Source organism: Rhinoderma darwinii, chromosome 1, assembly GCF_050947455.1.
Source record: "Rhinoderma darwinii isolate aRhiDar2 chromosome 1, aRhiDar2.hap1, whole genome shotgun sequence".
Classification (NCBI taxonomy): domain Eukaryota; kingdom Metazoa; phylum Chordata; class Amphibia; order Anura; family Rhinodermatidae; genus Rhinoderma; species Rhinoderma darwinii.
In genome coordinates, this window is record NC_134687.1 from 222461107 (window position 1) to 222522054 (window position 60948).

Here is a 60948-nt window from a genome sequence, read left to right on the forward strand (position 1 = left end):
AGGGAGCTCCCTCTGTCACCCGATCGGCGCCCCCGCAAACAAATCGCGGGTCGCCGTCGGGTTTCCATGACAGCCGGGGGTCTAACAAAGACCCCCAGGTCTGCCTTCAGCATCTGCCTGTTAGGCGATGCCAGAGGCATGACCTAACAGATTGCCTGTCAGTTTTACACTGACAGGCAATAATCCTTCGGTATACTAAGTATACCAAAGCATTATATATGCGATCGGCACATCGCATAGTGAAGTGTCCTGATGGGACTTTAAAAAAAAATGACAATCAGTTAAATAAAGTTGGTGAAAAAAAAATCAAAAATTACAGTCAAAGTCAAATAAACCTACTTTTTTGGCCCAAAAAGTGGTTTTATTTAGTAAAACTGTCAAAACAAATCACACATACACATATATGGTATCCCCGCGATCGTAACAGCTTGACCAATAAAATGAACACATTAATTAAACCGCCGGATGAACGGCGTCCAAAGAAAACGCAAAAAGCAACGGCAAAATTCTCTCTTTTCTCCCATTCCCCCCATAAAAAATAAAATAAAAGTTAATCTATAAGTCCTATGTACCCCAAAATAGTACTAATGAAAACTACACATTGGCCCGCAAATATCAAGCCCACGTACGGCCACATCGATGGAAAAATAAAAACGTTACGGCTCTTGGAATGCGGCGATGGAAAAACAAGTAATTTTTTTCTAAAAGGGTTTTTATTGTGCAATTGTAGGAAAAACATATAAAACCTCTACATATTTGGTATCCCCGTAATCGTGCCGACCCATAGAATAAAGTTAACATGTTATTTACGCTGCATAATAAACGGCGTAAATTTATAACGTGAAAATCAATGCTGGAATAGCGGCTTATTTTCAATTCTCTCCTAAAATAAAGTTAATAAAAGTTAATCAATATGTTATAAGCATCTAAAAATGGTACAATTACAAAATACAACTCGTTCCGCAAAAAACAAGCCCTTATACGGCTATATAGACGGAATACAAAAACAGTTACGACTCTTGGAATGCGACCGTGAAAAAACAAAAAATAATCCTTGGTCATTAACGTGCAAAATGGCCCGGTCATTAAGGGGTTAAAAGCCGATTTTAACTAAACATTAAACAAAACAAAAAGAATTTAAAATATATATATACATAGTCTTACATAGCGATAGATGCTTATTTTAGTACTGAATTATTGCTTCCTTTAATAGAAATACATAATTTGAAGTCCATTCAGAGGCGCTGCTTTTGCTGGGCATCTAGGGCAAATGCCCTGGATCTTCAGGGGCTGACTGCAGATTGAACAATTTTACAGATTGCTCAGCATTAGACTACCTCTAGTCGGAAAAAGTGATATGTAAGTGGCCACTGTTTGGACAATTACAAGTAATTTCTTCCTAAAAGGTCCAGGAATGTAAAGGAATGGGTCTCTAGTAGGCTGGCTCTGAAAGTAGGGTTGGCAGCTTGCAGGAATTATTTAAAGGGGTCGTCTTGCGGCAACCACCCCTGTCCATGTGCCCTATTAGAGCATATGGACGTTATAGAGTTAGAGTCCAATGCCCGGGTCCTCCCTCTATTCACCCTGCTTTAAATAAAAAAGCTACACTTTGCCTACAGCAGAGCAAGGAGAAATGTATAGCCAGACACGGCTTACCCCAGCGATAACAGCTGATTGTCAGGGTTTAGAGAAGCCAGACCCTGGGCCACCTGGCAATTACTGCTTATAAGAGTAATGTGGCTATCATTGCTATGGGGACACTGTATCTTTTATTGGGCAGTAAACCTGGCATTTTAATGATTTTTTGTGGCCTCTAAAACATGTAAGTCAGGAGCCAAATGCCCATGCAGAAAACTTGGCAGAGGCAAGTCGTAACTGGAAAAAGTCTTCATGATGATGTGGGATAAATAGAGAAGAAAAGCAAAATTAAACTAGTTTTAAAATTAATCAGAGAGGATGCTGACCGTGAGTCATTGTATTTACATATTTACATACTTTGTGCCTTTGACCAGGGTCGGCGTCAGCACCCGGCAAACCCGGGCAAGTGACGGGGCCCACTTCACTTGGGGGGGGGGTGCTGACGCTGCTGTCGTTAAGGCAGCACTGTCCATATATGGACTGTATATGGACAGTGATGTAAGAAGGGGAGGAGCCCCTGACATCGCTGTCCATATATGGACAGTGAATATGGACAGCGATGCCAGGACCAGAGCAGTGTCCTAGCCTGACCGTGCTGGTCCCACCTTCAACTGAGCCTGTGTCCGCAGGACGCAGATTCAGTTGCGTTGTATGCTGGAGCCTTGCTCCAGCACTCACTGTGCCGTGGGCCGCTCAGAACAGGCAGGCGCAATGTAGTGACGTCACTACATCACGCCTGTCTGCGACGAGTCACAGCGCAGTGCAGAGGAGTAGAAGGATCCTCCACACGTTGTGCGAACGGGGGTAGGTAAGTAATTATGTTATTATTTTTCTATTAGGTACATACATATGGGGGCATTATACTGGGTATGGGAGGGGGGTCCTATTGTAGCTGCTGAGGGGGCATTATACTGTATGGGACAGCTGTGGGGGGCATTATACTGTATGTGGCAGCTATGGAAGGCATTATACTGTATGGGGCATTATACTGTATGGGACAGCTATGGGGGCATTATACTGTATGGTGCAGCTATGGGGGGCATTATACTGTATGGTGCAGCTATGGGGGGCATACCCATTTTTATACCCATATATTGTATGGTGCAGCTATGGGGGGCATTATACTGTATGGTGCAGCTATGGGGGCATTATACTGTATGGTGCAGCTATGGGGGCAATATACTGTATGGTGCAGCTATGAGGTGCATTATACTGTATGGTGCATCTAAGGGGGGCATTATACTTTATGAGGCAGCTATGGGGGGCATTATACGGTATGGTGCAGCTATGGAGGGCATTATACTGTATGGGGGCATTATACTATATGGGACAGCTATGGGGGGCATTATACTGTATGGTGCAGCTATAGGGGGCATTATACTGTATGGTGCTGCTATGGGGGCATTATACTGTATAGTGCAGCTATGGGGGACATTATACTGTATGCTGCAGCTATGGGGGGCATTATACTGTATGGTGCATCTATGGGGGCATTATACTGTATGGTGCAGCTATGGGGGGGCATTATACTGTATAGTGCTGCTATGGGGGGCATTATACTGTATGGTGCGGCTATGGGGGGGCATTATAGTGTATGGTGCATCTATGGGGGGCATTATACTTTATGAGGCAGCTATGGGGGGCATGATACGGTATGGGCAGCTATGGGGGCATTATACTGTATGGTGCAGCTATGGGGGACATTATACTGTATGCTGCAGCTATGGGGGGCATTATACTGTATGGTGCATCTATGGGGGCATTATACAGTATGGTGCAGCTATGGGGGGCATTATACTGTATAGTGCTGCTATGGGGGGCATTATACTGTATGGTGCGGCTATGGGGGGGCATTATAGTGTATGGTGCATCTATGGGGGGCATTATACTTTATGAGGCAGCTATGGGGGGCATGATACGGTATGGGCAGCTATGGGGGTATTATACTGTATGGTGCAGCTATGGGGGAAATTATACTGTATGGTGCAGCTATGGGGGGCATTATACTGAATGGTGTAGCTATGGGGGCATTATACGGTATTGAGCAGCTACAGGGAGCATTATACTGTGGTGGTCAGCTATGGGGGCATTATACAGTGTGGGGGCATCTATGGGGGCATTAAACTGTGTGGGGGCAGCTATGGGGGCATTATACTGTGTGGTAGATTTATACAGTGGGAGCAGCTGTGGGGGGTATTATACTGTGGTGGTCAGCTATGTATGGCATTATACGGTGTGGGGGCAGCTATGGGGGCATTATACTGTATGGGGGCAGGTATGGGGAGCATTATACTGTGGGGGGCAGCTATGTGGAGCATTATACTGTGTGGGGGGCAGCTATGGGGGCATTATACGGTGTGGGGGGCAGCTATGGGGCATTATACTGTATGGGGGCAGGTATGGGGAGCATTATACTGTGGGGGGCAGCTATGTGGAGCATTATACTGTGTGGGGGGCAGCTATGGGGGCATTATACGGTGTGGGGGGCAGCTATGGGGCATTATACTGTGTGGGGGCAGCTATGGGGAGCATTATACTGTGTGGGGGCAGCTATGGGGAGCATTATACGGTGGTGGTTAGCTATGGGGGCATTATACTGTGGGGGGCAGCTATGGGGGGGCATTATACTGTGTGGGGGGCAGCTATAAGGGGGTCATTATACTGTGGGGGCATTATACTGTGGGGGCATTCATGGAGTCTGTCGGGCAAGGCAACTGGGCATAGGTGTGCGCAGGGGTCTGGTGGTTGGGGGGGGTAGGGGGGCCTAAGCTGAATACTTGCACCAGGGCCCTTTAGGTACGCCACTCCCAGGCAGAGTGCTAGTAGTGCTCTGCCCGGGACTATGGATCTGAGGTTGCCCCTAACAACACTGTCCATATATAGACAGTGACATCAGGAGCTGTGTGGCACTACCTGGAAGGAGGGGGCTGTGTGGCACTACCTGGGTGGGGGGCTATGTGGCACTATCTACAGAGGGCACTAAATGTATGGGGGTACAAACTGGGGGCCTAACATCTATATGGGGGCACAAAGTGACGATTTTTGGCATTTTACTGCCGCAGTGAGTTCCCCCTCAAAGGGGCCCACTAAGTCAGTGTCACCCAAGGGCCCAGATAAACCTGCAGCCGGCCCTGCCTTTGACTGTACCTGATCAGTACTGTATCTCTTTGTTCGGTTCTGCATTGTCATATATTCTGCAGACCACTTATATGGCGCTGTTATTTAGCCTCTGTATGGTGATATTATTCAGTCATAGTATGGTAGTATTATTTGGTCACTGTGTTCCCACTGTTAAATGGTCACTGTATAGCAGTATTATTCATTGACTGTTTTGTGATATTATGCAGTCACGGTATGGTGGTATTATTTGGTAATTGTATGGCAGTATTATTTGGTCACTAACATTAATATCCATAACTTTATGATGGTATTATTTCAAGTTATGATAAACACACTATACTATTATCTATAGAGCCAAGTAAAAAACATATTATGTGCCAAACTGAGAGCAGCAATTTTTGCCCTGGAAGTATTGAGATTTTAGAAACAACCCTGTGTCAATTTCCAGCTTCAAGTGGGGTTGTATGCTGCTATACATTGTGGGACTAGTTGTGGCTAGGCCTACGTTTTGAGTCCGATCCTGGGCCAACCAGAATTTCGTCTGATACTGTGGTGAGCTTGTCTGACCCATAATATTCCTTAATATTTAGTTGCTCGTTTTTAAAATTCCTGCAATAATATCAACTCACCTTCATTGCTATAATATACTGATGTTTCATGATCGTGTAGCTATTCTTCATCCTTGGTGTTTCTTCAATTAAACATGTAATCAGGTATACAGCACCTCCATCCTTACATCCATAAATACTGACATAAGAGGGGACATTCTAGCTTATATTTTTGTATGCCGTCAGATATTTTACTAGTAGAAAGCAAATATTTGGTATGCCTATAAACAATAGAGATCACAGTCTATGGGTTGTGCAATCTAGGTCTGAATAAGGTATTTTTAGAGCAAGCTGTCAGCAAATAAATCAGGAATGGGCAACTGGAGGTCAGAGTAGTGCAGAGTTAGAGGTAGTCAGATCCAAACAAGGAGTCAGCAACAGAGAGATGTTAACAAGGACACCAAATCACGCAACACAAGCAAAGCCAGGTCAATAACAGATCAGGAGGTCAGGTCACAAGCTCAACACCTCATGAGTTTTATCAAGGGACACTAATGCTGCCAGAAGCAGACGTGGTGTATATATTGATTGATTTCTTTATTGGCCGGGTGTCAGCTAGGCCCTGTGGAAGCAGCGCTTAGTATCCAGACTATAACAGTAAAAACATGTAACCAGTAATGAGTCAAATTGTGGTAGAGAGTAGGTATTATTATGGCCCAAGCAAATAATAGTAACAATTTAGTTCAGGATCAGGAATCTAGCTTTGTGGACTCTCTATTATAGTATTTTTAAAGCTTTCCGCAAACCGTTTTGTATTATGGTATAGATTTAAAGTCAAAATACGCTGATCAGCTATAGCATAAAAACCACCTGCCCTATATTGTGTAGGTACCTCTCGTGCTGCCAAAACAGCTCTTAACCACCGAGGCATGCACTGCACAAGACCTCTGATGACGTCCTGTGGTATCTGGCACCAAGATGTTAGCAGCAAATCCATTAAAGGGGTTGTCCCAGAATTAATAAAGAATAACAATAGGAAATCAGATATATAGTGCATGACAATCTCTTTCTAACAAAGATAGAACCAGTCCTGTATCTAACATGGATCCAGAGAACTCTGCATTCATGGCTCCAATTGCTCTGCTAGAGATTGTTCAGACTGACAGCTCAGGGGCATGTCATTTCTGCTGCAGCTCCTCCCCCTCCCTGTCATAGCTGTTATTGGTAGATCGTTATGTTTCACTACCTCTGCCTCCTCTCTAAGAGAAGCTTTAGAAATGCCCCCCATTACATGTCTTTTTAGAGAGCGAGCCCAGTCCTATATAACTCAAGAAGAGGGAGAGCCTGAAGCTTACACACAGTGAGACGGTGAGCAGGAGAGGGGAGAGTGCAACTTTGTATGTAAGCAGTGCTGTATGCAGGCTCTCTCTTCATCTAAGCAAACTGCTGGCTCTCCTGTGTGTTTCTTACTGTGTGAGTCTCCATCCACACTACAAGCTGTGTTTCTGATTAAAAGCTTCTTCTCTACTTCTTTACTAACAAGCAGAAAAGCCATGTCCTATTGGCTGCTGACAGTTAGAAAGAGGATCTGCGTATGTGCGTTCTCGTGCATTCAGCTTAGTAGAAACACCGGGGGCACCATTAAAATGAAGTAAAAAGAATATCAACTGAAGCATTTCTGTAACATAAGGTAAATTACAAAACATATTAATTTTTAATTATATTGCAACTCATTTAACACTGGGACAAACCCTGTCTGTCCTGTAAGTTGTTAGGTGGGGACTTCATAGATTAGACTTGTTTTTCCAGCAGATCCCACAGATGCCCAATCAGATTGAGATCTAGGAAATTTTAATGCCGTCAACACCTTGAACCCTTTGTCATGTTCCTCAAACCATTTCTGAACAATTTTTGCCACGTGGCGGGACGCATTATACTGCTGAAAGAGGCCAAGCCACTCGTGAATATCATAGCTATGAAGGGGTATACTTGGTCATGTTTAGGTAAGTGGTACATGTCAAAGTAATGTGTATGTTGTGTTCTGACACCTTTCTATCAAAGCCAGTATTAACTTTTGCAGCAATATGTTCTACAGTAGCTCTTCTGTGGGATTGGACCAGATGGACTAGCCTCTCCCCCCACATGCATCAATGAGCCTTGGGCACCCCCATGACCGTGTCGACAGTTCACTGGTTGTACTTCCTTGGACCACTTTTGGTAGGTACTAACCAATGCATACTAGGAAAACCGTACAAGACTTGTCATTTTGGAAATTCTCTGACCCAGTCGTCTAGCCATCACAATTTGGCCCTTGTCAAAGTTGCGCTGATCCTTACGCTTGCCCATTTTACCAGCTTCCAACACATCAACTTCAAGAACTGACTTCACTTAACCCCTTAATAACCAGGACATTTTGCGCCTTAATGACCAAGGATTATTTTATTTTTTTTCACAGTCGCATTCCATGAGTCGTAACTTTTTTTTTATTCCGTCGACATACCGTATAAGGGCTTGTTTTTTGCAGGACGAGTTGTATTTTGTATTTGCACCATTTTTAGATGCTTATAATATATCGATTAACTTTTATTAACTTTATTTTAGGAGAGAATTGAAAATAAGCAGCTATTCCGGCATTGATTTTCACGTTATAAATTTACGCCGTTTACTATGCAGCGTAAATAACATGTTAACTTTATTCTATGGGTCGGCACGATTAAGGGGATACCAAATATGTAAAGGTTTTATATGTTTTCCTACGTTTGCACAATAAAAACACTTTTAGAAAAACATTTTAATGACGGGGGTAGGGAAACGGACAAGTGAGCCCTAATCTACCCGCCACTCTGTCCCTGCCTACTTGCAACGACCCGCCCTAGGCGGCGGGGTACAACTGGGCCGCGGTCCCTATGCTCAGTAAGTGCACGAGACAAACAGACAAGGGAACACAAAGCAAAGGGAAACGAGTGGTGAACGAGCCGAGTCAAACCAGGAGTGCACGAGGTACCAAACGCAGAGCAGGAGAGTAGTCAGAAAGCCAGGGTCAGTATGGAGCAGGATCAAATAGATAGAAGCTGTAGCTGGGCCAGGAAACCACACGAGAAGAATCACAAGCAAAGGAGGACCAGGAAAGGCAGGTATAAATAGACAGAGGGCGGGAGCTAGCTCCGTCTGGCCAGGCTGCGATAGGCTCTCCCACTCCTAAGCCTGCCATCCTGAGTGGTGGAAGATGGAGTCAGTCTCAGAGACATAGACTCAGATGCAGACTGATTACCTATGGGAGTATCCACAGAAGTTGTGCCTGGCAGATCCTTTACAAAAATTACTTGTTTTTGCATCGTCTCATTCCAAGAGCCGTAACTTTTTTTATTTTTCCGTCAATGTTGTGGGCTTGATTTTTGCGGGCCAAAGTGTAGTTTTCATTAGTATTATTTTGGGGTACATAGGACTTATAGATTAATTTTTATTGAATTCTTTATGGGGGGAATGGGAGAAAAGAGAATTTTGCCGTTGTTTTTTGCGTTTTTCTGGACGCCGTTCATCTGGCGGTTTAATTAATGTGTTCATTTTATTGTTCAAGTCGTTACGATCACAGGGATACCATATATGTGTATGTGTTATTTGTTTTAACACTTTTACTAAATAAAACCACTTTTTGGGCAAAAAAAGTAGTTTTATTTTATTTTTATTTGTTTTTCACAAACTTTATTTAACTGCTTTAAATTTTTTTTTTTTTTAGTCCCACCAGGGCACTTCACTATACGATCTGCTGATCGCATATATAATGCTTTGGTATACTTAGTATATCAAAGCATTATTGCCTGTCAGTGTAAAACTGACAGACAATAATGGCCTGGCATGGCATGGCCTCACAGGCATTTGCTGAAGACAGACCTGGGGGTCTTTGTTAGGTCTTTGTTAGGCCCACGGCTGCCATGGAAACCCGACGGCGACCCACGATTTATTTGCGGGGGCGCCGATGGGGTGATAGAGGGAGCTCCCTCCCTCTATCAGATACATTAGATGCCGCTGTCACAGCGGCATTTAATGGGTTAAACTGCAGCAGGAGCCAGGCTGTGTATAACAGCCGTGCTCCTGCCGCTGATCGCGTGTGTACACTGTCAGTACCCGCACGATCACAGGACGGATATATCCGTTCTCCTGCGCGAACTAGCAGCTACAGAGGACGGATATATCCGTCCTTCTGCGTTAAGGGTTTAATGCTTACTATATCCCACCCCTTGACATATACGCCATTGTAATGATATAATGTAATGGATCTGCCAGACACAGCTTCTGTGTCGACGCCCGTGGTTAGTCAGTCTGCACCTGCTCCTAAGTCTGATAGAGTGACTCCTTCTTCTACCACTCAGGGTGGGAGGCTGAGGAGTGGGAGAGCCTATCACAGTCTGGCCAGACGGAGCTAGCTCCCGCCCTCTGTATATTTATACCTTTATCTCCTGCTCCTCCTTTGCCTGTGAATCTGCTTGTTTCCTGGCTCTGCTGCTGCTTGTACTATTTGTCCTCTGCTTCATATTGACCCTGGCTTTACTGACTACTCTCCTGCGCTGCGTTTGGTACCTCGTACACTACTGGTTTGACTCGGCTTGTTCACTACTCTTGTAGCTCACGGTGTTGCCGTGGGCATCTGCCCCATTTCCCTTAGCTTCTTTGTACCCTTGTCTGTTTGTTTGTCGTGCACATAGTGAGAGTAGGGTCCGTCGCCCAGTTGTACGCCGTCACCTAGGATGGGCCGTTGCAAGTAGGCAGGGACTGAGTGGCGGGTAGATTAGGGCTCACCTGTCTGTCTCCCTACCCGCCACTCTTTACATATAATCACAGGCCCATATACCTTTTCTACCCTGGTCCCTGACACATCTATGGACCCCCTTGAGACCTTGGCTCAGCAAATGCAGGGCCTCTCCCTACAGGTTAAAGCCCTGGCTCAGAGGGGCAGCCTGCATGATGCTACCCTGGTAGTGCCCCCCACCTCACCTCTTGAACCCCACCTCAAGTTGCCTGACCGGTTCTCAGGGGACCGGAAGACTTTTTTCTCCTTTCGGGAGAGTTGTAGACTCTATTTTCGTCTAAAGCCCCACTCCTCAGGTTCTGAGAGCCAGCGAGTGGGTATAATTATGTCCCGGCTCCAGGACGGGCCTTCTTCTTGGCTCCCGACGCCCCTGAACTTTCCTCTGTTGACCTTTTTTTTCTGCTCTCGGGCTCATATATGACGAGACTGACAAGACTGCCTTTGCCGAGAGTCAGCTGGTGACCTTACGTCAGAGTAAGAGACCCGTTGAGGAGTACTGTTCGGACTTTAGGAAGTGGTGTGTAGCTTCTCGGTGGAATGACCCTGCCTTGAGGTGCCAGTTTAAATTGGGTCTGTCAAATGCCCTGAAGGACCTGTTAGTTAGCTATCCCTCTTCTGACTCTCTAGATCAGGTTATGGCTTTAGTGGTACGTCTTGTCCGACGTCTCAGGGAACGACGACAGGTAAATTTTTGTGCTTTCTCCTCTGGCTCCCCCATGATGGCTCCCGAGGTGCCGTTGCTTCGTTCTTCCAGGATGAACCTAAGCAACTCGGGGCCTCCGTGTCTCGCCAACAACGTAGAGAGTTCCGCAGGAAGAATGGTCTCTGCTTCTACTGTGGGGATGACAAGCATCAAGTGAACAACTGTCCTAGGCGTAAGAATAAGCAGCCGGAAAACTTCCGCGCCTAAGTGACCATCGGGGAGGTCGCTTGGGCGCACCGTTATTTCCCGTGTATATGAAACCTAATAAGATCTTGCTTCCCTTTCAGGTCTCTTTTGGTGGTAGGTCTGCTACCGGCAGTGCCTTCGTGGATTCAGGGTCTTCTGCTAATATTATGTCTGTGGAATTTGCTATGTCTCTAGCTATGCCATTGATTGAATTGCCTAAACCTGTCCCGGTAGTGGGTATCGACTCCACTCCTCTTGCTAATGGTTATTTTACGCAGCATACCCCTGTTTTTGAACTCCTTGTTGGCTCCATGCATTTGGAGCAGTGCTCTGTACTGGTGATGCGGGGATTATCGTCCGATTTGGTTTTAGGCCTACCCTGGTTGCAGATGCATAATCCCACGTTTAACTGGAATACTGGGGATCTTACCAAATGGGGTAATGAATGCATGACGTCATGTTTTTCTGTTAATTGTATTTCTCTCCCTGAGGAAGTGAACACTCTACCTGAGTTTATTCAGGACTTCGCTGATGTTTTTTCTAAAAAGGCCTCCGAAGTGTTACCTCCTCATAGAGAGTACGATTGCGAAATCGATTTGGTAACAGTAGCTAAGCTCCCTAAGGGTAGGATATTTAATCTCTCTTTTCCCGAACGTGAAGCCATGAGAGAGTATATCCAGGAATGCCTGGCCAAGGATTACATTCGCCCCTCTACTTCTCCGGTAGGTGCTGGCTTCTTCTTCGTAGGGAAGAAGGATGGTGGTCTTTGGCCGTGCATCGATCACCGAAACTTGAATAAGGTCACTGTAAGGAACCAGTATCCCCTTCCTTTGATTCCTGATCTCTTCAATCAGGTTCAGGGGGCCCAATGTTTCTCTAAGTTTGATCTACGGGGGGCTTATAACCTTATCCGCATCAAAGAGGGGGATGAGTGGAAGACTGCGTTTAACACGCCCGAAGGTCATTTCGAATACCTCGTCATGCCCTTTGGATTGTGTAATGCTCCCGCGGTCTTCCAGAATTTCATAACTGAGATTTTAAGAGACTACCTGGGGGTATTTCTTGTAGTGTACCTTGATGTAGAGGCGTAGCTAGGTTCTCCAGCACCCGGGGCAAAGATTCAGTATGGCACCCCCCCCCCCCAAACCTCTTTCCCGACATCTACTTCCCCCTCGCAGTGTTTGTTTTCTCTACCAATCGACGTGTCATTTCTTTTTATGTAACGCGAGCATAAAAACATTTGTACATCTTACAAGCAATATGGTTCTATACACAACACAAGAACCAAGCTCAGTACATATATACAGCCCCAGAACAAATACGGCTCAATTTAGTGCAACCCCTGCCGTATAGGTGTGTACGGCGTAAAACTACAGCTCCCAGCATGGCCCGAACAATGGTGAGGATATGCTGGGAGATGTATTTTCACAAAAAAGAAATCATATTATAATCACACCACCCATCATCTCGCTGCAGATCGTACAGTGACTACATTACTGATTAGAGGCAGAATAAACATTTACATTAAGTGACTCACCGGTGACGTCTCAGATTCTAGTTATTTTTCTCCATCCGGTCCAGACCTCTATGACGACTTCTCCCGGGGACAGACCATTTCTGCAGTTTGCCGCTCACATGTCTTAAGCTTCTCACTTTACCAACATTTCTGCACCTATAAATAAATATAAAGTTATCATTATACCACACACTACGCCCCTAAATATAATAGCGCCATACACTGCACCTCTAATTATAATAGCACCATACACCGTGTCCCACACACACACACTGTGCCCCCTGTAGATAGTGCCTGCCATAGAGCCCCCTGTAGATAGTGCCCCCATATAGCCCACCCCTGTATATAGTGTCCCACAAATAACTCCCCCTATAGTGCTCTACAGATAGCCCACCCCTGTATATAGTGCTCTACAGATAGCCCACCCCTGTATATAGCCCCCTGTAGATATAGCCCACCCCTGTATATAGCCCCCCTGTAGATATAGCCTACCCCTGTATATAGTGCTCCACATATAGTCCACTCCTGTATATAGTGCTCCACAGATAGCCCAACCATGTATGTAGCCCCCCTGTAGATATAGCCCACCCCTGTATATAGTGCTCCACATATAGTCCACCCCTGTATATAGTGTTTCACAGATAGCCCACCCCTGTATATAGCCCCCTTGTACATATAGTCCACCCCTGTATATAGTGCTCCACTAGATTATACAGGGGTGGGCTATCTGTGGAGCACTATATACAGGGGTGGACTATATGTACAAGGGGGCTATATACAGGGGTGGGCTTTCTGTGGAGCACTATAGGGGGAGCTATTTGTGGGATACTATATACAGGGGTGGGCTATATCTACAGGGGGGACTATATACAGGGGTGGGCTATATCTACAGGGGGACCATATCTACAGGGGGACCATATCTACAGGGGTGGGCTATATACAGGGCTGGGCTATATACAGGGCTGGGCTATATACAGAGGTGGGCTATATCTACAGGGGGGCTATATCTACAGGGGTGGGCTATATACAGGGCTGGGCTATATACAGGGGGACTATATACAGGGAGGCTATATCTACAGGGGGCTATATCTACAGGGGGGGCTATCTATGGAGCACCATATACAGGGGTGGGCTATATCTACAGGGGGCTATATACTATATAGCCCCCCTTGTAGCTATAGCCCACCCCTGTATATGGTGCTCCATAGATAGCCCACCCCAGTATATAGCCCCCCCCTGTAGATATAGCCCCCCTGTAGATATAGTCCCCCTGTATATAGCCCAACCCCTGTAAATATAGTCCCCCTGTATATAGCGCACCCCCTGTAGATAGTCCCCCTGTAGATAGCCCCCCCTGTAGATAGACACCCCCCCCACCCCCCGTAGATAAAGCCCCCCGCGTGTAGATAAAGTCCCCTCCGTAGATACAGCCACACTTTTATTACAATTTAAAAAATAAATAAATTCAAACTCACCTTATTCTCGCTCCCACGCCGTCCGGCAGCCATGGAGACCTGCTCTCTTCTGCGCAGGTCTCCTGGGGGTTGAACGCGGCGTCTATGAAAGGCGCTGATTTGGCTGGGCAGGATGACTTTCCCTGTCAGTCAGTCAACGCCTTTCATCGACGGAAGCATCACTGGTACAAAAGGTACCAGTCGCTTCATTCGTGGAAAGGCGCTGAATGGCCGGGCACGGAACGTACCCGGCCATTCATTGCTTCTAATTGTACCTGTGTCCTTGCGACACAGGTACAATTATAGTGCAGGAGGAGGGGGCGCTGGCACCCCCCTCTAAGCTGCGTCCGGGGCACATGCCCCGCCTGCCCCCCCTAGCTACGCCCCTGCTTGATGACATACTGGTGTTTTCCAAGGACTGGTCCTCCCACATTGAGCATGTCAGGAAGGTGCTCCAGGCCCTTCGGGAAAACAAACTCTTTGCTAAAACCGAAAAATGTGTGTTTGGGGTGCAGGAAATAAAATTTTTGGGTCAAATCCTCACTCCTCATGAATTCCGCATGGACCCTGCCAAGGTTCAGGCTGTGGCTGAATGGGTCCAACCTGCCTCCCTGAAGGCGTTACAGTGCTTCCTGGGGTTTGCTAATTATTACAGGAGATTTATTGCTAACTTCTCGGTCATCACTATGCCTCTTACGGATCTCACTCGCAAAGGTGCTGATCTCCTCCACTGGCCCCCTGAGGCGGTCCAGGCTTTTGAGGTCCTTAAGAAGTGCTTTATCTCGGCCCCAGTGTTGATTCAGCCCAACCAAATGGAGCCATTCATCGTGGAGGTTGACGCCTCCGAGGTGGGAGTGGGTGCTGTCTTGTCCCAGGGTACCAGGTCCCTCACCCATCTCCATCCCTGTGCCTACTTCTCACCCACTGAGAGTAACTATGACATTGGCAACCGCGAACTCTTAGCCATTAAATGGGCATTTGAAGAGTGGCGCCACTTCCTGGAGGCACCAGGTAACGGTCCTTACCGACCAAAAGAATCTGGTTTTCCTGGAATCTGCCCAGAGGCTAAACCCGAGATAAGCTCGATGGGCGTTATTTTTTACTAGATTCAACTTCGTGGTCACTTATAGGGCTGGGTCTAAAAATATTAAAGCTGATGCACTGTCGCGTAGCTTCATGGCCAGCCCTCCTTCGGAGGAAGATCCTGCTTGTGTTTTGCCCCCAGGTATAATCATTTCCTCTGTTGATTCCGACTTAGTCTCTGAAATTGCGGCTGATCAAGGTTCAGCTCCCGAGAACCTTCCTGAGAACAAGCTGTTTGTTCCCCTGCAATTCCGGCTAAGGGTACTCAGGGAAAATCATGACTCTGCACTATCTGGCCATCCTGGTATCCTGGGTACCAAGCACCTCATTGCCAGAAACTATTGGTGGCCTGGGTTGCTTAAAGACGTTAAGGCCTACATCGCCACTTGTGAAATGTGTGCTAGGTCCAAGACTCCCAGGTCCCGACCAGCGGGCTTACTATGTTCTTTGCCCATTCCCCAGAGACCTTGGACCCATATCTCCATGGATTTTATCACTGATCTGCCTCCATCTCAAGGCAAGTCGGTGGTGTGGGTTGTAGTAGACCGCTTCAGTAAGATGTACCACTTTGTGCCCCTCAAGAAACTACCCAATGCTAAGACGTTAGCTACCTTGTTTGTCAAACACATCCTGCGTCTCCATGGGGTTCCTGTCAATATTGTTTCTGACAGAGGGGTACAATTTGTTTCATTGTTTTGGAGAGCCTTCTGTAAGAAGTTGGAGATTGATCTGTCCTTCTCCTCGGCCTTCCATCCTGAAACTAATGGCCAAACTGAGAGGACTAATCAGTCTCTAGAACAATATTTAAGGTGTTTTATCTCTGACTGTCAATATGATTGGGTCTCCTTCATTTCCCTCGCTGAATTTTCCCTTAATAACTGGGTCAGTAACTCGTCAGGGGTCTCCCCCTTTTTCTGTAACTTTGGGTTTAATCCACGGTTCTCCTCCATTTCACCTGGTGGTTCCAACAATCCCGAGGTAGATGTTGTTCATCGGAAACTGTGCACAGTCTGGGCCCAGGTTCAGAAGAACCTAGAGGCGTCCCAGAGCATACAAAAGACTCAAGCAGATAGAAGACGTTCTGCTAACCCCTTGTTTGTGGTCGGGGATCTGGTGTGGCTGTCTTCTAAAAATTTGCGCCTTAAAGTCCCTTCCAAAAAATTAGCTCCCCGGTATATAGGGCCGTACAAGGTCATTGAAGTCCTTAACCCTGTCTCCTTCCGACTGGAGTTACCCCCGTCTTTTCGAATACACAACGTATTTCATGCCTCCCTCCTGAAACGCTGCTCCCTGTCCTTGGCTCCCTCGAGGAAACCTCCGGTCCCTGTTCTCACCCCTGAAGGGGTAGAATTCGAGGTAGCCAAGATTGTGGACAGCAGGAGGGTCCAAGGCTCCCTCCAGTACCTGGTCCATTGGAGAGGATTCGGGCCTGAGGAGAGGACTTGGGTACCCGCCCGGGATGTTTACGCTGGGGTATTGCTCAGGAGGTTCCATCTTCGGTTCCCCAATAAGCCAGGTCCACCTAGGAAGGGTCCAGTGGCCCCTCATAAAAGGGGGGGTACTGTAATGGATCTGACAGACACAGCTTCTGTGTCGACGCCCGTGGTTAGTCAGTCTGCACCTGCTCCTAAGTCTGATAGAGTGACTCCTTCTTCTACCACTCAGGGTGGGAGGCTGAGGAGTGGGAGAGCCTATCACAGCCTGGCCAGACGGAGCTAGCTCCCGCCCTCTGTCTATTTATACCTTAATTTCCTGCTCCTCCTTGGCCTGTGAATCTGCTTGTTTCCTGGCTCTGCTGCTGCTTGTACTATTTGTCCTCTGCTTCATATTGACCCTGGCTTTACTGACTACTCTCCTGCTCTGCGTTTGGTACCTCGTACACTCCTGGTTTGACTCGGCTTGTTCACTACTCTTGTAGCTCACGGTGTTCCCGTGGGCATCTGCCCCATTTCCCTTAGCTTCTTTGTACCCTTGTCTGTTTGTTTGTCGTGCACATAGTGAGAGTAGGGACCGTTGCCCAGTTGTATGCCGTCACCTAGGACGGGCCGTTGCAAGTAGGCAGGGACTGAGTGGCGGGTAGATTAGGGCTCACCTGTCTGTCTCCCTACCCCGTCTTTACATATAATCAATGTTATTCACTTTACTTGTCAGTGGTTTTAATGTTATGGCTGATATGTTACCCTATATCTTATTTAAATAGAATGAGCAGTGACAAATTAAATAGACCATAGTCCCTGGACTGTTCCCCAAACTTGAGCCTCCATTCTTCACCTCCACCTTACCATGCCATGTCTATAGTCAACACCACATTTCTGTGCGAGCATTGACAAATGGGTGTTATGAATTCCCTTGTTAAGGGGCTGTGTCCCTACATACAGATAGTCCCCAGCCATTGCACACTGGATAAGGACACATCCTTCTGACAAGGGGAATGGTAACAACCATTTGTCTATTAGTCCTGGCCTACCTGGAGACTTTTTGTGGAATACAAAGATTTCCTATAACAGAACGTGTCAGGAGAAGTGACAGATTTTCTATATATCCAGTGACTCACAGTTGACATCTTCTCTGATGGGAGTGGTTCTCTTTTATTTTCTTTACCATCTGACATGGACCTTCATGATTGCAGAGTTTCCTGACGATACCTATTTACCCCTCGCTTCTGTACCAAACCCCCTAAATTGTTCCATACCCTAGAACAGATCCCTAAGTTATTCCAGACCACAGATCAGTTTCCCTACATTATTCCAGACTGCTGACCAGACCCCTAAGCAAATTAAGACCGCAAGCCTATACATTAACTCAGACCAATAAATTCAGACCCCAGACCAGACCCTAGAATACATGCAGACCCCAGACCTTTTAAGCTATTACAGTCCCCAGACTAGACCTCCCTAAACAAATACAGACTGCGGACCCCTAAATACAAACCCCTGGAACTGACCCCCTAAACTAATAAACACCCGAGACCTCACCCCCTAAACTAATACAGACCTCAGACCAGTACCCCTAAATACACCCCCACCCCCAACTAATACAGACATCAGACTAGACCCCATATACTTACATAGCAGCTCACACTCTTTTCTATGGAATCTTGCTGCTCTACTCTCTTGTTTAAGGACCTGCCTACAAGGTCATATGACCTTATGTCTACAGGTCCTTTTGCAGGACAAGGGACAAATGCAGGAATTTTAAATGGGGGTTTCTAAACACACATTTTTCAAAGCAAGTTATTTCCGCCACGCTCCCGCTACCCTCTGGTTTTTACGCTACGTATAGTGGTCTGCAGTTATCCACCAGCCTAGCCCTTTATATTACAAGCTCTAATTAAAAAAAGGCTAGTGGATATGTGCTGACCACTACTGGAAGCATAAAAACAAGCCTAGATCGTTCCACACTCCGTGCCCCTTGTAGATATTATCCCACACTGCTCCCTGTGGATAGTGCCACAGTGTCCCCTGTAGATAGTGACAGTGCCCCCTGTAGATAGTGCCACAGTGCCCCCTGTAGATAGTGCCACACAGAGTACCCATGTAGGAGTACCACAGTGCACCCGGTATAGTGCCACACACAGTGCCCATGTATGTAGTGCCACAGAGCCTATGGAGGTAGTGCCACAGTGCCGATGTAGATAGTGCCACACACTGCCCCCTGCATATAGTGCCACACATTGCCCCATGTAGATAGTACCACACACTGCCCCTGTAAACAGTGCCACACACAGTGCCCATGTAGATAGTGACAACACAGTGCCCATGCAGGCAGTGCCAATGTGCCCATGTAGGTAGTGCCACTCACAGTGCCTATGTAGGCAGTGCCACACCGCCCATGTAGGCAGTGCCACAGTGCCCATATAGGTAGCATCACACTCACCTGTCGTTGTTCCCACACCGTGCTCTTCTTTAGCAATGCAGGCCTGGTCTCCTCTGACCAGGCTTGATCCAGCGGAATTACTCCTGCATTACAAGAAAAGCACTGAACAGCGGGGAAGGGAACCGACGGTTCCCTTTCCTCACCAGCGCTGTTAGCTTGAGTCCTATAGCATGTAAGGGCCTTCCAGCCCTGTTCACAGAGGTGATTCTGGGCAACTAGAAACCCCCCTTGCATGTGCCCCTGATGACACAGCAGTTTTGCTGTGGTCTTTGCCGCGAATCGCAACAAAAATGTGATGTGCTTTCATTCTCTGAGCGGCCGTGGACCCACCCGGAACCTCGGCCCCCAGGCAGCCGCCCTAAATGCCCCTATGGTGATCTGCCACTGAGAATGAGTAGAATTTAAATACAAGATCATCAAAATATAGACAAAGAGCACAAATTAGAATTTTATATGATTAAGCATATCCACAGTAGCACCAGGGCTGTCCCCTATGAATGCAAACAAGTTCTTCATTCTGTTCCTTGTGTGATTTATGACTTTCCCTGGGTAGTACTGATTCATTACCTTATGTACTTTGTACTATATATAGATAGCCTGGAATTATCATGCACACTTGATATTGTACCCATTTCCAGGACTCCAATAATCATATATAGAAACTTGGCACCTATAGTGCAGTATAGTGCAGATTCTGCACATATAAATAGCAATGAATGATGACACATATGTGGGTGAGGTGTACTTTAGCTAATGCTTGGTGCATTTGGCTGCATTTTGTGGCGTCAAATCAATTCTTATCACAGCTCAATAGGGCTTGTCCATGTTATTGGCTGATCATACATTTCCTATCGTTTCTCAGCATATGGCTCTTGTGAGAGCTGTCACTGGCCAACAATGATGCTCCTTAGTTAGCCAGGAGGAAACTTCTCCCTGCCGGTTGCAAAATATCCATTTGTTCCTCGCCAACGACGTTCGTCTGTGGTTTAACAAGTCATTGAGAGTAAAGGCCCTTTTAAGACTCATCTCTGGGTCACTATTTCAGCAATCACCCTAAATAGCATTGCAGGTGAAGGAGTAATAAAGACTGGAATACTATGGACAATGTGGGAAAAATAGATGTTTTTATTTTATTTATAATTTTTTTTTTGGCACATGTTTAAAAGTACAAGAAAAAAAATGACTAAGGCCTCGTTCGCATCTGCGTCGGACTTCATGTATTCCGTTGGACCTTTCCGTAGCTTCCGTTTGCATTGTTATTGATTTCAATTATAATGCTTCCGCTGCAAATGGTTTCCGTTTTGTCTCTGTTCCGTAAGGTTGACATTTTTTTTGCGGAAACAATAGCACAGTCGACTACACTATTGTTTCCGCTAAAAAAACCATAAACCTTACGGAACGGAGACAGGCGGAAACCATTTGCAACGGAAGCATTACCATTGATATCAATGGTAATGCAAACGTAAGCTATGGTCTACGTTTGGTTTTCCGTTCATGGGTCCCCCTGGCGGAGATGTCTAACGGATCCCATGAACGGAAGCACGACGCAGAGGTGGACGAGGCCTATAACCCCCAAAGACCCATAAATTCCACAAACGTATCTTTATTATGTATCTATGTTGTTATTATTATTATTATTATTATTAATAATAATAATATTATTATCTTTTTCATAAAGTTTCTATCCCATGTACTTAAAAACATTTTTTTAACGTTTTCTAGTTGACAAATCCCAACTGACAGAGAATGGAGAGATTAATATGCTCTTTTTAATGTGTTTTCTTACAAATTATTTAAAGGGCTATTTAAATATTTTATTTTATTTCATAGACCATATGAACTTCAAATACATATCTTTGCACAGCTACTGCATGCTGTCATTTTCTGTCAAAGATCTTCACATCGGATGGCCTGTCTTCAATGATAATACTGTCATACTTAGGTCAATTGACAACACTGAATGCTTCTTCACTACGCTGACTTTTAGTAGATTTTGTTTTGTATGCAGGTGTACTTCAATAGAACTTGGTGTGAATGTACAGAGACTTAACCAAGTAAACACTATTTATATTTTCATGGCGCCCCTATGAAAATTTTTATGTTTTCTTGCCATCTAACATCGGCTGCAAAAATAACCCAGTGGTCCCTAAAACACACAGAATTATGAACACCCAGAGAAAAACTCTGTCGATGACCATAGCAACGTACTTCCAGTCATCTTCTTCCTGAAACAAAGACATAGAAGAAAGTTAAGTCTAATCAATCAAATCCTTCACCTAAATAGTCAGAGCTGCCATTTGTGGTTTTAACTTTTAACAAATTATATTGGGTCTAGGAGTTTTCAAGACAAGTTGCATATGTTGACATAGGTCCTTTTTTATTAACATGCAGTAACACAAGAATAAATCTTAAACTAAGGGTTTTGGTGGATTTTGTTCTTCAAGCAGAAAAATCCAAGTGGGATAAGATGGTTTCTACAGTAGTCATTAAAGGGATTTTCCACTGGGCACCTGAAGGCAGCAGAATGTATGGGGCAGCACGGCATTATAATGAGTGCTTTATACATTTAGTTTATAAAGTTCCTACCGCCGTTGCCTGCAGACAATTACTTAAAAATTCTTAGAAGGGGAAGTGGTGCCTTGTTCGTCTAGATCTAGATAAGGGGAAAGATACAGATACAGTCCTCCTTGCCATATACACCACACGCGTGAGCCAGCACTAGTGGATGGCATTACACATTACAACCAATCAGCCAATTCTCAGTTGTGAAGTGTAATGCTGCATCTTATTGATCCGGGGTCCCGTACAGTACTGCATACTAAGAACTTATTATCTCTGCACGTAAGCTGCCTCCGCTTTGCCTGGTGCCACCTTTACTGTGTACTTGAACTGCTCTTATGCACTTTTCTTTCAGGACTGAGATAAGGGGCATTGTAAGTGATTGCATATATGTGTGTGTAAGCATATACTGTATGTCGTTCAGCCATAGCACTAAAACTGCATGCTTAAAATTATGTAGGCCTCACTCGTTCTGCCAAAACAGCTCCGACCTGTCGAGGTATGGACACCACAAGACCTCTGAGGTTTTTCAGGGTATCTGCCACAAAGACGTTAGCAGCAGATCCTTTAAGTCCTATAAGTTACATGGTGGTGCCTACATGGATTTGACTTATTTTTCCAGCATATCCCACAGATGATCGATCGGATTTAGATCTGGAGAATGTGGACGCCAAGTCAACACCTTGATCTCTTTGATAGGTTCCTCAAACCATTCCTGCACAATTTTTGCAGTCTGGCAGGGCGCATTATTCTGTCGAATGAAGCCACTGCCATTAGAGAAAACCGTTGCCATGAAGTGGTGTACTTGGTGGGCAACAATGTTTAGGTAGGTGTTATGTGTCAAAGTAACATCCACAAAAATGTCAGGACCCAAGCTTTCCCAGCAGAACATTGCAGAGAGAATCTTACTGCCTCCACTGGGTGTCTTCTTCCCATATTGCCAACTCTTCCCCAGGTAAGTGACGCACACGTACCTGGCCGTTCACATGATGTAAAAAAAAAAAGTGATTCATGAGACCAGGGCACCTTCTTCCATTGCTTCCTTGTCTAGTTCTGTTGCACATGTGCCCATTGTAGGCGTTTTTGGTGATGGACATGAGTTAGAATGGCAAATCTGACAAGTCTACGGCCCCTAAGATCATCAAACTGTGATACACTGCTATGCAATTTGTACTACAGTAGCTTTTCTATAAGATCGGACCATATTGGCTATCCTTCTCTCCCCACGTGCAATAATGAGCCTTGGGCTCCCATGACCCTGTCGCCACTTCACCAATTGTCCTTCCTTGGACCATTTTTAGTAGTTACTAACCACTGCATACCGGGAACACCCATCAAGATCTGCGGTTTTGGAAATGCTCTGACCCAGTGCACTGACTATTAACTTGACACCTAATATATTCCCCCCCCCCCTTTACAGGTGCCATTGTAACAAGATAATCAATGTTATTCACTTCACCTGTTAGTGGTTTTAATGTTCTAGCTGAACGGCTGAACTGTACTGTTTGTAGCGAGTATGCATGTGTGTGTGCCTGTTGTGAACGTGTGCACATGAAGTAAGTGAATGCATGCCTGTATGTCCTTAGTGTGCAGATGTGTGCCTTATTGTATGCAGTGAGTGCCATGTCTGCGCGCATGTATGTAATAAGTGTATGTATCTGTAAGTGTGCATGTATGTAGTGAGCATATGTGTGCGTATCTGTATGTAGCAAATGTGTGCCTGTAGTGTGTATATATCTGTATGTTGTAAGTGTGCATATGTGTGTGCACCTGTATGTAATAGCTGTGCCTGCCTGTGTATGTACCAAGTGCATGTACTGTATGCCATGAGTGTGCATATGTGTGTGCCTATATGATGCAAAGGTGCATATAAGTGTCCCTATATGATATGAATGTGCAGATGTGTTGGTGCCTGCATGCATTGAAGGTGCGTGTGTGTGTGTGTGTGTGTGTGTGTGTGTGTGTGTGTGTGTGTGTGTGTGTGTGTGTATAGTAAATGCATATGTCTGTGTTCCTTTATTTTTCTAATTTTATAATGTTTTTTCAATAATTAAAAAGACAACTGGAAGCCTCTCAAAAATGAGAAACATAGTTTTGGCTGGGAAAAGTGTCAGGCGACTAAACAGGGCATATTCAGACTCTAGGGCAGTAAATGCAACCTGGTCTGCCTAGTCAATCTCCACATTTCCCTTGTTAGGGCATATAAGTGTAACAGAGGGGGATTCGTTACATAACTACTTTAAATAACATCCATAATGGGAACCTGGGGAAGATTTATGGTCATTAAATATGAAAAAGGTCAGCAGGATATATAGTCCTTCTACTCATTCACCTAAATATTCTAGCCAAAGTGAAGCACGTTCCTACAGAATAGGGCTCACAGAAGAAGGCCACTGTAGCAATGGGTTATACTTAAAGAGGTTGCCTGGTTTAGAAAAATAAAAAAGGTTAACTAGAGGGCATCTTCTCTTTGAGGACCTTCATTTATAAGCTGGAGCAGAGAGCAGTTACAAAGAGTATATTGTGCTTTGGAGGACCCAGCATGCCTGTACATTATATGGACAGCCCTTTAATTTCAATAGGTTCCATGTAATGCTTTAATTCCCCTATAGTGGCACTACAGTGGAATTAAAAACTTGCTGCCAAGTTCTCCTGAAGATTACAGCTGATCACTGGAAATCCTAGTAGCAGGATATCCTATGATCAGTTTATCATCAGGAGACGCTTCTAACAAAAAGGGATTTTAGCGAACAACACCTTTAAGATTGAGAAGGTCAAGCAATTTGGGTTGGGGTTTGGCAAAATCCTTGCCCCACAAACACAAAAACATATTCTAAGATGCAGTACCTTTTGACAAAATAAGCAACATGCTCAACCCCAGATGTTAGGTGACTGGTACCTAACTAAAAGAGTGGGATTAAATATATAGGCTTATATTACTATATACAGTACATATTAACGAGCAAGGTATTTATTTTAACCAATGGAAAGTATCAATGTTGGTTAAAAATACAAGACTACATAGTAGATAAGAAATAACTACATCATTTTAAGATAAATTGCTGTAAATTTATTAATGAACAATACCTCTTTTCTTTCATTATGATCTTTGATGTTTTCTGCCATGAACTGAATACTGTCCACAACATCTGTGATTTCCTCAGGAGACTGCTGAATTGTATTACAAGAGTCACGATGCTGTAGTCTCCGGGTCCTTACACTCTGTTCCTTTGATTTCATGCAGTGATAACATGTCTCATCTTCAAACACTTCTACGTCTCTGCATTGGGAGTCCACACGTTTTGTTGTCTTGCCATACGTTCTCATCTTAGGTCTATTAGAGCATGGTCGATCTTTCTTCTCCATAGTCTTCCTCATCATGAGTAGCTTAGGTAGACGTTTTAGAAACATATCTCTTACCCACTTAGGCATTTTGTGTGTTGTTGGGGTCCGATAATGGATATTGAGCACAAATACTGTTACCACTATAGATAAAGTTACAAATATCATGGTGAATAAGAGGTACTCTCCAACAAGTGGGATTACAAGAGATGTAGATGGGATTGTTTCAGTGATAACCAACAGGAAAACAGTCAAGGAGAGCAACACTGAGATGCAAAGGGTGACCTTCTCCCCACAATCTGATGGAAGATAGAAGACTAAAACAGTTAAAAATGAAAGAAAGAGGCATGGCAGAATTAGGTTTACGGTGTAGAACATGGGCAGTCTTCTGATGTAAAATGAGTATGTTATATCTGTGTAGATCTCTTCACAGCAGTTATATTTAATGTCATGTTTATACCCAGAGGCATCTATTATTTCCCATTCACTGTTGTCCCAAAAATCTTTCATGTCAACTTTTGACCCAACGATGGAAAGATCAATTTTTGCCTTATCGTATGACCAGGACCCAAATTTCAGTGAACAGTTCTGATGGTCAAATGGAAAAAATGTTATATCCATTGGGCATGAGCTCTTGAATATTGCTGGTGGAGACCAATTTATCAAACCATTGTATTTAAGTAAAGCCTTTGTTTTCCCTTCAACCTGAAAGTCTCCGACAGCACTGTAGGAAGAAAATCCCAGATAAATTAATAAACTGTCACATTCTAATAATCAGTAATAGATAAATCATTACAGACTACGTACTTATTATACAAAACAATGTCAGGTTTCCAAATCTTGTCTGCTGGCACACGCATAAATTCAATACCGTCAAAATCCACTGGATTCCACTTCAGCTTGTAATCATTCCAGATCTACCAAAGTGATAAACACTTAATTTACTTGGAATTGAGGGTGACAAAAGAGAACATCCTGTAAAAATCTGAGCTAATACTCCAGTTCTGCTTTTATCTCTACGCTATAACTGGAAAGCAAATATACATATGACATATAACATGTTTTTTTCAAGCAGTCATGTGAAGCTTAAAGGGGTTTTCCCACTAAAGTATATGATGGCATAGCACTGAGATATGCCATAATGTACTGACTGATGGGACCCCCATCAATTCTTAGAATTAAGGGCCGCAACACTAGTTAAGCTCTGCAGCTCTTTTACTGATTTCTTCTGCACAGCGGCACTCCTGGGCCACCCACTTTGCAGCGTTAACCACTATGCTAGAAAGAGTCCTTGCTTGTTCTAGTTAGGCCGCCATGTGTTTTCTACACCTAGTGGCTAGATAATCGATTGCACTTGCCTAGCGGCCAATCACAGTCATTTCTGCCCTACATTAATTCAGTACCTAGTACTTTCTGTGCCTGTTATTCTGGCTTATCTGTGATCCAGCTTTTCTGTGCTTATCTACTATTACTCTTCTTGTGTACAAAACTCTGCATTACGTCTGACCAGGGCTGATCTCCTTTACTTGTGTACCAAACCTGTATTACGTCTGACCAAGGCTCATGTCTTTACTTGTATATTGAACCCTGTATTACGTCTGAGCCCTCTACTTGCATATCCTAGTAATATACCAGAACATTAAAAGATGGGAGTTCCCATTCAATATGAATTAGAACTTTACTTTGGATACCGCTATATCTAATGTGTGTGCAGTTAAAAGTGCATATGCAGTTAGGCCAGTTTCAGACACCCATAATGCAGCCGCATTTTAGCATCTATATTCTGACCACAACACCTGGGCTGTATTATGATGGCTTGAAGCCATCCTTAATCTGCAAAGCTGGAGGGTGGACCCTCAAAGTGAATTCCCAAGGTATCCCAGGTCAACATTGCCAATACTTACATGTCGAAGCCACAAGTTTGTCTCCAGTATTTGATTAACTTCATCCTTAAAAATAAAATAAAAGAATTCCATTACCATTTTTAATGGTAACCGCCAATTCCGCAATTATTTATCAGTAAATTGTGCAAATACTGTTTTCCAGTATTTTGGTCCAGAAAGTAGTTTAAAGCAGTGTTTTAAGTTCACAAAGTTAGGCTTTAGGCACATGGCTCTGAAAAGGCACACAGGTCCCTGTGGCTCCATAGTAGGGAGCCGTAGACAGTCTGGCACTGTATTACGGCTATATTGCCCTCTACAAGAATTCCTCCTGGAAATGTATGAATAAATTGACAACTGGGTGTTATCATTCCCCTTGTTAGCGGGCAGTCTACCTACATAGGCTCACACTACTCAATTAGTGCTGACAGTGTAATACTGTGTAGCGACAGACCCTATTGACAAGGGGAATGGTAACACCCAGTTGCCAATTTCTTCATACATTTCCACGAGGAACAACAATGGAATGGCACAGTGCAGAGTTTTAAGAAAAGATGCTCCAGAATTATTATTTTATAGGGAATACATGTAATTAGTAAAACAGACATGTCATGAGAGGTGACAAATCCTCTTTGAAATGAAATCTCTGAGCTGTGCACAGTAGTTTGAGCTCTATTGTTATAGAAATCCGAGGTGGTCTAGGATTACAGACTTTGCCAATTGTATCTTCTCTTTCACCCTACTCCTACGATTTCTGTATATTCTCTCTCATTCTTTCTCACTCTTTCCTCTTACTCCTATTCTTCCATTGTTGGATAGAAAAATGTGTTTCTAATGTCTTGAATATCTGAAGTAATTTGAGATGTTCGTGTGTCTATCCTAACATATCCATATTATCAAGAAGTTTTATGTTTGTGATTTGTCAGTAACATATCCGACGAATGCAGGACATGGCTAAATCCATGCATAATTGTATTTAAACAGAAATCTCTATCAAATTAAGCTGAAACACTGATCCCATAATTATATTCATACACAATAAAGGATTAGCTTGACCTTGGGATGAAAATCTCTAAAATAAATCGACATGTAGAGACGCCAAATCACAGCCAACAATATCTCATCTAAGCTCTGTTCATCATCATCACAGGCGTCTTAACCTTTTTTTTATGCTAATGTAACATAAATGTTAGGCTGGGGATAGGCTCTGACATGTGGACTGAAACATGGTGTGATGTTGGCAGAGGAACGACCTAATATAGGAACGTTGTCCTACCGTTGCTGAGGCATCTCATCATGCGAAAGGTCACAGACAGGGCGGACCTTATTTTGGATGATTCCCTGAGTGGTACTTTCTGTTGGCACCCCCCCCCCCCCGCCACCCCACATTATGGTGTACAGTGCACAAAGAACCATACAATACAGGCCCTTATTATAAGCAGTATTTAGTATGGTGTTAAAAAAATTGGGCCATACTTTCCAAAAATAACACTTTCATACAGATGCCTAAATAACAATGCTATACATTGCGGCCACCACTACCATATACTGCAAAAATAATACACCATACACTGCCTAAATAGCAGTATAAAAAAAATTAAATACAAGTACACAGTGCTCAACTTATACCAACATATAGTGACAAAATGAAAGCTCCATACATACAGTAATCTAATAACAGTACTATACAATCTCTAAATCAGGGCTTCTATCTATTTATTTTGTACTGGGGCCTCACTAGCCAAAACATGGTGATACCTGGGCCTCTATGCAAATAATCACCTTATAGTTCATAGGGGTGTAGTGTGCCGTTTGACATGCTTCACAATCTCCGAAATAGTAAAAAATGTCAGAATTAGGCACAACGAATAACTGAAACCACAACCTGTAAGGTTTGGAAAAATATACAGTGAAGGAAATAAGTATTTGATCCCTTGCTGATTTTGTAAGTTTGCCCACTGTCAAAGACATGAACAGTCTAGAATGTTTAGGCTAGGTTAATTTTACCAGTGAGAGATAGATTATATTAAAAAAAACAAAAAAAATCACATAGTCAAAATTATATATATTTATTTGCATTGTGCACAGAGAAATAAGTATTTGATCCCCTACCAGCCATTAAGAGTTCAGCCTCCTCCAGACCAGTTACACGCTCCAAATCAACTTGGTACCTGCATTAAAGACAGCTGTCTTAAATGGTCACCTGTATAAAAAACTCCGGTCCACAGACTCAATTAATCAGTCTGACTCTAACCTCTACAACATGGGCAAGACCAAACAGCTCTCTAAGGATGTCAGGGACAAGATCATAGACCTGCACAAGGCTGGAATGGGCTACAAAACCATAAGTAAGACGCTGGGTGAGAAGGAGACAACTGTTGGTGAAATAGTAAGAAAATGGAAGACATACAAAATGACTGTCAATCGACATCGATCTGGGGCTCCATGCAAAATCTCACCTCGTGGGGTATCCTTGATCCTGAGGAAGGTGAGAGCTCAGCCGAAAACTACACGGGGGGAACTTGTTAATGATCTCAAGGCAGCTGGGACCACAGTCACCAAGAAAACCATTGGTAACACATTACGCCGTAATGGATTAAAATCCTGCAGTGCCCGCAAGGTCCCCCTGCTCAATAAGGCACATGTACAGGCCCGTCTGAAGTTTGCAAATGAACATCTGGATGATTCTGAGAGTGATTGGGAGAAGGTGCTGTGGTCAGATGAGACTAAAATTTAGCTCTTTGGCATTAACTCAACTCGCCGTGTTTGGAGGAAGAGAAATGCTGCCTATAACCCAAAGAACACCGTTCCCACTGTCAAACATGGAGGTGGAAACATTATGTTTTGGGGGTGTTTCTCTGCTAAGGGTACAGGACTACTTCACCGCATCAATGGGAGAATGGATGGAGCCATGTACCGTCAAATCCTGAGTGACAACCTCCTTCCCTCCACCAGGACATTAAAAATGGCTCGTGGCTGGGTATCCAGCACGACAATGACCCGAAACATACAGCCAAGGCAACAAAGGAGTGGCTCAAAAAGAAGCACATTAAGGTCATGGAGTGGCCTAGCCAGTCTCCAGACCTTAATCCCATCGAAAACTTATGGAGGGAGCTGAAGATCCGAGTTGCCAAGCGACAGCCCCGAAATCTTAATGATTTACACATGATCTGCAAAGAGGAGTGGGCCAAAATTCCATCTAACATGTGTGCAAACCTCATCATCAACTACAAAAAATATCTGACTGCTGTGCTTGCCAACAAGGGTTTTGCCACCAAGTATTAAGTCTTGTTTGCCAAAGGGATCAAATACTTATTTCTCTGTGCACAATGCAAATAATTATATATAATTTTGACAATGTGATTTTCTGTTTTTTTTTTAAATATAATCTATCTCTCACTGGTAAAATTAACCTAGCCTAAAAATTCTAGACTGTTCATGTCTTTGACAGTGGGCAAACTTACAAAATCAGCAAGGGATCAAATACTTATTTCCTTCACTGTACATATTCTTTGTATAAAAATCGCAATTATACAAGCCACTTATGAAATAGTGCAAAAAATTATTTTAAATTAGTATTTACCCCATATGAAGAAGTCCTCAAATCGTTCAATCAGGCCGGTGAGATGTTAGTTGAACCAGGCTTGAAATCTCATGGACATATGCAGAGACCGACGTGGAGGGAGAAGTGCGGCGTTAGACTACGCCTGGTGCGACGATTCGGTGATCCACCCCTTTCTCAAGCCTAGTCTAACGCCACACTTTTCCCTCCACGTTGGTCTCTGCAGATGTCCATCGATACCTGGGCCTCACCATTGGTCATAGTTTGTCTCTTGAACCCAGTAGTACAGCAACCCAGGGAGAATGCGGTTTGACCCAGTGAAACAGCTGGCAGGGAGGGAATTGGGAGTAGTCCTCTATCGTGGTCTGGACACCCTGTTCACGGTGGCAGGGCACGCCTCCACTAGACCTCCCACACTTCTAGGGCTGGCACAGTGATGAGTATGGTTGTGGTAGTTGTTCCTCTGAGGCACACCCGGTATAAATGTCTCCTGGCTGGTGGAAGGTGGGGTACCCTTGATGGTGTAGTGCAAATGATAGGCAGGAAACTGTAGTGCAATTAATCAGCAAACTCCAGAAATGGGCCATGGCCGGGAGAAGTCATCATAGGGATCTGGACCGGATGGAGAAGAAAAGAGACACATAACGATTCGAATCTGAGAAGTCGTCACCCGTGAGTCACTCACTGTATGTCACGGTTTGTGGGTATGTGGACCGACTAGGCTGCACCACCGTAGCAGGGAGGCAGCTGGCCAAACAACAGGGAACCCCAGCAATACAAAGTCCTGCACAAGGGTACCTGGATAGTCCAGACAGTGGCCGCAGCTCTGGCATGGATGGAGGTGGGTGCAGCAGGTAACGCCAGACGTGTCGGGTGACAGCTGGTGCCGCAGGTTGCGCCAGACGTGACGAATCACACTGGACGTGGCAGATGACACAGGACGTGGCGGATGACACAGGACGTCGCAAACAACAGCAGGTGCAGTAGAAATGACTCCAACTAGTAGGCACAGGAACAAGAACACAGCACAGGATACAGGAACAGGTAACAGGGCACGGGTAACAACTGGAATGGGAAACACTAAGGTACCATTTGCAAGACAGACTTTTGATGATGATGATTTTCTTCATGTGCACGTGCTGGCCCTTTAAGAGCAGGCACGAGCGTGCGCGCGCACCCTACGGGACACAGCAGACCAGAGCGGAAGTGAGCGCTGGTGTCTCCTGGGAAGAAGATAGGGACCAGCGCTCACAGATCCATGGCTGCGGGCGTCAGGAGGTGAGTAGACCCGGCGGCCCGCAGCCATGGATGCTACACTGTAAATGTTTATTCTGCCTGTAATCAGTACTGTAGTCAATGTATGATCTGCAGTGAGATGATGGGTGGTATGATTTTTTTTTGTGAAAGAGCATCTCCCAGCATATCCATACCATTGTGTGGGCCATGTTGGGAGCTGTAGTTTTACAAACCTATACGGCACGAGTTGCACCAAATTTGCAAATGATCTCTGTACTGAGCTGTATTTGTGCTGGTGCTGTATTTATGTACTGAGCTTTGTTCTGGTGTAATTATATAGGATATATTTCTAATAACGAAATTTCAGGTCAGATAGAAATTGTTTTTGTCATGTCCGTCTCCCCATGACAGGAGCAGGCACGAGTCGGCGAGTGCTGGCCCCAGTCTCCTCCTCAGGAGACGCCAGCGCTCGCTTCAACTCACCTCAGCCGGATCCCGTATGGGTGATGAAGCATCAGACCGTGAGTACCCTGGACTATGAGAGGGTTCCAGCCCCCTGCTTCGAGCGTTGTTGTTGTTGTTTCCCTAGTTTGTCTATGCAACGGTCTCCTAGGGTGTTCCTGTTCCTGTTCCCTGCATTCCGTACTATCCTGGTTGAGTACTGTGCTGAGCAGGGGAGTAACTAGGAAAGACTGGGCCCCATAGAAAACTATTGACTGGGGCCCCCCCTCCCCTGGGTGTCACACAACCCCCCCTTGTAGATAGTGCCTTTTTTACAGCCCCCCCCCCCTGTAGATATCTACAAAGGGGGCTGTATGGCGTTATCTACAGAGGGGGCTGTATGGCGTTATCTACAGAGGGGTCTGTATGGCGTTATCTACATGGGGCTGTATGGTGTTATCTACAGGGGGGCTGTATGGCGATATCTACAGGGGGGGCTGTATAGCGTTATCTACAGGGGGGCTGTATGGCGTTATCTACAGAGGGGCTGTATGGCGTTATCTACAGGGGCTGTATGGCGTTATCTAGAGGGGGGCTGTATGGCGTTATCTACAGGGGGGCTGTATGGCGTTATCTACAGGGGGGCTGTATGGCGTTATCTACAGGGGGGCTGTATGGCGTTATCTACAGGGGGGGCTGTATGGCGTTATCTACAGGGGGGCTGTATGGCGTTATCTACAGAGGGGCTGTATGGCGTTATCTACAGGGGCTGTATGGCGTTATCTAGAGGGGGGCTGTATGGCGTTATCTACAGGGGGGCTGTATGGCGTTACCTACAGGGGGGGCTGTATGGCGTTATCTACAGGGGGGCTGTATGGCGTTATCTACAGGGGGGGCTGTATGGCGTTATCTACAGGGGGGCTGTATGGCGTTATCTACAGGGGGCTGTATGGCGTTATCTACAGGGGGCTGTATGGCACTATCTACAGGGGGGCTGTATGGTGTTATCTACAGGGGGGCTGTATGGCATTATCTACAGGGGGCTGTATGGCGTTATCTACAGGGGGCTGTATGGCATTCTCTACAGGGGGGGCTGTATGGCGTTCTCTACAGAGGGGGGCTGTATGGCGTTCTCTACAGGGGGGCTGTATGGCGTTCTCTACAGAGGGGGCTGTATGGCGTTCCCTACATGGGGGGCTGTATGGCAATCCCTACAGGGGGGCTGTTTGGCGTTCTCTACAGGGGGGGCTGTATGGCATTCCCTACAGGGGGGCTGTATGGCAATCCCTACAGGGGGGGCTGTTTGGCCTTCCCTACAAGGGGGGGCTGTATGGCGTTCCCTACAGGGGGGGGGCTCTATGGTGTTCCCTACAGGGGGGGCTGTATGGCGTTCTCTACAGGGGGGCTGTATGGCGTTCCCTACAGGGGGGCTGTATGGCGTTCCCTGCAGGGGGGGCTGTATGGCGTTCTCTACAGGGGGGGCTGTAGGGAACGCCATACAGCCCCCCCTGTAAGGAACGCCATACAGCCCCCCCTGTAGGGAACGCCATACAGCCCCCCCTGTAGGGAACGCCATACAGCCCCCCTGTAGGCAACGCCATGCAGCCCCCCCTGTAGGGAACGCCATACAGCCCCCACTGTAGGGAACGCCATACAGCCCCCCCTGCAGGGAACGCCATACAGCCCCCCCTGTAGGGAACGCCATACACCCCCTGTAGGGAACGCCATACAGCCCCCCCCTGTAGGGAACGCCATACAGTCCCCCCTGTAGGGAACGCCATGCAGACCCCCCTGTAGGGAACGCCATACAGCCCCCCCCTCCCAAAAAAAGCAGACCAACAGTGTGTCCTACAAAAGACATGTATCCCCTCTTCACAGGATAGGGGATACATGTGTGATCGCTGGCAGCGATAGGGAGAACGGGGGACTGAAAGTCCCCTGAAGTTCTCCATGACTAACCTCGGACTTCCGGTGTCTGCGCAGCTCACTAAAAATGAAAGGAGCGCTGGTCACGCATGCGCACAAGCGCGACCGGCGCTCCATTCATTTCTACGGAGCTGCCGGCACAGACCCCGGAAGTCCGAGGTTTGTCATGGAGAACTTCAGGGGACTTTCGGTCCCCCGTTCTCCCTATCAATGCCAGCGATCACACATGTATCCCCTATCCTGTGGATAGGGGATACATGTCTTTTGTTTAATGGCAGAGCGGGGAATACCTCCCTGCTCTGCCGTAGTGTTCAGTGGCGTCGCGCTGTAGCAGCCGTAGCGGCTGCTAGCGGAGCCCTCATCCCTCATGCCGCGGGCCCCGTAGCAGCCGCTGCGGCTGCTACGTCGGTAGTTTCACCACTGGTGCTGAGCCACGAGTCGTGCCGTGCTGTATTCCATGCCTGACCTGCTTCACCACGCCTGACGTCTACCTGCTGCCTAGTCCCAGCTGAGCCTGCCTTGCTACTGTCCGAGCTGCCACAGGTACCCTCTGCGAACTATAGACATTGACCTGCGCCCTGTTGGCCAGCTGCCATACCGCCAAGGCGGTATGGCCTAGTGGGTCCACAGACCCTACCTGACAGTACGCTCAGGCCATGGACCCCACTGGATGATTCAAGACCATGACGACGTCACAAGAGATGAGGGCCGATATGCTAAACCTCCGGTCTCAACAGGACCAACTCCTCCAGGCGTTGAACTTTCTTGCACGACGGCAGTAGGCACAAGCTGCCGTTCCTCCAACTACACCTCCTGGCAGTGTTGATTCTCAGACTACACCTCTTGGCAGTGTTGACCCGCTTTTTTCTTTGCCACTTCCTGACCGCTATGATGGAGACGCAAGTACCTGTCGGGGATTTTTGAATTAGTGCCAGATCCACTTCAGCCTGTATACTAGGACATTTTCGTCTGATGACGCAAGGGTCGCTTTCATCATCTCTCTCCTCACTGGCAAGGCTCTTGCATGGACGAACCCTATCTGGCAGAGACAAGGACCTCATCTGCAGCGGCTTCTTTGATTAACCTACGCCAGGGACACACCTCCGTGAGCTGTTATGGAACAATGATGCCCTGGTGGCTGCATTCTAGCATGGACTGGCTCCTAAAACTAAGGACGAACTTGCCACTCGAGATCTGCCACCTACCCTGGATGACCTCATATTTCTGTCCGCCCGTATTGATATACGGATCCGAGAACGCCTCCAAGAGGTTCGTCGGGAGGGAGGCCTTCCTAGTCTGGCTCCTACTTTGCAACAACCCCTGCTGTCCTCAGATGTCGATCCTCCAAAGGAGTCTGTGATGATGGAGCAGTGTAAGCTATCCACCCAGGAGAGACAACGCAGACGCACTTCTGGACTCTGTCTTTATTGCGGCCTCGGTGGTTATCTTGTGCGCCTGTGTCCCCAAAGATCCCAAAGCCTAGGGTTGCTAGGAGTGACAACCTTGGGAAAGAAAGGACATCCGTCTAAATTGTCCATACCTGTGACCATAGTGTCCGGCGAGAGAACGCATCAGGTCTCTGCGTATCTGGACTCTGGATCCACTGCTAGTTTCATCCATAGGGACCTGGTGGACCTTCTTCAATTACCCACCACCCCTCTGGAGAGCCCGTTGATAGTTGCTTCAGTAAATGGACTACCTCTACCAGACCCAGTTATAGCTGTGACCAAACCGCTGAGGCTCCAAGTAGGGGCTCTTCACTCCGAACTTCTGTTGTTCTATGTCCTGTCCAAAGCTGTTAACCCTGTGTTGCTGGGCCTGCCTTGGCTCCGACTAAATGCCCCAGTCCTGGACTGGAATTCTGGAAAGGTTCTTCAGTGGGGCCCTGAGTGTCAAAGCCGATGCCTGGTGCAGATTCATTCGGCTCAGCCTTCTCTGCCTCCGTCATTGGCAGGATTGCTGGGTCATTATGCTGTATTTTCGGATGTCTTCAGCAAAAGGGAGGCGGAGACATTGCCTCCACATCGGGCATATGACTGCCCTATCAAACTGATTCCTTGTGCATCCCTTCCCCGTGGTAGGGTATTTCCTCTCTCCTAGCCAGAGACTCTGTCCATGTCCGCATATGTGAAAGAGAACTTGGAGAGGGGCTTCATACGGAAGTCTTCCTGCCCAGCAGGAGCCGGGTTCTTCTTCGACAAAAAGAAAGATGGCTCTCTTTGTCCTTGTATCGACTACCGAGGTCTCAACCAGATCACGGTGAAGAATAAATATCCATTGCCACTGATCTCTGAACTGTTTGATCGTATACGTGATGCCAAGATTTTTTTTAAACTAGACCTGCGTGGGGTTTACAACCTAATCCGGATTTGTTAGAGTGACGAATGGAAGACTGCATTTAACACCCGTGATGAACACTATGAATATCTTGTAATGCCCTTCGGTTTGTGTAATGCTCCCGCGATCTTCCAGGAGTTCGTTAATGACATTTTCCGTGACCTCCTTTATGTTTGTGTTCTGGTCTACCTTGATGATATCTTGATTTTTTTCTCCAGATCCTATGATGCATCAGAGACATGTCGTCAAGTTTTGCTACGGTTAAGGGAGAATCGTCTGTACGCCAAGCTGGAGAAGTGCGTGTTTGACAGTGATGCTCTACCCTTCCTGGGCTACATCGTCTCAAATCGGGGTCTCGAGATGGATCCTGAGAAGGTAAAGTCTGTCCTGGAATGGCCACGCCCTCAAGGCTTGAGGGCCATACAGCGCTTTCTGGGATTCGCCAATTTTTACAGACAGTTTATTCCAAACTTCTCCTCACTGACCACTCCTATCTCTAACCTCACTAAGAAGGGCATGAACTCCAAGGTGTGGACTCCCGAGACAGAGTCTGCATTCAATAGCCTGAAGAGTGCCTTCACGTCAGCCTCTATCCTCCATTATCCGGATGTCTCTCTGCAGTTCTCTGTGGAGGTGGACGCATCCTCTGTCAGTGCTGGCGCACTCCTGTTCCAGAGAGGTCCCAAGGGCAAGTCAATGGTATGTGGATATTTCTCTAAGCTCTTCTCTTCCGCAGAATGCAACTACTTGATTGGGGATCGGGAGTTACTGGCCATCAAATTGGCTCTGGAAGAATGGAGACATCTACTAGAGGGCGCAGCTCATCCGATCCTAATATTTACAGACCACAAGAATCTGACCTACCTCCAGATGGCCCAACGGCTGAACCCTCGTCAGGCCAGGCGGTCCCTGTTCTTTACCAGGTTCCAGTTTGAGCTCCATTATCGCCCGGACGACAAGAATGTGAGGGCCGATGCCTTGTCCAGGTCTTTCGAGACAGAAGACACCATGGAGATTTAACAGAATATTATTGATCCGTCTTGCATTGTCTCTGTCAATCCCCTGCAAGTTGGGGACATTCCTCCAGGAAGGACTTTTGTGCGCCTGGCTGATCCTGGAAGAATTCTCCCCTGGGCACACTCCTCTAGACTGGCAGGTCACGCGGGGGTCCGTAAGAGCCGGGATCTGATTGCTCGTCATTTCTGGTGGCCCACACTGCCCAAGGACATTATGGACTTTGTTTCTTCCTGTTCAGTATGTGCAGCCAACAAGGTCGCTCACTCCAGACCTGCTGGTCTGCTCCAGTCATTGCCTGTGCCCAATGCTCCCTGGCAGCATATAGCTATGGACATTATTACGGACCTGCCTCCCTCTGCCGGATGCAGTACTGTCTGGGTGGTGGTGGATCGATTTTCTAAGATGGCCCACTTCGTTCCTCTGACCGGTCTTCTTTCTGCTCCTTAGCTGGCCAAGCTGTTCATCCAACACATCTTCCGCCTGCACAGCTTGCCGCAGCATATTGTGTCTGATCGGGGGGTTCAGTTCACCTCGAAGTTCTGGAGTACCCTCTGCGGACTCCTCGGTGTGAAGTTGGACTTTTGCTCAGCCTACCATCCTCAGTTCAATGGTCAGGTCGAGAGGATCAATCAGATCTTGGGGATCTACCTACGCCACTTCATCTCCAAGCAGCATGATGACTGGGTGCATCTGCTTCCGTGGGCTGAGTTTTCATATAATAATCACACCAGAGAGTCCACAAGGAATACACCGTTCTTCATTGTCTACGGCCAACACCTACGAATTCCTCTCCCGGTGCCCGATACTTCAGAGGTGCCAGCGGCTGACTCCGCTTTTAGAAACTTCCTGCAGATCTGGCAGCAGACTCGATCCCCCATCCTAATGGCAGTCGACCGCATGAAACGGAAGGCTGACACAAGGAGAAGACAACCTCCTCAATTTCTCCCTGGCACGAAGGTCTGGCTGTCTTTTAGGAATATAAGGAATATAAGGGTGCCATCATGCAAATTTGCTCCCAGGTTCCTCGGACCCTTCGAGATCCTTCAGCAGATCAACCCTGTCACCTACAAGCTTCGGCTGCCTCCTACCCTCAAGATCCCCAACTCCTTCCATGTCTCCCTCCTGAAGCCAGTGGTTCTGAACCGCTATACCAAGACTCCTAGCCCTGCGGTTGCCTCCAGCATTCCTTCAGACACCTTTGAGGTTAAGGAGATCTTGGACACCAAAAAAGTGAGTGGAAAGACTTTTTATTTGGTGGATTGGAGGGGGTTTGGTCCTGAAGAGAGGTCCTGGGAGCCGGAGGAGAACCTCAATGCTCCTACTCTTCTGGAGAAGTTTCTCTCTTACTCTGGTCCCAAGAAGAGGGGGAGTAAGAGGGGGATACTTTCATGTCCGTGGCTGCGGGCCATCAGCGCCACACTCCCCATGACAGTCGCTTCCACTCACCTCTGCAGGATCTAGTCGGGTGTGCACAAACGCTCATGCCCGCTCTTAAAGTGAGTACCCTGGAATATAAGAGGGGTCCAGCTCCCTGCTTCGATTCCTGAGCGTTGTTGTTGTTTCCCTAGTTTGTCTATGCAATGGTCTCCTAGTGTGTTCCTGTTCCTGTTCCCTGCATTCCGTACTATCCTGGTCGAGTACTGTGCTGAGCCACGAGTCGTGCCGTGCTGTATTCCACGCCTGACCTACTTCACCACGCCTGACATCTACCTGCTGCCTAGTCCCAGCCAAGCCTGCCTTGCTACTGTCCGAGCTGCCACAGGTACCCTATACGAACTATAGACATTGACCTGCGCCCTGTGGCCAGCTGCCATACCGCCAAGGCGGTACGGCCCAGTGGGTCCACAGACCCTACGTGACAGTTTTCAATTAATTGTCTATTTAATGGGAACCTGTCAGGTATTTTTAACCACTTGAACCGCCACCATGCGGTAGTACATGACCTGACAATATTTCCAAACATTCCCCTGTATGTTTTTTTCAGATGCAGCCAAGTCTATAAAATCAACTTTTAACACAGCGCACACTATATGCTAATTACTCATTAAAGGATCATGGGGCGGTGCCGCTATCCTGAAGTCACATAGTCCTGCCTCCAAACCCACCTTTCCATGCTTGATTGACATCCACTGGCTGTTATACATTCAGTCTCATCCGACTTTATTGGATGTGCCATTGTCTTGTACTCCTTGGGCATGCACCGTGCAGCGAGGTGTACTCTGCCCGGCTTCATCGCTGCACCGTGCATCCCAGGAGAGTACAAGGTAACGGCGCATTCGCAACAGTTGGAGGAGGCTGCTATTGATGTAGAACTGCCAGGGGGATGTCAATCAAGTTCTGGGGGGCACCATATAAATTTTCGACCTCAGGCAGCAGAAAAGCTTGAATCGGCCCTGGTGGTATGTGTCAAAGTAACATCCACATGAATGACCCAAGATTTCCCAGCAGAACGTTGCTCAGAGCATTACATTGCCTCCGCCGACTTGTGTTCCTCCCATAGTTCATCCTGGTGCCATCTTTTTCTCAGGTAAGCGACACACATTTCAATCAGACCTGGCCACTTTCTCCCATTGCTCCATGGTCAAGTTCTGATGTTCACTTGCCCATTATAGGTGCTTTGGCCATGGACAGGGGTCAGCATGGGCACTCTGACCAGTCTGCGGTTATGAAGTCCAATAGACAGAAAGATGTGAAGCGCTGTGTGTACTGACACTTTTCTATCATAGCCAATAGTAACCTTTTCATCAATTTGTGCTACACCAGCTCTTCTGTGGGATCGGCTTCACTCCCCATGCACATCAATTAGCACCAATGACCCTGTTCCCGGTTCAAGGGTTGTCCTTCCTTTGAGCACTTTTGGTAGATGGTAACAAGTACATACTAGGAACACCACACAAGACCTGCTGTTTTGGAGTTGGTCTGACCCAGCTGTCTAGCCATCACAATCCTAGACATTTTGTAGTGAGATTTTTCAATTTTAAAGGGGTTTTCTCAGATCTTATACTTATTTCAATTAATTTGCGGCCCCCTTTATTTTCCCCACATAAACCCCCCTAAATACGTTTTTTTTTTACTTTGCAACTCGACTCAACTCAACTCAACTGAAGTCCTATAATATCCATTTGTTGTCATCCCGCACTTTGTTTACATCATGTTTTCAGTACGGGACAGTAGTTCTACGGAGAGGCAGGGACTCCTAGCATCGAACTAACTATGATGCTAGGAGCCCGGCTCCCTGCACTGTGTTCGGTCCGGGACTTGCGGCCGAAATACGTACCATCCATTATTGACGTAACATGGTCATGTGAATCCAGCCTTAGACTAGGCCACCGTGAAAAGGCGACGGCCTAGCCTAAGGCCCCTTAGTGACCAACGTGAAAAGGCGTATTGGTGGTCACTAAGGGGTTAACTATCGAACTACAGATGCAGTCCAGAGGAGTACACCGAGTTGCATGCAAGTCAGTGTACTCCTGTGAACTGCATCTGTCACTCGATTTGCTGCCTAATATATGCCACCCTATATATATATAGTTCAAAAGCAAATGAACACAGCACTCCAACATATCTATATATTAGGCCATGTGCTCGTTACAAGCGGATGAATCAGTTCCCCGAATTGAATGTAGAAAAACCATATAGCAAAGTAACGGCACCAGGACTTCAGAGTAGATGAAATAGGGTGGTGAGCGACGTTTCGGTTCGTCACAGAAACTTGAAATAGGGTGGATTTATTCACCTCAAGTGAGCGACGTTTCGGTTTGTCACAGAACCTTTCTCAAGCTTGAGAAAGGTTCTGTGACGAACCGAAACGTCGCTCACTTGAGGTGAATAAATCCACCCTATTTCATCTACTCTGAAGTCCTGGTGCCTTTACTTTGCTCTATAAACGGCACCTTTGCTCTATAAACGGCACCTTTGCTCTAATGTTTTTATACAATCCATAACATTTAGATTTATAGCATTATAATAGTAAAATATACAAATACAAATTACAAATAGGAGCTTGACTTACCACATTAACAAGCTGAGTTATTGCCACCTCGAAGTGCACCATAACAGGATCAGACACATTCTCAACTGGCCTTATATACTGATTGTAACGCTTGAAGAGCTTATGGAAAAGCCTCTCTTCAAGGTCACTTTGTAAAGAACCTGCAAACAGTAAGGATTTAAACATGAAAACAATGGAACTTTATTTCTGTAGTCTTCCTAGACGCAGCACATCATTAGCCTATCTTCAGTAATTTAGCTTATTGTCCTATGTGAAAGCCAGAATGACATTGTGCATCAAGTAATCGCGGTGAATCCGCACTACTGTCAGGCTGCTCTATAGCATATCTAAAAGGATTACCAGAATATGTTTAAGCAGCTACTTTGCACATGGGAGAAGTCTGAGTTGTTGAATAATATTATTTTTATAATTTGCAAAGAATTTATATTAGATTTATGTTACATCCACATTGCGGTTATTTATTACAGACAATACAGATGATCTCCTTTAGTCAATCATGCCACGATGTCACAGTGTTACTAGGCTGCAGCTGTGTTAAGTCTTTTCCTATCACTTGAGATGGCATGTGACCATAACAGTCGGCAGGATACTGTATCTCTGTGACACAGGCTCAGACTAATGCCATCCATAATATTTTGGTAATGTGTGAATATTTCTGATAAGCACTGTCTGCAGTGTTCAGATTTCTCAATATGAGACATTTTACAGTATACAAAACTTTAAAAACATACTGATACGTTAACTGGCTTCCTATGAAATTGACCCCAGGTAAATTACGTTGTGAGCCCCATTGGCGACAGTGACTGATGTGATGACAATCCCTGTAGAACGCTGTGAAATATGTTGGCTCTATTTAAGCAACAGAAATAAATAACATAATGTAACATGAACCTAATAATAGTGAAATAAATAATATACTGTTACCAAATTAAAACATGATGTAAAAAAAGGTTGTTATGTTATATTTTATAGGGTACCTCCAATGTTGCTAGCGTCCTAATCTCCTGCCAGAAGTTTATACCTGACAGCAAAGCTCCATTGCAGGGGGCCATAAGAGAACGCCAGCAATAATTATGATACTCTAAAATGATATTTTGGCATGCACATATATTCCACAAGAGGCTTTTACTTACCTAGAATTTCAAAGAAAAGAAAATAGATCCAGAGCTTGTATATGTAAAATATAACTTTTACTAAGTTTCCCTAAAATTTAAGGTACTAACATACATAAAAAATTATTCCATATGCCATATATTCATACATCATCGTAGATAACATGTCTTGTATAGCTTATATCGAAAAAGTTTCTTATTTGGAGATTTTTCAACAGCAAATAGACAGCACAATATCTACCCAGTAGCGGGTTAAACAAACATATTGTTTGCTTTCAGAGAGAATGTTAGTACCTTCAATTTTAGGGAAACTTAGTAAAAGTTATATTTTACATATACAAGCTCCGGATCTATTTTCTTTTCTTTAGAATTATATAAACGGAGAACTGTCAATCTTAAGTCCGGGTGGTAGACTCCTAAACTATACCGTCAAAATTTATTAGCTAGAATTTCAGTCTGAAATCTATTGGGTCCACTAGAACTCACCCAACTATACACATAGTCACAGTCTTATACTCCACCAGTCTGTGTGTGTTCTCGCGGGAGGGAACACAGTGCAAGCCGCCCTGACACTGTCCGTAGCTGATTGGACAGTGTTAGAGCGAAGACATCACGCCCCGTTGCCATTTAGTTAGATAGAAATTACCCATTGACAGTTCAGAGTCTTATTTACATATTGGGCGTAAAATATAACGGCACCGATATGTAAATAATGGAGGAAGATATGAAAATAATTTCAAGTGAGCCCTTGTTTGTGAAGCCTTGCCCATTACATGCTGCGCTCAGCTGCACATGTATGGGGAGGTGAAAGGTTCTCTTTAAAGGAAATCTGTACTTTTGATCCGTAATTTACAACACCTCACAGAATAAAGTTACTGAGTTTTATACCTTGCTTTACTTATTTAGTATTTATTTTGAGTTATATTATGGTTTCTTCTCTACTCACATCTAAAGTAAAAATTCTGCAACTTGAAAACTAAAAGTCTATCCTTGTCGTAGTTTACATGAGCCCTTCTCCTGTTCTTAAAATCATAATATACTGATCACCCCTGATATCTCTCCTTACATTCTTCTAACATTGAAACCATTTTGCTCTTTTAATTAAAATCCCCCGTTCAGTTTTCTGTCACAAGTTATTGAGTGAGGAAGAAACTAGCTTCTCCTCCTACTGAGATTGTAATAGAAATCAATATAACAGACAGAATAGAGCATAAGCACATGAAAGAAAATGTTGTTATTATTATGGGATATTTGGGATATTGCCGTTTATATAGCTTGGTTAAAGTAAATCTCCACCTTTGAAAACCATTTAGTTATTATACAAAAAAATGCCTATCTTTATTAATTTCATAATAGATCTTTATATAACTACTTCATTTTTTTTTACTACATAACTTTCTGATTTAGAGCTCAGAATCTCCTGCACACACAAACAGTACATATAAATGTAGGAGCTTAGGAGCTTACTGAACAATGTTAATACATTTTTAAAAGTGCTTTTGATGTGACATCAGGTATACATATTGTAATGACAGTGGACTCTGACCGCTGGAATTTCCCACTTACGGGCAGCCGCGACCGCAGGTCTCTGAAGACTTGTCGGTGTCTCCTTCCCCAGAGATGCCAGCGCGCACGACTCTCCTCCCCGGCTGATGTCCGTAGAGTGCACGCGCGCTCGTCCCCGCTCTTGAAGGGCCAGCGTGCAGCAGGAAATTCTCTCCCAACCCATCCCAGCACACCTGGAACTTGAAAAGAAACTCTGTCAACTCCCTCTTTGGCTGAGCAATGTTGTGTCTTCCCAGTGTTTGTCTTGCAAATGATTCCTTAGCTGTATCCTCTATCCTGTATCCGGTTCTCGTGCCAAGTCAAGTGTTTGAGACGACTTCCCCATCTGTGTCCGGTGTCCGTGCCAAGTCGAGTGTTCGAGACGACTTCACCATCTGTGTCCGGTGCCTGTGCCAAGTGGAGTGTCCGAGACGACTTCACCATCTGTGTCTGGTACCCTTGCCAAGTCAAGTGTCTAAAACGACTTCGCCACCTGCATCCGATGCCCTAGCTAAGTCCAGTGTCTGAAACGGCTGCACTACTCTTGTCCGGTGTACTAGCCAAGTTCCATTATCCTGCACAAGCCTGCTTCCTCTGATTGTCTGGCACAAGCCCACCTCTGACTATGCAGGTACTTTCACCAAACTCACTGCAATAGACTTTGTTGATCAGCAGCTGCTCCGTTGTGGCGGAGTGGCCCAGTGGGTCCACATACCTGCCAGTCCCTACAGTTTTCTCAGGCCATGGATCCTGCTTGTCAACCCAAGAAGCCGATCCAATTAATGCAAGCGGACATGCGTGACCTCCGTTCATGACAAGATCAGATCGTACAAGCTATAAACTCGATTAATAATCGTTTGGATCTTCCTTCTGTGGCTGCTCCCTCTACTCCACCGCCTCCTGTCAGTTCTGAGTCCGGAATTTCATTGCCACTTCCACCTCGTTACAATGGATACAATGGAGATGCAAAAACCTGTAGAGGCTTTATCAACCAGTGCAAGATCCACTTTCAGTTACACGCTCATCTGTTCCCCTCTGATGTGATCACTGGTAAAGAATCCCACTCTATTCCTGCTTATCTGGATTCTGGAGTGGCAGCGAATTTCATCCAACAGGCCTTAGTAGACCGTCTTAATTTGCCCACAGTTCCTCTGGAGAAACCTCTGTAAAGTCTGTAAATGGTTAACCTCTGCCAGATCCAATTCTTTCCATCACTAAACCTCTGAAGTTGCAAGTGGAGTTCTTCACTCAGAACAAATAGCTTTCTATGTCATGCCAAAAGCTATTAACCCCATCCTGCTGGGACTGCCATCGCTTCGCCTACACGCTCCTGTCCTTGACTGGAATTCCAGAGAGGTCCTCCAATGGGGATGCCTGATTTCTTCACCACTGCCTGCCTCAAGTTCATCCTGTCATGTCCCCATTGCCTTAGTCACTCTCTGGACTGTCCCTACAGTGTGCCTGTTTCGCGGATGTCTTCAGCAAGAAGGAGGCTGAGGTCCCTCCTCCCCATCATCTCTACGATTGTCCAATTCAATTGCTCCCTGAATGTTCACCACCTCATGGACGGGTTTATCCTCTCTTCTTGCTGAAACCCAGGCCATGTCGGCATATGTCAAGGAGAACCTCGAGAGGGGGTTTATCAGGAAATCAACGTCTCCAGCCGGAGAAAAGAAAGATTGCTGTCATGTTGGGTCCCGGACCCACTGGGCCGTACCGCCTTGGCGGTGTGGCAGCTGGCCAACAGGGTGCAGGTCACAGTTCACAGTTCATATAAGGTACCTGTGGCAGCTCGGACAGTAGCAAGGCAGGCTCGGCTGGGACTAGGCAGCGGGTAGACGTCAGGTGTGGAGCAGCAGGACAGGCACAGCACGACTACAGCACAGCATGGCACTAGAACAAGATAGCACGGGATACAGGATATGGGATACAGGAACAGGGAACACTGGAACTGAAAAACACTAGGAGACCATTTGCTAGACAAACTATGATATGACAAACAACGCTCAGGCATGGGAGTATGGGGCTGGGAACTTCTTATAGCCCAGGGTGCTCTGGGAGCAATCAGCTCAATCATCCACATGCGTGCGCATTGGCTTCTCAAGTCTGGACTGAGCTCGCGAGCGCACCCTGGTGGTCACTGTGGAACAGGACGGCCATATGTGCAGACATCTCTGGAGAAAAGGGCGTCGACTGGATGGAAGGAGTTTGTGGTCAGCGACCACGGACGTTATAGTATCCCCCCTCTTACGCCCCCTCCTCTTAGGACCAGAACGAGAGAGAAACCTCTTAATGAGGGTAGGAGCGTTGAGATTCCCTTCTGGATCCCAGGACCTCTCTTCTGGACCAAACCCCTTCCAATCTACTAAATAAAAGGTTCTTCCTCTTACGTTTTTAATGTCCAGGATCTCCTTAACCTCGAAGGTGTCTGAAGGACCGCTGGAGGCAACCGCAGAGCTAGGAGTCTTGGTAAAGCGGTTCAGAACCATCGGCTTCAGGAGGGAGACATGGAAGGAGTTGTGGATCTTGAGGGTAGGAGGCAGCTGAAGCTTGTAGGCAACAGGGTTGATCTTATCAACAGAAATTGTACTTGAAGCATAAGTCAAACCATCAGGTATGACATAGTATATCAGAAAACCAAAAATATACCTGATGTAACAAATAACACCACGTAGGCAAAAATAAAATATGTAAATCTTTATTACCCCATACGGGAGAAGTTACCCACAAAAAACATACATCTAAAATACAAAAAACTAAAAACACCCCAGAAAGGAATGTGTATCACGTCCTATGGAAATGACCATATAATGTTACAAGATAATAGCATGAGACATATAAGTAAGTAGCCACAAGATCCAATATCTAAAGTAATGGCAAGATATGACTCAAAATAATGCAGTGTATCAAGTTCTACAAACAATCTAGGTATCTAAGTAGATAGTCATTTACCCAAAGTGGACATGATAGGGGACACACTCCGATCCAAGGACCACCTCGACGCGCGTTTCGCTTCCTTCGTCAGGGAGCGACGAAGAAAGCGAAACGCGCGTCGAGGTGGTCCTTGAATCGGAGTGTGTCCCCTATCATGTCCACTTTGGGTAAATGACTATCTACTTAGATACCTAGATTGTTTGTAGAACTTGATACACTGCATTATTTTGAGTCATATCTTGCCATTACTTTAGATATTGGATCTTGTGGCTACTTACTCATATGTCTCATGCTATTATCTTGTTACATTATATGGTCATTTCCATAGGACGTGATACACATTCCTTTCTGGGGTGTTTTTAGTTTTTTGTATAACAGGGTTGATCTGCTGTAGGATCTCGAAGGGTCCGAGGAACCTGGGAGCAAATTTGTACGACGGCGCCCTCAGTCGAATATTCCTGGAGGACAGCCAGACCTTCGTGCCAGAAAGAAACTGAGGAGGTTCTCTTCTCCTTGTGTCCGCCTTCCATTTCATGTGGTCAACCGCCAGCAGGATAGAGGATCGAGTCTGCTGCCAGATCTGCAGAAAGTCCCTAAAAGCCGTGTCAGCAGCTGGTACCTCGGACGTATCAGGCATCGGGAGAGGAATTTGTGGGTGTTGGCCATAGACAATGAAGAACGGTGTCTTCTGTGTGGATTCGCTGGTGTGATTGTTGTATGAGAATTCAGCCCACGGAAGCAACTGCACCCAGTCATCATGCTGCTTGGAGATGAAGTGGGTGGGGTAAGGAGTTCTCCAAGATCTGATTGATCCTCTCGACCTGACCATTGGACTGAGGATGGTAGGCCGAGGAAAAGTCCAACTTTACACCTAGGAGTCCGCAGAGGGCTCTCCAGAACTTCGAGGCGAACTGAACCCAGACACAATATGCTGCGGTAAGCCATGCAGTGCTGGATGAATAGCTTGGCCAGTAGTGGAGCAGAAGGAAGACCGGTCAGAGGAACGAAGTGGGCCATCTTCGAAAATCGATCAACCACCACCCAGATAGGGTTTGCCCATGCAAGGGCCTTGCCAGTAAGAAGAGAGATGATGAAAGCGACCCTTGCACCATCAGAAGAAAATTCCCTTGAATACAGGCTGAAGTGGATCTGGCACTGGTTCAAAAATCCTCGACAGGTACTTGCGTCTCCATCATAGCGGTCAGGAAGTGGCAAAGAAAAACAAGGATCAACACTGCCAGGACGTGTAGTCTGAGGATCAACATTGCCAGGAGGTGTAGTAGGAGGAACAGCAGCTTGTGCCTCCTGCCGACGTGCGAGAATGTTCAAGGCCTGGAGGAGTTGGTCCTGTCGCGACTGGAGGTCTAACATATCCGCCCGCATCTCTTGTGACGTTTTCATGGCCTGAGCGTACTGTCACGTTGGGTTTGTGGACCCACTGGGCCGTACCGCCTTGGCGGTGTGGCAGCTGGCCAATAGGGTGCAGGTCACAGTTCACACTTTGTATAAGGTACCTGTGGCAGCTCGGACAGTAGCAAGGTAGGCTCGGCTGGGACTAGGCAGAGGGTAGACGTCAGGCGTGGATCAGCAGGACAGGCGTAGGTATAGAACAGCACGGCACAAGAACAGGATAGCACGGGATACAGGATACGGGATACAGGAACAGGGAACACTGGAACTGGAAAACACTAGGAGACCATTTGCCAGACAAACTAGGATATGACAAACAACGCTCAGGCATGGGAGGATGGGGCTGGGACCTTCTTATAGCCCAGGGTGCTCTGGGAGCAATCAGCTCAATCACCCACATGCGTGCGCTTTGGCTTCTCAAGTCTGGACTGAGCTCGCGAGCGCACCCTGGTGGTCTCTGTGGAACAAGACGGCCGTACTGTATGTGCAGACATCTTGGAGAGAAGGCCGTCGTCTGGATGGAAGGAGTTTGTGGTCAGCGATCACGGACGTTACAATGGCTCTCTCTGGCCAGGTATTGACTACCGTGGTTTAAATCAAATCACCGTAAAGAATACATACCCTTTGCCACTAATCTCTGAGCTCTTCGACAGAATTTGTGGGGCCAAGATTTTCACGAAGCTGGATCTACGTAAGGCTTATAACTTGATCCGTACTCAAAGTGCGTGTTCAAAAAAAAATCCTTGCCCTTCATGGGCTATATAATTTCTGATCGTGGACTCCAGAAGGATCCGGAGAAAGTGAAGTCCGAGATTTCTTGGTTTTGCAAATTTCTACCACTAATTCATCCCTAGTCTCATCTCTGACTGCTCCAATCTCAGCTCTCACCAAGAAGGACGTGAACGCTAATGTCTGGAGCCCTGAGGTAGAGTTGGCATTCACCAACCTCAAGAGAGCCTTCACTTCTGCTTCCGTTCTTCACCATCCTGATACGTCTCGGCAGTTCTCATTGGATGTTGACACTTCTTCCATTGGAGCTGGAGCACATATTTTTCAAGGAAACTCCAAGGGTAAGTGCCACGATCTGTGGGTATGTGGACCCACTGGTCCGTTCCGCCGTAGTGGTATAGCACCTGGCCAATACAGAGTACCAAGTAAAGTCTATAGTTCAAGCAATAGTATCTGTCGTGGTTCAGACAGTAGCAATGACTAGGCTCAGATGGGACCTTGGCAGCAGACACCAGGCGTGGTGTAACACAGCAGACAGATCGGTGGTACAACACGACTCCAACTCTTTAAGGCACAGGAACAAGGTAGCACGGGATACAGGATACAGGTAGCAGGTACGGGGACACTGGGAACTGAAAGACACTAAGGGACCATTTGCAAAGACTAACATAGGTAACACAAACAACGCTCAGGCAATGAAGGAAGGGGCAGGACCCTTCTTATAGTGCAGAGTGATCATGGGAGCAATCAGTCAATCTAAAACATGTGTGTGCTTTGGCTCATTAAGGCTGGGAATGAGCTCGAGCGCGCACCCTAGTGGTCACTGCAGGACAGGATGGCCGCATGTTTTGACATCTCTGGGAAGGAAGACGCCTGCAGGATGATAGGAGTCTGTGACCGCGGACGATACAGTAAGGCAGTATCCTGTGGCTTCTTTAAACTCTTCTCTACTGCAGAACACAACTACTCCATTCAGGATCGTGAGTTACTGGCCGTCAAATTAGCCTTAGAAGAGTGGAGGCACCTGCTAGAAGGGGCTGCTCATCCTATTATCATCTACAGCGATCACAAGAATCTCACTTATTTGCAGTCTGCATAACGACTTAAACCTCGTCAAGCCAAGGGGTCACTGTTCTTTCTTCAGCATATCTTTCGTTTGGACGGACCCCCTCTCTATATCGTGTCTGATCGGGGTGTACAATTTACGTCTAAATTCAGAGAGCCCTGTGTAAACTTTTTGATGTGAAATTGGACTTTTCTTCTGATTACTACCCACAATCTAACGGCCAAGTTGAAAGGATTAATCAAGTACTAGAGAATTATCTTCCTCAATTTATATCTTTTCAACACGACAATTGGGTGCATCTTCTTCCATGGGCCGAATTCTCATACAATAATCACACGAGTGAGTCTACTGCTTCTTTTCCATTCTTTATTGTTTACAGCCAACAGCCATGTGTTCCTCTTCCTTTACCAGCTACATCTCAAGTGCCTGCAGACAACTTTTCTTTCGGAAGCTTTCTTCACATCTGGCAGCAAACCAGATCCGCGATCCTGCAGGCAGTGAAGTGATCGCATGAAGAAATATGCCAATAGGAAGAGAAGAATTCCTCTTCAATTTCTATCACGATCTGTGGGGATGTGGACCCACTGGGCCGCAAAACTGAAGCTTAGTAGCAGCTAGCCAATCAACAGTGTACCAAGTCTCTACAAAGTCTAAGCACAAGGGTACCTGTAATAGTCCGTACAGTAGCAATGCTAGGCTCAGATGCTACTTTGACGGCAGTTGATGCAAAACGTGGCAGGAGGTACCAGGCGTGGCAGATGACACCAGACGTGGTCTATGACCTCAGGCATAGCAGATGGCACAACATGACTCCAACACTAGAGAGGGCACAGGAACAAATACAGCTCAGGATACAGGTAACAGGGCACGGGAACACTTGGAACAGGATACGACTAAGGGACCATTTGCAAGACTAACATAGGAATGCAAACAGGGCCCTTTCTATAGTCCAGGGTGATCTGGGATTAATTAGTAAATTCTTTACTTGTGCGCGTGCTGGCCCTTTAAGGCCGAGAATGAGCTTGCGCGCGCACACCCTAGTGGTCACTGCAGGGCAGGACAGCCGCATGTGCTGGCATCTCCGAGGAGGTAGACATCTGCAGGATGATAGGGGTCTGTGGACCGCGGATGTTACAATTTCTTCCTGGAGTCAAAGTCTAGTTATCTTCAAAATATGTTTGTCAAAAAATTCGCTCCCAGATTTCTCGGTCCTTTTGAAGTTCTGCAACAGATTAACCCTGTGTCTTACAAGCTACGGCTACCCCCTACTCTCAAAATTCCCAACTCGTTCCATGTATCCCTCCTGAAACCTGTGGTCCTGAACCGATACAGCAAATCTCCTGGCTCTGCAGTTGCCCCCAGCGGTTCTTCTGATGTCTTCAAGGTCAAGGAGATCCTGGACTACAAGAAGTTAGGAGGGAAGACCTTGGATTTGAAGGGTTTTGGTCCTGAGGAAAGGTCTTGGGAGCCTGAAGAAAATGTGGATGCCCCAGCTCTTGACAGGAAGTTCCTCCTATGCTCTGGACCTAAGAAAATGGGGCGTAAGTGGGGGTACTGTTGTGACCGCCGGCACTTCCCACTTACCGGCAGCCATGACCACAGGTTTCTGAAGACTTGCCGGCGTCTCCTTCCCCAGAGACACCGGCGCCCACTCCTCTCCTCCACGGCTAATGCCTGTTGGGTGCGTGCGCGCCCCCTCTCTTAAAGGACTAGGGCGCGCAGCAGGAAATTCTCCCCCAACCTTTCGAAGCACACCTGGAACTTGAAAAGGAACTCTGCCCACTCTTTGCCTGAGCAATGTTGTGTTTTACAAATGTTTGTCTTGCAAATGGTTCCTTAGCTGTATCTTGTATCCCATATTCTGCATCCCATATCCAGTATCTGTGTTCGGTTCTCATGCCAAGTCAAGTGTCCATGACGACTTCACCATCTGTGTCCGGTGCCTGTGCCAATTTTCCCCTAGGTAGTGTACACAAATTTTTTATAACCGCATGGCAGCTGTGTGATATTGTAACTCAGCTAGTCTATATTTCCTGTCTACGGTTGTAGACACATACTAAGAACTAAGTGTTTCTCAGTGAATTAGAATATCATCGAAAAGTTAATTTATTTCAGTAATTCAATTCAAATAGTGAAACTCATATATTATATAGATTCATTAGACACAGAGTGATCTATTGCCAGCATTTTTTTCTTTTAATGTTGTTGAGTATGGCTAACAGTTAGGGTATGTTCACACGATGAGAGGCATTTACGTGTGAAAAGACAGAGTGTTAACAGCTGCCTCGTTTCACACGTAAATGCTCCTCCTCGCATTTTGCCAGCCGTCTGAGACGCTCGTAAATCTTGAGCTGTGCTTCATTGAGTTCAATGAAGAACAGCTCAAATTACGTGGCAAAGAAGTGCCCTGCACTTCTTTGCCGAGGCAGCCCAATTACGCGTCGCCGTTTGACAGCTGTCAAACGACGACGCGTAAATTACAGGTCATCTGCACAATACGTCGGCAAACCCATTCAAATGAATGGGCAGATGTTTGCCGACATATTGTAGCCCTATTTTCAGGCATAAAAAGAGGCATAATACGCCTCGTTTACGCCTCAAAATAGGTTGTGTGAACCCAGCCTTAAAGGGAATGTGTTGCCAGAAAAACATGTTTTTTTTTTAAAAATTAAACATTTAGTGTGTGGGTGATTAAACATTGTTCAAATTTTTTTTATTTTTTTCGCGAGTCAGGAAATATTATAAATTATTTCTAATTTATAATACTACCCATTTTTGGTCACTAGATGGAGCTAGTTCCCAAAATTGCAGCATTGCAACATTGGGTTAAAAGCCCTCGCTCTAGTGAGCTCTCAGCATCCCCCCCTCCTTTATCCTGGCTAGTGCCGGGATAAACGAGGGGTTTGAAAGGTTTAACCTCCTACACTGTGTGTCGCCATTTTTTGAGGTAACCCACAGTGTAGTAGGTTTACATACAGTAGTAAACACACACAAACACTAACATACATTGAAATCTCTTACCTGCTCCTGCCGCCGCGGCTCCCTCCGGCCCGTCCGCTCCGTTTGCTGCCGCTGTTCCATGTGCACAAGTCCGGAAGCCGCGACCGGAAGTAGTAATATTACTGTCCGGCCGCGACTTCCGGTCCACAGGAAAATGGCGCCGGACGGCGCCAATTTCGAATAGGACTGTGTGGGAGCGGCGCATGAGCAGTTCCCACACAGACGCCGTACACGGCAGTCAATGGGACGGGAGCCGTTCGCAGTCCCTATGGGACTGTGGCTGCCGTATTCCATGTCTGTGTGTGTCGTTAATCGACACACACAGAAATGGAACAAAAAATGGCAGCCCCCATAGGGAAGAAAAAGTGTAAAAATAAGAAACAGTAAAACACAAACACACAAATGAATATAAACGTTTTTATTAAAGCACGAACATCTTTAACATATAAAAAAATTATTTGTGATGACACTGTTCCTTTAATGAAAACCCAAAATGTAGGTTCTCAGAAAATTTGAATATTAAATAAGCCCAACTTCAAAAATAATTTTTACTACCAAAATGTTGTCTAAGTATATCCAGTATATGCACTCAATACTTGGTCGGGGCTCCAACTCTGCATGAATTACTGTGTCAATGCGGCGTGGCATGGAGGCGATCAGCCTCTGGCACTGTTGAGGTGTTATGGAATCCCAGGTTATATACTGGACTTACTTTTCAGTAGGACAACATTTCCGTATTAAAAATCATTTTTGAAATTGGGCTTATCTAATATTCTAATTTTCTGAGACACTAAATTTTGAGTTTTCATTAACTGTCAGCCATAATCATCAACATTAAAATAAAAATATGCTGGAAATAGATTACTCTGTGTGTAATGAATCTATAGAATATATGAGTTTCACTTTTTGAATTTAATTACTGAAATAAATTAACTTTTTGATGATATTCTAATTCATTGAGAAGGACTAGTATATAGCCTGAAGTGGATTGAAATAAAAACCTGCTATCTTTCAAGCCTTGTAGGTGCTATTTCTACCACATCAACATTTCACTCTTGATTCATATCAGGTTGCATGTCTAAAATAAATATATATATTTACTACTTAATATAATAGAGAAAGCCAAATCTTATATGTGCACAGGAATGTCTGACAAAAATTCCAAATCTGTTGTTAACCATGGCCGGCTTAGGGGGTGGTGAACTGGGCAATTGCCCAGTGCCCCCATCCTCTTAGGGCCCCCTTCCCATGGCTGCTGCGGGGCCCAAGGCATGAGGGGGCCCCCACAACCTATAACATTTATGGGCCGGGCGGCACTGGCCCCCTTATGCCCAGTGGCGTCGCTAGCACTAGGGGGCGGCCCGGTGCTAGCGACAGCCACATTCACTTGTATCTGAGTCCTAAGGACGCAGATGCAAATGAATACTATAGGCTGCAGGCCACGTTAGGTCTGCAGCCTATAAGGCGCTAGGAAGACTCCCTGCGCAGGCCGGTGGGATGATGTCACTGCATCACTCTGGTCTTTGCAAGCGTCCCGCCCGGAGGCTGTGCATCGTTCTGTTTGTCGTGGAAACAGGGTAAGGTAGTTACAATATTTTTTTATTTTGGGGGGGGGGTCTGTGGCAATATACAGGGGGGACTGTTACACTATATACAAGGTGGGGCGGTGAGTGGCACTATATACAAGGGAGGGGGCTGTATGGCACTATATACAAGGGGGCTGTATGGCACTATACACAAGAGGGCTGTGTGGTACTATACACAAGTGGGGAGCAGTGTGGCACTATATACAAGGGGGGCTATGTGGCACTATACTATTGGGGCTGTGTGGCACAATCTACTAGGGGGGCTGTATGGCACTATTTACAAGGGAGGGAGGGCTGTCTGGCGCCATTATTACTGTCTGGGGCACTGTGGATTACGAGTTTGTTTAGAGGATGGGGTATAGGTGTGGGGGGTGCTGGAAAAGCGAGAAACCAACATTCAACATGTCTGTGTGTCAAATTCTGCAGAGACGAGTCGTGGATGAAATAAGTTGTCACAGTGGTCTGGGCCGGATGGAGAAAAAAAGGGATAGTAACCCACTCTAATCAGAGAAAACATCACCTGTGAGTCACTGGATATAAATGTGTTGTAATCACTTATATTATCTGCAGAGCTTCTGTGTATAACTGGCATCTACCACTATATGGTCACTACATGGTGGTAATATTGGTCTTTGTATAATGGTTTTTATTCAGTAACAGTATGGGCGCATTGTTCAGTCACTAAGTGGTTATGGTGTGGCGGTATTATTCAGTAACAGTAAGGTGGTATTATTCAGTCGCTATGTGGTTATGATGTGGTGGCATTATTCAGTAACAGTATGTGGGTATTATTCAGTCACTATGTGGTTATGGTGTGGCAGTATTATTCAGTAACAGTATGGGGGTATTATTCAGTCACTATGTGGTTATGGTGTGGTGGTATTATTCAGTAACAGTATAGGGGTATTATTCAGTCACTATGTGATTATGGTATGGCAGTATTATTCAGTAACAGTATGGGGTATTATTCAATTACTATGTGGTGATGGTGTGGCAGCATTATTCAGTAACAGTATGGTGGTATTATTCAGTCACTATGTGGTGATGGTGTGGCAGTATTATTCAGAAACAGTATGAGGTATTGTTCAGTCACTATCTGGTTATATTGTGGTGGTATTAATCAGTAACAGTATGGTAGTATTATTCAGTCACTATGTGGTGATGGTGTGGCAGTATTATTCAGTAACAGTATGGTGGTATTTTTCAGTCACTATGTGGTTATGGTGTGGCGGTATTATTCAGTAACAGTATGGGATTATTATTCAGTCACTATGTGATTATGGTATGGCAGTATTATTCAGTAACAGTATGGGGTATTATTCAGTTACTATGTGGTTATGGTGTGGCGGTATTATTTGGACCTTATAATGTATTATTATTGGTAATATTGGTCTTATAATAGTGAGTTGTGTTCAGTAACAGTATGCAGGTAATATTTCATCTGGTATAGTGGTATGATGTAATAACTGTATATGTATATAGATCATTTTTTGTGTGAGAGGGGGGACATATGCTTTGGGTCTTGCAACACTCCTGGATGCACTAGAAATCAGTGATGCAGTTCTCTGCACATGGCCTTCTGAATTGACTGCATTATTGATACAGTAAAGGTGTGTTCACATCAGCGTTTGGTTTCTGTTGATGGGTTCCGTCAGACCTTTCCGTCGGAGGAACTCATCAACGGTAAGGTTTCCGTTTTGTTGGCGGAATCAAAAGCGCAGTCGACTGTGCTATTGTTTTCACACAAAAAACTGAGACAAACGGAAACCATTTGCTACAGAAACATTACCATTGAAATCAATGGTAATGCAAACGGAAAGCTATGCTTTGGTTTGCGTTCATGGGTTCCCCTGATGGAAAGGCCTGACGGAAGCCATCAACGGAACCCCGATGCAGATGTGAACAGACCCTAATTCAGAATTTGGGGCCCCACGTTTAACTTTGCCCTTGTTGACACTTTGTCTAAAACCCGCCCTGCTGTTAACCGTAGTACATACAGCTGACGCTAAGCCAAATATACTGATACATCAGTAGTGGCAAGTCTACAATACCAAGCCATACATTTCGTCAAGTAAAAGTAACATAACCGGGACCTATAAATACATGAAGGTGATCACCTTGTACTGAGTCTATAGAAGAGGGCTGCATTCATTAGTTTTCTCAGAGTATGATGTACCTTTACTGGGAAATTATATACAGTATATATTAGATTTAACTACTCCTGTGATTACAATTTAAGGCCTTGTTTTTTGCGGGATGAGTCGTATATTTTTTACGTCATCATTTTCTGGGACATATATAGTAGCATTTAATATTAAAAATCATTTTGTTGTTTGATATAAAACATCAATCCATTGTTTTTTTGGGGGGTTTTGTTTTTACAGAATTCACTGTGCGGTAAAAATTACATATTAAAGGGGTTTTCCACCTTCTGACAACTGATGACCTATCCACCGGATAGGTCATCAGTATATCATCGGTGCGGGTCCGACACCCGGACCTCGCACCGATAAGCCGCTCCGGTGGCCGGCGTGCACCGGATTTTATGGCACATAATGCTATGTACGGAGCCCGGAAGCAGTTGGCTCCGTACATAGCATAGCGGCCGTGTTGCAGTACTGCAGCTTGGCCGCTATTCCGTGGCCGGAGCTAAGTGCTTCCGGCAAGTACGACTGGTGCACGGAGGACCCCGGACCAGCTGATCTGTGCGGGGTTCGGATGTCAGGCCCCCACAAATCATGTACTGATGACCTATCCGGTGGATAGGTCATCAGTTGTCAGAAGGTGGAAAACCCCTTTAACTTAATTTTGTGGGTCAATACAATTGTGACCATACCAAATTGATATAGTTTTTATATGTATTACTACTTTACAATTTAAAAACAATTTGTAAAACAACGTGTTTCTTGTCGCCATATTCTGAGACCCATAACTTTTTTTATTTTTCCGCTGATGGAGTTGTGTGAGGGGTTGATTTTTTTGCGGGGTGAGCTGTAGCTTTTATTAATACCATTTTAGGTTCATAAGACTTTTTGATTACTTTTTATTACATTTTTGGGGGGAGTTGAGGTGAACAAAAAACAGCAATTCTGGCAGCTCTCTTTTTTTTTGTAGTGTTCACCGTGCGGTAATAATAACACTGTATTGTAATAGTAAATAAATTGTTACGGATGCAGCAATACCAGTTACGTCTTTTTTTTATTGTTTTAGAGGAAAAATGCAAAAAAGGTTTTTTGGCTATTAATATTTTTTATTTTTTTTATAGTGTTAAAAAATATATATTTACAAAACTACTTTTTTCATTCCCACTAGGGGACTTGAACATGCAATCGCACATCTAACATTAGATGGCTTGCACAATTCACTACAATGCTTATGTATTGCAGTTTATTGTGCATTTGCATCCTCCTATGAAGCCCTTTATAAGGGTTGCCATGACAACCCGTCAACACCCCGTGATGGCATCTAAGTGCATAAACGGTGGGGATCGTAGTATTATACAGCTGATACCCACTCTGTATGAAGCGGGCTCAGCTCGTAAGCCCGCGCCATGTTCCATGAGAATCTGTTCCTGAAGTGGATATAAAATCCATGCCTTGTTCGCTGTCTTGTAGGTAGGTTTGGTCTGAGCATGCACTAGGCTCCTGGATAAGTATTAGTGATGTCAATATCCTTAACAGGGTTGTTCAGGATAAGAAACATGTTGTTTTTTTTTCCAGAAATGGCGCCACACCTGTCCATAGGTTGTGTGTGGTATTTCATCTCTGCTCTATTCACTCCAATGGATCTGAACTGCAATACCTGAAACAACCCATGGGCAGGGGTGGCACTATTTCTGGAAGAAACTGCTTGGCCTTTCAGTATTTCCTGCTCATAAATATAGTTGCTGCCATTAGGATAAAAGGATCTTGGCTACATCTGTCTTTACAGTTATCTCTTCCACCTAGAAATTAGGTTAAAAGCCTTGTAATGTTTGGGCCAGACTTTAAACATTTTATTGAGCAAACACGCTGAATGGAACCGGAAATAGGTTAAGAAAGCATCTCTGCAAACCCATATAAACTTAATATGACAAGTGAAGCAGATGTTATGCAAGGTACTTGTGACCGCATCTCTCCCCTAAGTCCTTGTTTAATGCATGGCTTAACCATATTAAATTTTTATTGACTAAATTGTCTTGTCTTTCAACCCTTTCATTGCCGGAGGACATTTATCTCTAGCACAATAAATATTAACATTTACAATCATGTTAAAATTTGTTTATATTTTTATATTTTGTAAAAGTTAACAAAGCCGGTAGATGAATTATAAAAAAAAAAACATAGATGTAAATAATTTTACATTATTATACATCGATAAACTGATTACCATTTCTATTTCCATACCTCTGTTATTGGCGCAATATAATTTTGATGAAATATAACTTGTAACTTAGTAGAAGAGATATTAATACAAAATCAAAGCTAAATTTGACATTGAACCTGCTATTTTGTGCATTGTGACAATGAAGTAGGTTTAACTGCAGTCCTTACTATAACCAGAGTTAATGTATCACCATGAGAATTTTATCTATCATCTATCTATCTATCTATCTATCTATCTATCTATCTATCTATCTATCTATCTATCTATCATCTATCTATCTATCTATCTATCTATCTATCTATCTATCTATCTATCTATCTATCTCTCTCTCTCTCTCTATCTAATATCTATCTATCTATCTATCTATCTATCTATCTATCTATCTATCTATCTATCTATCTATCTATCTATCTATCTATCTATCTATCTATCTATCATCTATCTATCTATCTATCTATCTATCGATCTATCTATCTTCTATCTATCTATCCATCTATCTCTATATTCTATCTATCTATCTATCTATCTATCTATCTATCTATCTATCTATCTATCTATCTATCTATCTATCTATCTATCTATCTATCTATCTATCTATCTATCTTCTATCTATCTATCCATCTATCTCTATATTCTATCTATCTATCTATCTATCTATCTATCTATCTATCTATCTATCTATCTATCTATCTATCTATCTATCTATCTATCTATCATCTATCTATCTATCTATTTTGATGAAATATAACTTGTAACTTAGTAGAAGAGATATTAATACAAAATCAAAGCTAAATTTGACATTGAACTTGCTATTTTGTGCATTGTGACAATGAAGTAGGTTTAACTGCAGTCCTTACTATAACCAGAGTTAATGTATCACCATGAGAATTTTATCTATCTATCTATCTATCTATCTATCTATCTATCTATCTATCATCTATCTATCTATCTATCTCTCTCTCTCTCTCTCTCTCTCTATCTATCTATCTATCCATCTCTATATTATATCTATCTATCTATCTATCTATCTATCTATCTATCTATCTATCTATCTATCTATCTATCTATCTATCTATCTATCATCTATCTATCTATCTATCTATCTATCTATCTATCTATCTATCTATCTATCTATCTATCTATCTATCCATCTATCTCTATATTCTATCTATCTATCTATCTATCTATCTATCTATCTATCTATCTATCTATCTATCTATCTATCTATCTATCTATCTATCTATCTATCTATCTATCTATCTATCATCTATCTATCTAATGAATACATACTTAGTAGTTCAATCTACACATTGGTCATTTGGTATAATATAATAAATTAATATAAAATATAGTATAATAGTTAATAATTATGTTAAAATGTCTTACCTTTCAAGCCAGCCAACAGAATAATTGCATAGTAGTAGAACAACATTTCAATTTTCCTAATATTGTAAAGAATCATTTCTTCTGCAGCAGCAACCAAGTTGGGGTTGTACAAACACAAACAAGAGTGATTTCAGAATCTACGCAAAAACATGAATCCAATAGTCAGGGAATGAAAATAAGGTTCGTCTTATGAAACCAGACACAGGTGAAATGACATTTCTAAAAATGTGTCTCAGCCCATACAGGTAAATGGAAGGGAATCAATCTGCTCTGCTTTCACACAGACTGCATGCGTGTTTCTTTCATGAGCAAAAGATTCACAGGGAAAAGTACCCGTTCATGTGATAGAGAATACAGCCCCAAGGGATAAACATGGGAAACAGTGAGAGGATAGCTGAAAAGACATTGAGGCAGTGCAACAGAATGCAACCTGTATTCCTTACACGCCAGCTGCAATTTACCATGGAGAGATGTCCAGATGTAGGGGAGAGATCCACATAGACCGTGTATTATCATGAATGATTAAAACTAGAGATTCTACATTTACATAGGATTGACTGGTTACACCGGAA

At 45.0% G+C, this 60948-nt stretch overlaps 1 protein-coding gene across 1 annotated transcript; it reads right to left on the minus strand.

The window, feature by feature from the left end:
• Positions 1-20325: 20325 nt before the first annotated feature.
• Positions 20326-60674, minus strand: CHRNA6 (cholinergic receptor nicotinic alpha 6 subunit). Its single transcript, XM_075849866.1, has 6 exons — positions 60377-60674; positions 41244-41383; positions 26737-26781; positions 25640-25749; positions 24578-25556; positions 20326-21156 (listed from the first exon to the last, which is right to left on the minus strand). The coding sequence occupies exons 1-6, from the start codon at positions 60450-60452 to the stop codon at positions 21028-21030; spliced, it is 1479 nt and encodes a 492-aa protein (XP_075705981.1). The 5' UTR covers positions 60453-60674; the 3' UTR covers positions 20326-21027.
• Between the last annotated feature and the right edge of the window lie 274 nt (positions 60675-60948).

Coding starts and splice junctions, on each gene's coding strand:
- CHRNA6 (XM_075849866.1), bottom strand. CDS start 60,452: ATGATTCTTTACAATATTAGGAAAATTGAAATGTTGTTCTACTACTAT. Junction 26,782..41,243: donor TAACTCAGCTTGTTAATGTG/GTAAGTCAAGCT, acceptor TTTATTTTTAAG/GATGAAGTTAATCAAATACT. Junction 25,557..25,639: donor GACATTGTTTTGTATAATAA/GTACGTAGTCTG, acceptor TTCTTCCTACAG/TGCTGTCGGAGACTTTCAGG.